The sequence below is a fragment of the Mesoplodon bidens genome (genome assembly GCF_964165515.1).
Source record: "Mesoplodon bidens genome assembly, contig: HAP1_SCAFFOLD_415, whole genome shotgun sequence".
Lineage (NCBI taxonomy): Eukaryota > Metazoa > Chordata > Mammalia > Artiodactyla > Ziphiidae > Mesoplodon > Mesoplodon bidens.
Window position 1 is genome coordinate 332,759 of NW_027672684.1, and position 72,089 is coordinate 404,847.

Below are 72,089 nucleotides of genomic sequence, written 5' to 3' on the forward strand. Positions count from 1 at the left end.
ATTGTGTCCTTTTTTTCCTTGCCTTCTATTCTGACTTAGCGAGGTCCATTTTCAACAATGTGATTCCCTGCGCGTTGTGGATTAGCTGACGTGGGCAGCCTTATCCTGCCAGCCGGCCCTCCCCAGGTGCGCCTGTTTGAGGTCAATATAAACAGCGCTCCCGGCAGCAATAGCCCCTGAAGCTGTGCCTGACTCCATATTCTCTGCCCCGTCAGCAGTCTCGGGGCTGTGCTGGTGGGAGGGAGTGAGGGGCCACAGCTTTGTTGGTGGCCCGGTGTGAGTGGGGTTCTGCTGGCCTTTCTGCAGGAGTTGCCATGCTGCCTCCTGTAAAGAAGAGGATGTGTCACCCATACCTACCGCTGGAATTTCTTTCTGGACAGAGGTGAGGAAGGAAAAATCAGTGGGGGCCGGGACAGGTGGGGTATCTAAGGCAGGACAATGGAAAGCTTCCGGAAGAGCGCCCGGGGCCAGGACCACCCTGGCTGGCCTGCAGGCACCAAGTTGGCCTGCGTGCTGTCGCTGGTGTGGCTCCACGGCCCTTCCTCTAGTCTTTCAAGCCCTTGTACATATTCAGGTGTTTTACCTGGGAAGGGTGGGAACAGTTCAGCAGCAGCTGGCCTGGGGCTCAGCTCACCTTTATTCAGAGATGCCTCGGCACGGTCCCCCAGCTTTGCAATGAGGACGCTCCTTGTGTGGGCGCTGTGTTGCCTGCTGTATGGGAGATGAGTCCCCACCTCTGACCAATTTCAGAATTGTTTACCGCTGGAGCAAGTGCCCTGATAACGTTTTCCTCTGTATAACTGGTGGGTTCAGGTTTTTCTTCTTTTATGTTCCAAGTTAGCTTTTATTCCTCTTTTATGTATTTATAGATATAAGCATGGAAATAATTCATTCCTCTAAATACATCTGTGTGAAGGGAAGAACGTTTTTCTGTTTTATTTTTAAATTTTATTTTTTATAATTTTGAAAATTAATTTTATTTACTTTTTTATACAGCAGGTTATTATTAGTTATGTATTTTATGCATATACATGTATACAGGTCAATCTCAATCTCCCTACTCATCCCACCACCACCACCCCATGGCTTCCCACACTTGGTGTCCATACGTTTGTTCTCTACCTGTGTGTCTCTATTTCTTCCCTGCAAACCAGTTCATCTGTACCATATTTTAGGTTCCACATATATGCATTAATATACAATATTTGTTTTCCTCTTTCTGACTTACTTCATTCTGTATGACAGTCTCTAGATCCATCGATGTCTCTACAAATGACCCTGTGTCATTCCATTTTATGGCCGAGTAATATTCCTTTTGATATGTGTACCCCAATTTTATCCATTCATCTGTCTGTGGGCATTTAGGTTGCTTCCATTACCTGGCTATTGTAAATAGTGCTGCAATGAACATTGTGGTGAATGTGCCTTTTTGATTTATGGTTTTCTCTGGGTATATGCCCAGAAGTGGGATTGCTGGATCAGATGATAATTCTATTTCTAGTTTTTTTAAGGAAACTCCATAGTGTTCTCCATACTGACTGTATCAATTTACATTCCCACCAATAGTGGAAGAGGGCTCCTTTTGTCCACACCCTCCCCAGAATTTGTTGTTTCTAGATTTTCTGAGGATGCCGATTCTAACAGGTGTGAGGTGATACCTCATTTTAGTTTTGATTTGCATTTCTCTAATAATTAGTGCTGTTGAGCAGCTTTTCATGTGCGTCTTGGCCATCTCTGTGTCTTCTTTAAAGAAACGACTCTTTAGATCATCTGCCCATGTTTGTATTGGGTTGTTTGTTTTTTAATATTAAGCTGCATGAGCTGTTTATATATATATTGGAGATTAAACCTTTGTCCATTGATTCGTTTGCAACGATTTTCGCCCCTTCTGAGGGATGCCTTTTTCCATTCCCGTTTTTTTAAGAAAAAAGGAAAGAAACAAAAATAAGCAGAACACTAATGTGCGTAAAATATGGCTTTTAAAACTGTCGTTTTGAAATACGGGCGTCCTTTGAATTTTTTGGTCGATATGTGAGCCCAGGATTTGTTTTCAGGGCAGGTGTCATTTACCGGCCTGCAATGATTTTGAATATCAACTGACCATTAGCGCTGGGATTAAAGCTGCTGTTGTGTGAAACGGCCACAAGGTGGCAGCAGTTCTCCCTTACCAATTCTGGTTACTAGGGCAACAGAGCCTCAATGGAAGTCATGTTCTAGATTGGAATTTAGAATGGAATGTGCCAGGTGAAAGCCCCTCAAGTTTGTCTCCCTACTTCTTGTTCGTGTTTTTAATTTAATTTTTATTTTTTATTACAGCAAGTTTGATTACAATGTTTGGCTTGTTGGAGGTGTGGAAGATCTGGTTCTTTTACACATATACAGATTTCTGTTTTTCCTGGGATCCTTTTCCCATGTACGTTATGACAGAATGTTGAGTAGTCCTCTCTTTGTATTCCGTAGGTCTTTGGTGATTATATATGTCACCTGTGTTTGTATAAGTCTGTTAACCCCGATATCGTAATGAAACCAATCCTCACACCTTTCCATTGGTGAACCATAAGTTTGTTTAATGAATCTGTGATTGCCCTTCTCCGTGGAAATATCTGCCCTGGTATCCATTTTTAGGTAACACCTATAATTGATATGATATGATATGTGTCTTTCACTTTCTGACTTACTACATGTCACGTGATTACCTCTAGACTCATCTACGGTGCTGCAAATGGCATTGTGTCCTTTTTTTCCTTGCCTTCTATTCTGACTTAGCGAGGTCCATTTTCAACAATGTGATTCCCTGCGGGTTGTGGATTAGCTGACGTGGGCAGCCTTATCCTGCCAGCCGGCCCTCCCCAGGTGCGCCTGTTTGAGGTCAATATAAACAGCGCTCCCGGCAGCAATAGCCCCTGAAGCTGTGCCTGACTCCATATTCTCTGCCCCGTCAGCAGTCTCGGGGCTGTGCTGGTGGGAGGGAGTGAGGGGCCACAGCTTTGTTGGTGGCCCGGTGTGAGTGGGGTTCTGCTGGCCTTTCTGCAGGAGTTGCCATGCTGCCTCCTTAAAGAAGAGGATGTGTCACCCATACCTACCACTGGAATTTCTCTCTGGACAGAGGTGAGGAAGGAAAAATCAGTGGGGGCCGGGACAGGTGGGGTATCTCAGGCAGGACAATGGAAAGATTCCGGAAGAGCGCCCGTGGCCAGGACCACCCTGGCTGGCCTGCAGGCACCAAGTTGGCCTGCGTGCTCTCGCTGGTGTGGCTCCACGGGCCTTCCTCCAGTCTTTCAAGCCCTTGTACATATTCAGGTGTTTTACCTGGGAAGGGTGGGAACAGTTCAGCAGCAGCTGGCCTAGGGCTCTGCACACCTTTATTCAGAGATGCCTCGGCACGGTCCCCCAGCTTTGCAATGAGGACGCTCCTTGTGTGGGGGTGGGTTGCTGGCTGTATGGGAGATGATTCCCCACCTCTGACCAATTTCAGAATTGTTTACCGCTGGAGCAAGTGCCCTGATAGGGATTTCCTCTGTATAACTAGTGGGTTCAGGTTTTTCTTCTTTTATGGTTCAAGTTAGCTTTTGTTCCTCTTTTATGTATTTATAGATATAAGCATGGAAATAATTCATTCCTATAAATACATCTGTGTGAAGGGAAGAACGTTTTTCTGTTTTATTTTTAAATTTTATTTTTTATAATTTTGAAATTTAATTTTATTTACTTTTTTATACAGCAGGTTATTATTAGTTATGTATTTTATGCATATACATGTATACAGGTCAATCTCAATCTCCCAACTCATCCCACCACCACCACCCCATGGCTTCCCACACTTGGTGTCCATACGTTTGTTCTCTACCTGTGTGTCTCTATTTATTCCCTGCAAACCAGTTCATCTGTACCATTTTTTAGGTTCCACATATATGCATTAATATACAATATTTGTTTTCCTCTTTCTGACTTACTTCATTCTGTATGACAGTCTCTAGATCCATCGATGTCTCTACAAATGACCCAGTTTCATTCCTTTTTATGGCCGAGTAATATTCCATTTGATATATGTACCCCATCTTTATCCATTCATCTGTCTGTGGGCATTTAGGTTGCTGCCATTACCTGGCTATTGTAAATAGTGCTGCAATGAACATTGTGTTGAATGTGCCTTTTTGATTTATGGTTTTCTCTGGGTATATGCCCAGAAGTGGGATTGCTGGATCAGATGGTAATTCTATTTCTAGTTTTTTTAAGGAAACTCCATAGTGTTCTCCATAGTAACTGTATCAATTTACATTCCCACCAATAGTGGAAGAGGGCTCCTTTTGTCCACACCCTCCCCAGAATTTGTTGTTTGAAGATTTTCTGATGATGCCGATTCTAACAGGTGTGAGGTGATACGTCATTGTAGTTTTGATTTGCATTTCTCTAATAATTAGTGCTGTTGAGCAGCTTTTCATGTGCACCTTGGCCATCTCTGTGTCTTCTTTGAAGAAACGTCTCTTTAGATATTCTGCCCATGTTTGTATTGGGTTGTTTGTTTTTTAATATTAAGCTGCATGAGCTGTTTATATATATATTGGAGATTAAACCTTTGTCCATTGATTCGTTTGCAACGATTTTCGCCCCTTCTGAGGGATGCCTTTTTCCATTCCCGTTTTTTTAACAAAAAAGGAAAGAAACAAAAATAAGCAGAACACTAATGTGCGTAAAATATGGCTTTTAAAACTGTCGTTTTGAAATACGGGCGTCCTTTGAATTTTTTGGTCGATATGTGAGCCCAGGATTTGTTTTCAGGGCAGGTGTCATTTACTGGCCTGCAATGATTTTGAATATCAACTGACCATTAGCGCTGGGATTAAAGCTGCTGTTGTGTGAAACGGCCACAAGGTGGCAGCAGTTCTCCCTTACCAATTCTGGTTAGTAGGGCAACAGATCCTCAATGGAAACATGTTCTAGATTGGAATTTAGAATGGAATGTGCCAGGTGAAAGCCCCTCAAGTTTGTCTCCCTACTTCTTGTTCGTGTTTTTAATTTAATTTTTATTTTTTATTACAGCAAGTTTGATTACAATGTTTGGCATGTTGGAGGTGTGGAAGATCTGGTTCTTTTACACATATACACATTTCTGTTTTTCCTGGGATCCTTTTCCCATGTACGTTATGACAGAATGTTGAGTAGTCCTCTCTTTGTATTCCGTAGGTCTTTGGTGATTATATATGTCACCTGTGTTTGTATAAGTCTGTTAACCCCGATATCGTAATGAAACCAATCCTCACACCTTTCCATTGGTGAACCATAAGTTTGTTTAATGAATCTGTGATTGCCCTTCTCCGTGGAAATATCTGCCCTGGTATCCATTTTTAGGTAACACCTATAAGTGATATGATATGATATGTGTCTTTCACTTTCTGACTTACTACATGTCACGTGATTACCTCTAGACTCATCTACGGTGCTGCAAATGGCATTGTGTCCTTTTTTTCCTTGCCTTCTATTCTGACTTAGCGAGGTCCATTTTCAACAATGTGATTCCCTGCGGGTTGTGGATTAGCTGACGTGGGCAGCCTTATCCTTCCAGCCGGCCCTCCCCAGGTGCGCCTGTTTGAGGTCAATATAAACAGCGCTCCCGGCAGCAATAGCCCCTGAAGCTGTGCCTGACTCCATATTCTCTGCCCCGTCAGCAGTCTCGGGGCTGTGCTGGAGGGAGGGAGTGAGGGGCCACGGCTTTGTTGGTGGCCCGGTGTGAGTGGGGTTCTGCTGGCCTTTCTGCAGGAGTTGCCATGCTGCCTCCTGTAAAGAAGAGGATGTGTCACCCATACCTACCGCTGGAATTTCTCTCTGGACAGAGGTGAGGAAGGAAAAATCAGTGGGGGCCGGGACAGGTGGGGTATCTCAGGCAGGACAATGGAAAGATTCCGGAAGAGCGCCCGTGGCCAGGACCACCTTGGCTGGCCTGCAGGCCCCAAGTTGGCCTGCGTGCTCTCGCTGGTGTGGCTCCACGGGCCTTCCTCCAGTCTTTCAAGCCCTTATACATATTCAGGTGTTTTACCTGGGAAGGGTGGGAACAGTTCAGCAGCAGCTGGCCTAGGGCTCTGCACACCTTTATTCAGAGATGCCTCGGCACGGTCCCCCAGCTTTGCAATGAGGACGCTCCTTGTGTGGGGGTGGGTTGCTGGCTGTATGGGAGATGATTCCCCACCTCTGACCAATTTCAGAATTGTTTACCACTGGAGCAAGTGCCCTGATAGGGATTTCCTCTGTATAACTGGTGGGTTCAGGTTTTTCTTCTTTTATGGTTCAAGTTAGCTTTTGTTCCTCTTTTATGTATTTATAGATATAAGCATGGAAATAATTCATTCCTATAAATACATCTGTGTGAAGGGAAGAACGTTTTTCTGTTTTATTTTTAAATTTTATTTTTTATAATTTTGAAATTTAATTTTATTTACTTTTTTATACAGCAGGTTATTATTAGTTATGTATTTTATGCATATACATGTATACAGGTCAATCTCAATCTCCCAACTCATCCCACCACCACCACCCCATGGCTTCCCACACTTGGTGTCCATACGTTTGTTCTCTACCTGTGTGTCTCTATTTCTTCCCTGCAAACCAGTTCATCTGTACCATTTTTTAGGTTCCACATATATGCATTAATATACAATATTTGTTTTACTCTTTCTGACTTACTTCATTCTGTATGACAGTCTCTAGATCCATCGATGTCTCTACAAATGACCGAGTTTCATTCCTTTTTATGGCCGAGTAATATTCCATTTGATATATGTACCCCATCTTTATCCATTCATCTGTCTGTGGGCATTTAGGTTGCTGCCATTACCTGGCTATTGTAAATAGTGCTGCAATGAACATTGTGTTGAATGTGCCTTTTTGATTTATGGTTTTCTCTGGGTATATGCCCAGAAGTGGGATTGCTGGATCAGATGGTAATTCTATTTCTAGTTTTTTTAAGGAAACTCCATAGTGTTCTCCATAGTAACTGTATCAATTTACATTCCCACCAATAGTGGAAGAGGGCTCCTTTTGTCCACACCCTCCCCAGAATTTGTTGTTTGAAGATTTTCTGATGATGCCGATTCTAACAGGTGTGAGGTGATACGTCATTGTAGTTTTGATTTGCATTTCTCTAATAATTAGTGCTGTTGAGCAGCTTTTCATGTGTGTCTTGGCCATCTCTGTGTCTTCTTTGAAGAAACGTCTCTTTAGATATTCTGCCCATGTTTGTATTGGGTTGTTTGTTTTTTAATATTAAGCTGCATGAGCTGTTTATATATATATTGGAGATTAAACCTTTGTCCATTGATTCGTTTGCAACGATTTTCGCCCCTTCTGAGGGATGCCTTTTTCCATTCCCGTTTTTTTAACAAAAAAGGAAAGAAACAAAAATAAGCAGAACACTAATGTGCGTAAAATATGGCTTTTAAAACTGTCGTTTTGAAATACGGGCGTCCTTTGAATTTTTTGGTCGATATGTGAGCCCAGGATTTGTTTTCAGGGCAGGTGTCATTTACCGGCCTGCAATGATTTTGAATATCAACTGACCATTAGCGCTGGGATTAAAGCTGCTGTTGTGTGAAACGGCCACAAGGTGGCAGCAGTTCTCCCTTACCAATTCTGGTTAGAAGGGCAACAGAGCCTCAATGGAAGTCATGTTCTAGATTGGAATTTAGAATGGAATGTGCCAGGTGAAAGCCCCTCAAGTTTGTCTCCCTACTTCTTGTTCGTGTTTTTAATTTAATTTTTATTTTTTATTACAGCAAGTTTGATTACAATGTTTGGCTTGTTGGAGGTGTGGAAGATCTGGTTCTTTTACACATATACAGATTTCTGTTTTTCCTGGGATCCTTTTCCCATGTACGTTATGACAGAATGTTGAGTAGTCCTCTCTTTGTATTCCCTAGGTCTTTGGTGATTATATATGTCACCTGTGTTTGTATAAGTCTGTTAACCCCGATATCGTAATGAAACCAATCCTCACACCTTTCCATTGGTGAACCATAAGTATGTTTAATGAATCTGTGATTGCCCTTCTCCGTGGAAATATCTGCCCTGGTATCCATTTTTAGGTAACACCTATAAGTGATATGATATGATATGTGTCTTTCACTTTCTGACTTACTACATGTCACGTGATTACCTCTAGACTCATCTACGGTGCTGCAAATGGCATTGTGTCCTTTTTTTCCTTGCCTTCTATTCTGACTTAGCGAGGTCCATTTTCAACAATGTGATTCCCTGCGCGTTGTGGATTAGCTGACGTGGGCAGCCTTATCCTGCCAGCCGGCCCTCCCCAGGTGCGCCTGTTTGAGGTCAATATAAACAGCGCTCCCGGCAGCAATAGCCCCTGAAGCTGTGCCTGACTCCATATTCTCTGCCCCGTCAGCAGTCTCGGGGCTGTGCTGGTGGGAGGGAGGGAGGGGCCACAGCTTTGTTGGTGGCCCGGTGTGAGTGGGGTTCTGCTGGCCTTTCTGCAGGAGTTGCCATGCTGCCTCCTGTAAAGAAGAGGATGTGTCACCCATACCTACCGCTGGAATTTCTCTCTGGACAGAGGTGAGGAAGGAAAAATCAGTGGGGGCCGGGACAGGTGGGGTATCTCAGGCAGGACAATGGAAAGATTCCGGAAGAGCGCCCGTGGCCAGGACCACCCTGGCTGGCCTGCAGGCACCAAGTTGGCCTGCGTGCTCTCGCTGGTGTGGCTCCACGGGCCTTCCTCCAGTCTTTCAAGCCCTTGTACATATTCAGGTGTTTTACCTGGGAAGGGTGGGAACAGTTCAGCAGCAGCTGGCCTAGGGCTCTGCACACCTTTATTCAGAGATGCCTCGGCACGGTCCCCCAGCTTTGCAATGAGGACGCTCCTTGTGTGGGGGTGGGTTGCTGGCTGTATGGGAGATGATTCCCCACCTCTGACCAATTTCAGAATTGTTTACCGCTGGAGCAAGTGCCCTGATAGGGATTTCCTCTGTATAACTGGTGGGTTCAGGTTTTTCTTCTTTTATGGTTCAAGTTAGCTTTTGTTCCTCTTTTATGTATTTATAGATATAAGCATGGAAATAATTCATTCCTATAAATACATCTGTGTGAAGGGAAGAACGTTTTTCTGTTTTATTTTTAAATTTTATTTTTTATAATTTTGAAATTTAATTTTATTTACGTTTTTATACAGCAGGTTATTATTAGTTATGTATTTTATGCATATACATGTATACAGGTCAATCTCAATCTCCCAACTCATCCCACCACCACCACCCCATGGCTTCCCACACTTGGTGTCCATACGTTTGTTCTCTACCTGTGTGTCTCTATTTCTTCCCTGCAAACCAGTTCATCTGTACCATTTTTTAGGTTCCACATATATGCATTAATATACAATAATTGTTTTACTCTTTCTGACTTACTTCATTCTGTATGACAGTCTCTAGATCCATCGATGTCTCTACAAATGACCCAGTTTCATTCCTTTTTATGGCCGAGTAATATTCCATTTTATATATGTACCCCATCTTTATCCATTCATCTGTCTGTGGGCATTTAGGTTGCTGCCATTGCCTGGCTATTGTAAATCGTGCTGCAATGAACATTGTGTTGAATGTGCCTTTTTGATTTATGGTTTTCTCTGGGTATATGCCCAGAAGTGGGATTGCTGGATCAGATGGTAATTCTATTTCTAGTTTTTTTAAGGAAACTCCATAGTGTTCTCCATAGTAACTGTATCAATTTACATTCCCACCAATAGTGGAAGAGGGCTCCTTTTGTCCACACCCTCCCCAGAATTTGTTGTTTGAAGATTTTCTGATGATGCCGATTCTAACAGGTGTGAGGTGATACGTCATTGTAGTTTTGATTTGCATTTCTCTAATAATTAGTGCTGTTGAGCAGCTTTTCATGTGCGTCTTGGCCATCTCTGTGTCTTCTTTGAAGAAACGTCTCTTTAGATATTCTGCCCATGTTTGTATTGGGTTGTTTGTTTTTTAATATTAAGCTGCATGAGCTGTTTATATATATATTGGAGATTAAACCTTTGTCCATTGATTCGTTTGCAACGATTTTCGCCCCTTCTGAGGGATGCCTTTTTCCATTCCCGTTTTTTTAACAAAAAAGGAAAGAAACAAAAATAAGCAGAACACTAATGTGCGTAAAATATGGCTTTTAAAACTGTCGTTTTGAAATACGGGCGTCCTTTGAATTTTTTGGTCGATATGTGAGCCCAGGATTTGTTTTCAGGGCAGGTGTCATTTACCGGCCTGCAATGATTTTGAATATCAACTGACCATTAGCGCTGGGATTAAAGCTGCTGTTGTGTGAAACGGCCACAAGGTGGCAGCAGTTCTCCCTTACCAATTCTGGTTAGTAGGGCAACAGAGCCTCAATGGAAGTCATGTTCTAGATTGGAATTTAGAATGGAATGTGCCAGGTGAAAGCCCCTCAAGTTTGTCTCCCTACTTCTTGTTCGTGTTTTTAATTTAATTTTTATTTTTTATTACAGCAAGTTTGATTACAATGTTTGGCGTGTTGTAGGTGTGGAAGATGTGGTTCTTTTACACATACACAGATTTCTGTTTTTCCTGGGATCCTTTTCCCATGTACGTTATGACAGAATGTTGAGTAGTCCTCTCTTTGTATTCCGTAGGTCTTTGGTGATTATATATGTCACCTGTGTTTGTATAAGTCTGTTAACCCCGATATCGTAATGAAACCAATCCTCACACCTTTCCATTGGTAAACCATAAGTTTGTTTAATGAATCTGTGATTGCCCTTCTCCGTGGAAATATCTGCCCTGGTATCCATTTTTAGGTAACACCTATAAGTGATATGATATGATATGTGTCTTTCACTTTCTGACTTACTACATGTCACGTGATTACCTCTAGACTCATCTACGGTGCTGCAAATGGCATTGTGTCCTTTTTTTCCTTGCCTTCTATTCTGACTTAGCGAGGTCCATTTTCAACAATGTGATTCCCTGCGCGTTGTGGATTAGCTGACGTGGGCAGCCTTATCCTGCCAGCCGGCCCTCCCCAGGTGCGCCTGTTTGAGGTCAATATAAACAGCGCTCCCGGCAGCAATAGCCCCTGAAGCTGTGCCTGACTCCATATTCTCTGCCCCGTCAGCAGTCTCGGGGCTGTGCTGGTGGGAGGGAGTGAGGGGCCACAGCTTTGTTGGTGGCCCGGTGTGAGTGGGGTTCTGCTGGCCTTTCTGCAGGAGTTGCCATGCTGCCTCCTGTAAAGAAGAGGATGTGTCACCCATACCTACCGCTGGAATTTCTCTCTGGACAGAGGTGAGGAAGGAAAAATCAGTGGGGGCCGGGACAGGTGGGGTATCTCAGGCAGGACAATGGAAAGATTCCGGAAGAGCGCCCGTGGCCAGGACCACCCTGGCTGGCCTGCAGGCACCAAGTTGGCCTGCGTGCTCTCGCTGGTGTGGCTCCACGGGCCTTCCTCCAGTCTTTCAAGCCCTTGTACATATTCAGGTGTTTTACCTGGGAAGGGTGGGAACAGTTCAGCAGCAGCTGGCCTAGGGCTCTGCACACCTTTATTCAGAGATGCCTCGGCACGGTCCCCCAGCTTTGCAATGAGGACGCTCCTTGTGTGGGGGTGGGTTGCTGGCTGTATGGGAGATGATTCCCCACCTCTGACCAATTTCAGAATTGTTTACCGCTGGAGCAAGTGCCCTGATAGGGATTTCCTCTGTATAACTGGTGGGTTCAGGTTTTTCTTCTTTTATGGTTCAAGTTAGCTTTTGTTCCTCTTTTATGTATTTATAGATATAAGCATGGAAATAATTCATTCCTATAAATACATCTGTGTGAAGGGAAGAACGTTTTTCTGTTTTATTTTTAAATTTTATTTTTTATAATTTTGAAATTTAATTTTATTTACTTTTTTATACAGCAGGTTATTATTAGTTATGTATTTTATGCATATACATGTATACAGGTCAATCTCAATCTCCCAACTCATCCCACCACCACCACCCCATGGCTTCCCACACTTGGTGTCCATACGTTTGTTCTCTACCTGTGTGTCTCTATTTCTTCCCTGCAAACCAGTTCATCTGTACCATTTTTTAGGTTCCACATATATGCATTAATATACAATATTTGTTTTACTCTTTCTGACTTACTTCATTCTGTATGACAGTCTCTAGATCCATCGATGTCTCTACAAATGACCCAGTTTCATTCCTTTTTATGGCCGAGTAATATTCCATTTGATATATGTACCCCATCTTTATCCATTCATCTGTCTGTGGGCATTTAGGTTGCTGCCATTGCCTGGCTATTGTAAATAGTGCTGCAATGAACATTGTGTTGAATGTGCCTTTTTGATTTATGGTTTTCTCTGGGTATATGCCCAGAAGTGGGATTGCTGGATCAGATGGTAATTCTATTTCTAGTTTTTTTAAGGAAACTCCATAGTGTTCTCCATAGTAACTGTATCAATTTACATTCCCACCAATAGTGGAAGAGGGCTCCTTTTGTCCACACCCTCCCCAGAATTTGTTGTTTGAAGATTTTCTGATGATGCCGATTCTAACAGGTGTGAGGTGATACGTCATTGTAGTTTTGATTTGCATTTCTCTAATAATTAGTGCTGTTGAGCAGCTTTTCATGTGCGTCTTGGCCATCTCTGTGTCTTCTTTGAAGAAACGTCTCTTTAGATATTCTGCCCATGTTTGTATTGGGTTGTTTGTTTTTTAATATTAAGCTGCATGAGCTGTTTATATATATATTGGAGATTAAACCTTTGTCCATTGATTCGTTTGCAACGATTTTCGCCCCTTCTGAGGGATGCCTTTTTCCATTCCCGTTTTTTTAACAAAAAAGGAAAGAAACAAAAATAAGCAGAACACTAATGTGCGTAAAATATGGCTTTTAAAACTGTCGTTTTGAAATACGGGCGTCCTTTGAATTTTTTGGTCGATATGTGAGCCCAGGATTTGTTTTCAGGGCAGGTGTCATTTACCGGCCTGCAATGATTTTGAATATCAACTGACCATTAGCGCTGGGATTAAAGCTGCTGTTGTGTGAAACGGCCACAAGGTGGCAGCAGTTCTCCCTTACCAATTCTGGTTAGTAGGGCAACAGAGCCTCAATGGAAGTCATGTTCTAGATTGGAATTTAGAATGGAATGTGCCAGGTGAAAGCCCCTCAAGTTTGTCTCCCTACTTCTTGTTCGTGTTTTTAATTTAATTTTTATTTTTTATTACAGCAAGTTTGATTACAATGTTTGGCTTGTTGGAGGTGTGGAAGATGTGGTTCTTTTACACATATACAGATTTCTGTTTTTCCTGGGATCCTTTTCCCATGTACGTTATGACAGAATGTTGAGTAGTCCTCTCTTTGTATTCCGTAGGTCTTTGGTGATTATATATGTCACCTGTGTTTGTATAAGTCTGTTAACCCCGATATCGTAATGAAACCAATCCTCACACCTTTCCATTGGTGAACCATAAGTATGTTTAATGAATCTGTGATTGCCCTTCTCCGTGGAAATATCTGCCCTGGTATCCATTTTTAGGTAACACCTATAAGTGATATGATATGATATGTGTCTTTCACTTTCTGACTTACTACATGTCACGTGATTACCTCTAGACTCATCTACGGTGCTGCAAATGGCATTGTGTCCTTTTTTTCCTTGCCTTCTATTCTGACTTAGCGAGGTCCATTTTCAACAATGTGATTCCCTGCGCGTTGTGGATTAGCTGACGTGGGCAGCCTTATCCTGCCAGCCGGCCCTCCCCAGGTGCGCCTGTTTGAGGTCAATATAAACAGCGCTCCCGGCAGCAATAGCCCCTGAAGCTGTGCCTGACTCCATATTCTCTGCCCCGTCAGCAGTCTCGGGGCTGTGCTGGTGGGAGGGAGTGAGGGGCCACAGCTTTGTTGGTGGCCCGGTGTGAGTGGGGTTCTGCTGGCCTTTCTGCAGGAGTTGCCATGCTGCCTCCTGTAAAGAAGAGGATGTGTCACCCATACCTACCGCTGGAATTTCTCTCTGGACAGAGGTGAGGAAGGAAAAATCAGTGGGGGCCGGGACAGGTGGGGTATCTCAGGCAGGACAATGGAAAGCTTCCGGAAGAGCGCCCGTGGCCAGGACCACCCTGGCTGGCCTGCAGGCACCAAGTTGGCCTGCGTGCTCTCGCTGGTGTGGCTCCACGGGCCTTCCTCCAGTCTTTCAAGCCCTTGTACATATTCAGGTGTTTTACCTGGGAAGGGTGGGAACAGTTCAGCAGCAGCTGGCCTAGGGCTCTGCACACCTTTATTCAGAGATGCCTCGGCACGGTCCCCCAGCTTTGCAATGAGGACGCTCCTTGTGTGGGGGTGGGTTGCTGGCTGTATGGGAGATGATTCCCCACCTCTGACCAATTTCAGAATTGTTTACCGCTGGAGCAAGTGCCCTAATAGGGATTTCCTCTGTATAACTGGTGGGTTCAGGTTTTTCTTCTTTTATGGTTCAAGTTAGCTTTTGTTCCTCTTTTATGTATTTATAGATATAAGCATGGAAATAATTCATTCCTATAAATACATCTGTGTGAAGGGAAGAACGTTTTTCTGTTTTATTTTTAAATTTTATTTTTTATAATTTTGAAATTTAATTTTATTTACGTTTTTATACAGCAGGTTATTATTAGTTATGTATTTTATGCATATACATGTATACAGGTCAATCTCAATCTCCCAACTCATCCCACCACCACCACCCCATGGCTTCCCACACTTGGTGTCCATACGTTTGTTCTCTACCTGTGTGTCTCTATTTCTTCCCTGCAAACCAGTTCATCTGTACCATTTTTTAGGTTCCACATATATGCATTAATATACAATATTTGTTTTACTCTTTCTGACTTACTTCATTCTGTATGACAGTCTCTAGATCCATCGATGTCTCTACAAATGACCCAGTTTCATTCCTTTTTATGGCCGAGTAATATTCCATTTGATATATGTACCCCATCTTTATCCATTCATCTGTCTGTGGGCATTTAGGTTGCTGCCATTGCCTGGCTATTGTAAATAGTGCTGCAATGAACATTGTGTTGAATGTGCCTTTTTGATTTATGGTTTTCTCTGGGTATATGCCCAGAAGTGGGATTGCTGGATCAGATGGTAATTCTATTTCTAGTTTTTTTAAGGAAACTCCATAGTGTTCTCCATAGTAACTGTATCAATTTACATTCCCACCAATAGTGGAAGAGGGCTCCTTTTGTCCACACCCTCCCCAGAATTTGTTGTTTGAAGATTTTCTGATGATGCCGATTCTAACAGGTGTGAGGTGATACGTCATTGTAGTTTTGATTTGCATTTCTCTAATAATTAGTGCTGTTGAGCAGCTTTTCATGTGCGTCTTGGCCATCTCTGTGTCTTCTTTGAAGAAACGTCTCTTTAGATATTCTGCCCATGTTTGTATTGGGTTGTTTGTTTTTTAATATTAAGCTGCATGAGCTGTTTATATATATATTGGAGATTAAACCTTTGTCCATTGATTCGTTTGCAACGATTTTCGCCCCTTCTGAGGGATGCCTTTTTCCATTCCCGTTTTTTTAACAAAAAAGGAAAGAAACAAAAATAAGCAGAACACTAATGTGCGTAAAATATGGCTTTTAAAACTGTCGTTTTGAAATACGGGCGTCCTTTGAATTTTTTGGTCGATATGTGAGCCCAGGATTTGTTTTCAGGGCAGGTGTCATTTACCGGCCTGCAATGATTTTGAATATCAACTGACCATTAGCGCTGGGATTAAAGCTGCTGTTGTGTGAAACGGCCACAAGGTGGCAGCAGTTCTCCCTTACCAATTCTGGTTAGTAGGGCAACAGAGCCTCAATGGAAGTCATGTTCTAGATTGGAATTTAGAATGGAATGTGCCAGGTGAAAGCCCCTCAAGTTTGTCTCCCTACTTCTTGTTCGTGTTTTTAATTTAATTTTTATTTTTTATTACAGCAAGTTTGATTACAATGTTTGGCTTGTTGGAGGTGTGGAAGATGTGGTTCTTTTACACATATACAGATTTCTGTTTTTCCTGGGATCCTTTTCCCATGTACGTTATGACAGAATGTTGAGTAGTCCTCTCTTTGTATTCCGTAGGTCTTTGGTGATTATATATGTCACCTGTGTTTGTATAAGTCTGTTAACCCCGATATCGTAATGAAACCAATCCTCACACCTTTCCATTGGTGAACCATAAGTATGTTTAATGAATCTGTGATTGCCCTTCTCCGTGGAAATATCTGCCCTGGTATCCATTTTTAGGTAACACCTATAAGTGATATGATATGATATGTGTCTTTCACTTTCTGACTTACTACATGTCACGTGATTACCTCTAGACTCATCTACGGTGCTGCAAATGGCATTGTGTCCTTTTTTTCCTTGCCTTCTATTCTGACTTAGCGAGGTCCATTTTCAACAATGTGATTCCCTGCGCGTTGTGGATTAGCTGACGTGGGCAGCCTTATCCTGCCAGCCGGCCCTCCCCAGGTGCGCCTGTTTGAGGTCAATATAAACAGCGCTCCCGGCAGCAATAGCCCCTGAAGCTGTGCCTGACTCCATATTCTCTGCCCCGTCAGCAGTCTCGGGGCTGTGCTGGTGGGAGGGAGTGAGGGGCCACAGCTTTGTTGGTGGCCCGGTGTGAGTGGGGTTCTGCTGGCCTTTCTGCAGGAGTTGCCATGCTGCCTCCTGTAAAGAAGAGGATGTGTCACCCATACCTACCGCTGGAATTTCTCTCTGGACAGAGGTGAGGAAGGAAAAATCAGTGGGGGCCGGGACAGGTGGGGTATCTCAGGCAGGACAATGGAAAGATTCCGGAAGAGCGCCCGTGGCCAGGACCACCCTGGCTGGCCTGCAGGCACCAAGTTGGCCTGCGTGCTCTCGCTGGTGTGGCTCCACGGGCCTTCCTCCAGTCTTTCAAGCCCTTGTACATATTCAGGTGTTTTACCTGGGAAGGGTGGGAACAGTTCAGCAGCAGCTGGCCTAGGGCTCTGCACACCTTTATTCAGAGATGCCTCGGCACGGTCCCCCAGCTTTGCAATGAGGACGCTCCTTGTGTGGGGGTGGGTTGCTGGCTGTATGGGAGATGATTCCCCACCTCTGACCAATTTCAGAATTGTTTACCGCTGGAGCAAGTGCCCTGATAGGGATTTCCTCTGTATAACTGGTGGGTTCAGGTTTTTCTTCTTTTATGGTTCAAGTTAGCTTTTGTTCCTCTTTTATGTATTTATAGATATAAGCATGGAAATAATTCATTCCTATAAATACATCTGTGTGAAGGGAAGAACGTTTTTCTGTTTTATTTTTAAATTTTATTTTTTATAATTTTGAAATTTAATTTTATTTACGTTTTTATACAGCAGGTTATTATTAGTTATGTATTTTATGCATATACATGTATACAGGTCAATCTCAATCTCCCAACTCATCCCACCACCACCACCCCATGGCTTCCCACACTTGGTGTCCATACGTTTGTTCTCTACCTGTGTGTCTCTATTTCTTCCCTGCAAACCAGTTCATCTGTACCATTTTTTAGGTTCCACATATATGCATTAATATACAATATTTGTTTTACTCTTTCTGACTTACTTCATTCTGTATGACAGTCTCTAGATCCATCGATGTCTCTACAAATGACCCAGTTTCATTCCTTTTTATGGCCGAGTAATATTCCATTTGATATATGTACCCCATCTTTATCCATTCATCTGTCTGTGGGCATTTAGGTTGCTGCCATTACCTGGCTATTGTAAATAGTGCTGCAATGAACATTGTGTTGAATGTGCCTTTTTGATTTATGGTTTTCTCTGGGTATATGCCCAGAAGTGGGATTGCTGGATCAGATGGTAATTCTATTTCTAGTTTTTTTAAGGAAACTCCATAGTGTTCTCCATAGTAACTGTATCAATTTACATTCCCACCAATAGTGGAAGAGGGCTCCTTTTGTCCACACCCTCCCCAGAATTTGTTGTTTGAAGATTTTCTGATGATGCCGATTCTAACAGGTGTGAGGTGATACGTCATTGTAGTTTTGATTTGCATTTCTCTAATAATTAGTGCTGTTGAGCAGCTTTTCATGTGCGTCTTGGCCATCTCTGTGTCTTCTTTGAAGAAACGTCTCTTTAGATATTCTGCCCATGTTTGTATTGGGTTGTTTGTTTTTTAATATCAAGCTGCATGAGCTGTTTATATATATATTGGAGATTAAACCTTTGTCCATTGATTCGTTTGCAACGATTTTCGCCCCTTCTGAGGGATGCCTTTTTCCATTCCCGTTTTTTTAACAAAAAAGGAAAGAAACAAAAATAAGCAGAACACTAATGTGCGTAAAATATGGCTTTTAAAACTGTCGTTTTGAAATACAGGCGTCCTTTGAATTTTTTGGTCGATATGTGAGCCCAGGATTTGTTTTCAGGGCAGGTGTCATTTACCGGCCTGCAATGATTTTGAATATCAACTGACCATTAGCGCTGGGATTAAAGCTGCTGTTGTGTGAAACGGCCACAAGGTGGCAGCAGTTCTCCCTTACCAATTCTGGTTAGTAGGGCAACAGAGCCTCAATGGAAGTCATGTTCTAGATTGGAATTTAGAATGGAATGTGCCAGGTGAAAGCCCCTCAAGTTTGTCTCCCTACTTCTTGTTCGTGTTTTTAATTTAATTTTTATTTTTTATTACAGCAAGTTTGATTACAATGTTTGGCTTGTTGGAGGTGTGGAAGATGTGGTTCTTTTACACATATACAGATTTCTGTTTTTCCTGGGATCCTTTTCCCATGTACGTTATGACAGAATGTTGAGTAGTCCTCTCTTTGTATTCCGTAGGTCTTTGGTGATTATATATGTCACCTGTGTTTGTATAAGTCTGTTAACCCCGATATCGTAATGAAACCAATCCTCACACCTTTCCATTGGTGAACCATAAGTTTGTTTAATGAATCTGTGATTGCCCTTCTCCGTGGAAATATCTGCCCTGGTATCCATTTTTAGGTAACACCTATAAGTGATATGATATGATATGTGTCTTTCACTTTCTGACTTACTACATGTCACGTGATTACCTCTAGACTCATCTACGGTGCTGCAAATGGCATTGTGTCCTTTTTTTCCTTGCCTTCTATTCTGACTTAGCGAGGTCCATTTTCAACAATGTGATTCCCTGCGCGTTGTGGATTAGCTGACGTGGGCAGCCTTATCCTGCCAGCCGGCCCTCCCCAGGTGCGCCTGTTTCAGGTCAATATAAACAGCGCTCCCGGCAGCAATAGCCCCTGAAGCTGTGCCTGACTCCATATTCTCTGCCCCGTCAGCAGTCTCGGGGCTCTGCTGGTGGGAGGGAGTGAGGGGCCACAGCTTTGTTGGTGGCCCGGTGTGAGTGGGGTTCTGCTGGCCTTTCTGCAGGAGTTGCCATGCTGCCTCCTGTAAAGAAGAGGATGTGTCACCCATACCTACCGCTGGAATTTCTCTCTGGACAGAGGTGAGGAAGGAAAAATCAGTGGGGGCCGGGACAGGTGGGGTATCTAAGGCAGGACAATGGAAAGCTTCCGGAAGAGCGCCCGGGGCCAGGACCACCCTGGCTGGCCTGCAGGCACGAAGTTGGCCTGCGTGCTGTCGCTGGTGTGGCTCCACGGCCCTTCCTCTAGTCTTTCAAGCCCTTGTACATATTCAGGTGTTTTACCTGGGAAGGGTGGGAACAGTTCAGCAGCAGCTGGCCTGGGGCTCAGCTCACCTTTATTCAGAGATGCCTCGGCACGGTCCCCCAGCTTTGCAATGAGGACGCTCCTTGTGTGGGCGCTGTGTTGCCTGCTGTATGGGAGATGAGTCCCCACCTCTGACCAATTTCAGAATTGTTTACCGCTGGAGCAAGTGCCCTGATAACGTTTTCCTCTGTATAACTGGTGGGTTCAGGTTTTTCTTCTTTTATGTTCCAAGTTAGCTTTTATTCCTCTTTTATGTATTTATAGATATAAGCATGGAAATAATTCATTCCTCTAAATACATCTGTGTGAAGGGAAGAACGTTTTTCTGTTTTATTTTTAAATTTTATTTTTTATAATTTTGAAATTTAATTTTATTTACTTTTTTATACAGCAGGTTATTATTAGTTATGTATTTTATGCATATACATGTATACAGGTCAATCTCAATCTCCCTACTCATCCCACCACCACCACCCCATGGCTTCCCACACTTGGTGTCCATACGTTTGTTCTCTACCTGTGTGTCTCTATTTCTTCCCTGCAAACCAGTTCATCTGTACCATATTTTAGGTTCCACATATATGCATTAATATACAATATTTGTTTTCCTCTTTCTGACTTACTTCATTCTGTATGACAGTCTCTAGATCCATCGATGTCTCTACAAATGACCCTGTGTCATTCCATTTTATGGCCGAGTAATATTCCTTTTGATATGTGTACCCCAATTTTATCCATTCATCTGTCTGTGGGCATTTAGGTTGCTTCCATTACCTGGCTATTGTAAATAGTGCTGCAATGAACATTGTGGTGAATGTGCCTTTTTGATTTATGGTTTTCTCTGGGTATATGCCCAGAAGTGGGATTGCTGGATCAGATGATAATTCTATTTCTAGTTTTTTTAAGGAAACTCCATAGTGTTCTCCATACTGACTGTATCAATTTACATTCCCACCAATAGTGGAAGAGGGCTCCTTTTGTCCACACCCTCCCCAGAATTTGTTGTTTCTAGATTTTCTGAGGATGCCGATTCTAACAGGTGTGAGGTGATACCTCATTTTAGTTTTGATTTGCATTTCTCTAATAATTAGTGCTGTTGAGCAGCTTTTCATGTGCGTCTTGGCCATCTCTGTGTCTTCTTTAAAGAAACGACTCTTTAGATCTTCTGCCCATGTTTGTATTGGGTTGTTTGTTTTTTAATATTAAGCTGCATGAGCTGTTTATATATATATTGGAGATTAAACCTTTGTCCATTGATTCGTTTGCAACGATTTTCGCCCCTTCTGAGGGATGCCTTTTTCCATTCCCGTTTTTTTAACAAAAAAGGAAAGAAACAAAAATAAGCAGAACACTAATGTGCGTAAAATATGGCTTTTAAAACTGTCGTTTTGAAATACGGGCGTCCTTTGAATTTTTTGGTCGATATGTGAGCCCAGGATTTGTTTTCAGGGCAGGTGTCATTTACCGGCCTGCAATGATTTTGAATATCAACTGACCATTAGCGCTGGGATTAAAGCTGCTGTTGTGTGAAACGGCCACAAGGTGGCAGCAGTTCTCCCTTACCAATTCTGGTTACCAGGGCAACAGAGCCTCAATGGAAGTCGTGTTCTAGATTGGAATTTAGAATGGAATGTGCCAGGAGAAAGCCCCTCAAGTTTGTCTCCCTACTTCTTGTTTGTGTTTTTAATTTAATTTTTATTTTTTATGACAGCAAGTTTGATTACAATGTTTGGCTTGTTGGAGGTGTGGAAGATGTGGTTCTTTTACACATATACAGATGTCTGTTTTTCCTGGGATCCTTTTCCCATGTACGTTATGACAGAATGTTGAGTAGTCTTTTGGTATTCCGTAGGTGTTTGGTGATTATATATGTCACCTGTGTTTGTATAAGTCTGTTAACCCCGATATCGTAATGAAACCAATCCTCACACCTTTCCATTGGTGAACCATAAGTTTGTTTAATGAATCTGTGATTGCCCTTCTCCGTGAAAATATCTGCCCTGGTATCCATTTTTAGGTAACACCTATAAGTGATATGATATGATATGTGTCTTTCACTTTCTGACTTACTACATGTCACGTGATTACCTCTAGACTCATCTACGGTGCTGCAAATGGCATTGTGTCCTTTTTTTTCCTTGCCTTCTATTCTGACTTAGCGAGGTCCATTTTCAACAATGTGATTCCCTGCGGGTTATGGATTAGCTGACGTGGGCAGCCTTATCCTGCCGGCCGGCCCTCCCCAGGTGTGCCTGGTTGAGGTCAATATAAACAGCGCTCCAGGCAGCAATAGCCCCTGAACCTGTGCCTGACTCCATATTCTCTGCCCCGTCAACAGCCTCGGGGCTGTGCTGGTGGGTGGGAGTGAGGGGCCACAGCTTTGTTGGTGGCCCGGTGTGAGTGGGGTTCTGCTGACCTTTCTGCAGGAGTTGCCAGGCTGCCTCCTGTAAAGAAGAGGATGTGTCACCCATACCTTCCGCTGGAATTTCTCTCCGGACAGAGGTGAGGAAGGAAAAAAGCAGTGGGGGCCGGGACAGGTGGGGTATCTCAGGCAGGACAATGGAAAGCTTCCGGAAGAGGGCCCGGGGCCAGGACCACCCTGGCTGGCCTGCAGGCACCAAGTTGGCCTGCGTGCTGTCGCTGGTGTGGCTCCACGGCCCTTCCTCTAGTCTTTCAAGCCCTTGTACATATTCAGGTGTTTTACCTGGGAAGGGTGGGAACAGTTCAGCAGCAGCTGGCCTGTGGCTCAGCTCACCTTTATTCAGAGATGCCTCGGCACGGTCCCCCAGCTTTGCAATGAGGACGCTCCTTGTGTGTGGGGTGGGTTGATGGCTGTATGGGAGATGATTCCCCACCTCTGACCAATTTCAGAATTGTTTACCGCTGGAGCAAGTGCCCTGATAGCGTTTTCCTCTGTATAACTAGTGGGTTCAGGTTTTTCTTCTTTTATGGTTCAAGTTAGCTTTTATTCCTCTTTTATGTATTTATAGATATAAGCATGGAAATAATTCATTCCTATAAATACATCTGTGTGAAGGGAAGAACTTTTTTCTCTTTTATTTTTAAATTTTATTTTTTATAATTTTGAAATTTAATTTTATTTACTTTTTTATACAGCAGGTTATTATTAGTTATGTATTTTATGCCTATACATGTATACAGGTCAATCTCAATCTCCCAACTCATCCCACCACCACCACCCCATGGCTTCCCACACTTGGTGTCCATACGTTTTTTCTCTACCTGTGTGTCTCTATTTCTTCCCTGCAAACCAGTTCATCTGTACCATCTTTTAGGTTCCACATATATGCATTAATATACAATATTTGTTTTCCTCTTTCTGACTTACTTCATTCTGTATGACAGTCTCTAGATCCATCGATGTCTCTACAAATGAACCAGTTTCATTCCTTTTTATGGCCGAGTAATATTCCATTTTATATATGTACCCCAATTTTATCCATTCATCTGTCTGTGGGCATTTAGGTTGCTTCCATTACCTGGCTATTGTAAATAGTGCTGCCATGAACATTGTGGTGAATGTGCCTTTTTGATTTATGGTTTTCTCTGGGTATATGCCCAGAAGTGGGATTGCCGGATCAGATGGTAATTCTATTTCTAGTTTTTTTAAGGAAACTCCATAGTGTTCTCCATAGTGACTGTATAAATTTACATTCCCCCCAATAGTGGAAGAGGGCTCCTTTTGTCCACACCCTCCCCAGAATTTGTTGTTTGTAGATTTTCTGACGATGCCGATTCTAACAGGTGTGAGGTGATACCACATTGTAGTTTTGATTTGCATTTCTCTAATAATTAGTGCTGTTGAGCAGCTTTTCATGTGCGTCTTGGCCATCTCTGTGTCTTCTTTAAAGAAACGTCTCTTTAGATCTTCTGCCCATTTTTGTATTGGGTTGTTTTTTTTATTAATATTAAGCTGCATGTGCTGATTATATATATTGGCGATTAAACCTTTGTCCATTGATTCGTTTGCAACGATTTTCGCCCCTTCTGAGGGATGCCTTTTTCCATTCCCGTTTTTTTAACCAAAAAAGAAAGAAAGAAAAAGAAGCAGAAAACTAATGTGCATAAAATATGCCTTTTGAAGCGGTCGTTTTGAAATATGGACGTCCTTTGAATTTTTTGGTCGATATGTGACCCCAGGATTTGTTTTCAGGGCAGGTGTCATTTACAGGTCTGCAATGATTTTGAATATCAACTGACCATTAGCGCTGGGATTAAAGCTGCTGTTGTGTGAAACGGCCACAAGGTGGCAGCAGTTCTCCCTTACCAATTCTGGTTACTAGGGCAACAGAGCCTCAATGGAAGTCGTGTTCTAGATTGGAATTTAGAATGGAATGTGCCAGGAGAAAGCCCCTCAAGTTTGTCTCCCTACTTCTTGTTTGTGTTTTTAATTTAATTTTTATTTTTTATGACAGCAAGTTTGATTACAATGTTTGGCTTGTTGGAGGTGTGGAAGATGTGGTTCTTTTACACATATACAGATGTCTGTTTTTCCTGGGATCCTTTTCCCATGTACGTTATGACAGAATGTTGAGTAGTCTTTTGGTATTCCGTAGGTGTTTGGTGATTATATATGTCACCTGTGTTTGTATAAGTCTGTTAACCCCGATATCGTAATGAAACCGATCCTCACACCTTTCCATTGGTGAACCATAAGTTTGTTTAATGAATCTGTGATTGCCCTTCTCCGTGGAAATATCTGCCCTGGTATCCATTTTTAGGTAACACCTATAAGAGATATGATATGATATGTGTCTTTCACTTTCTGACTTACTACATGTCACGTGATTAACTCTAGACTCATCTACGGTGCTGCAAATGGCATTGTGTCCTTTTTTTTCCTTGCCTTCTATTCTGACTTAGCGAGGTCCATTTTCAACAATGTGATTCCCTGCGGGTTGTGGATTAGCTGACGTGGGCAGCCTTATCCTGCCGGCCGGCCCTCCCCAGGTGTGCCTGGTTGAGGTCAATATAAAGAGCGCTCCAGGCAGCAATGGCCCCTGAACCTGTGCCTGACTCCATATTCTCTGCCCCGTCAGCAGTCTCGGGACTGTGCTGGTGGGAGGGAGAGAGGGGCCACAGCTTTGTTGGTGGCCCGGTGTGAGTGGGGTTCTGCTGACCTTTCTGCAGGAGTTGCCAGGCTGCCTCCTGTAAAGAAGAGGATGTGTCACCCATACCTTCCGCTGGAATTTCTCTCCGGACAGAGGTGAGAAAGGAAAAAAGCAGTGGGGGCCGGGACAGGTGGGGTATCTCAGGCAGGACAATGGAAAGCTTCTGGAAGAGCGCCCGGGGCCAGGACCACCCTGGCTGGCCTGCAGGCACCAAGTTGGCCTGCGTGCTGCCGCTGGTGTGGCTCCACGGCCCTTCCTCTAGTCTTTCAAGCCCTTGTACATATTCAGGTGTTTTACCTGGGAAGGGTGGGAACAGTTCAGCAGCAGCTGGCCTGGGGCTCAGCTCACCTTTATTCAGAGATGCCTCGGCACGGTCCCCCAGCTTTGCAATGAGGACGCTCCTTGTGTGGGGGGTGGGTTGCTGGCGGTATGGGTGATGATTCCCCACCTCTGACCAATTTCAGAATTGTTTACCACTGGAGCAAGTGCCCTGATAGCGTTTTCCTCTGTATAACTGGTGGGTTCAGGTTTTTCTTCTTTTATGGTTCAAGTTAGCTTTTATTCCTCTTTTATGTATTTATAGATATAAGCATGGAAATAATTCATTCCTATAAATACATCTGTGTGAAGGGAAGAACTTTTTTCTCTTTTATTTTTAAATTTTATTTTTTATAATTTTAAAATTTAATTTTATTTACTTTTTTATACAGCAGGTTATTATTAGTTATGTATTTTATGCATATACATGTATACAGGTCAATCTCAATCTCCCAACTCATCCCACCACCACCACCCCATGGCTTCCCACACTTGGTGTCCATACGTTTGTTCTCTACCTGTGTGTCTCTATTTCTTCCCTGCAAACCAGTTCATCTGTACCATTTTTTAGGTTCCACATATATGCATTAATATACAATATTTGTTTTCCTCTTTCTGACTTACTTCATTCTGTATGACAGTCTCTAGATCCATCGATGTCTCTACAAATGACCCAGTTTCATTCCTTTTTATGGCCGAGTAATATTCCATTTTATATATGTACCCCAATTTTATCCATTCATCTGTCTGTGGGCATTTAGGTTGCTTCCATTACCTGGCTATTGTAAATAGTGCTGCAATGAACATTGTGGTGAATGTGCCTTTTTGATTTATGGTTTTCTCTGGGTATATGCCCAGAAGTGGGATTGCTGGATCAGATGGTAATTCTATTTCTAGTTTTTTTAAGGAAACTCCATAGTGTTCTCCATAGTGACTATATCAATTTACATTCCCAACAATAGTGGAAGAGGGCTCCTTTTGTCCACACCCTCCCCAGAATTTGTTGTTTGTAGACTTTCTGATGATGCCGATTCTAACAGGTGTGAGGTGACACCTCATTGTAGTTTTGATTTGCATTTCTCTAATAATTAGTGCTGTTGAGCAGCTTTTCATGTGCGTCTTGGCCATCTCTGTGTCTTCTTTAAAGAAACGTCTCTTTAGATCTTCTGCCCATTTTTGTATTGGGTTGTTTTTTTATTAATATTAAGCTGCATGTGCTGATTATATATATTGGCGATTAAACCTTTGTCCATTGATTCGTTTGCAACGATTTTCGCCCCTTCTGAGGGATGCCTTTTTCCATTCCCGTTTTTTTAACCAAAAAAGAAAGAAAGAAAAAGAAGCAGAAAACTAATGTGCATAAAATATGCCTTTTGAAGCGGTCGTTTTGAAATATGGACGTCCTTTGAATTTTTTGGTCGATATGTGACCCCAGGATTTGTTTTCAGGGCAGGTGTCATTTACAGGTCTGCAATGATTTTGAATATCAACTGACCATTAGCGCTGGGATTAAAGCTGCTGTTGTGTGAAACGGCCACAAGGTGGCAGCAGTTCTCCCTTACCAATTCTGGTTACCAGGGCAACAGAGCCTCAATGGAAGTCGTGTTCTAGATTGGAATTTAGAATGGAATGTGCCAGGAGAAAGCCCCTCAAGTTTGTCTCCCAACTTCTTGTTTGTGTTTTTAATTTAATTTTTATTTTTTATGACAGCAAGTTTGATTACAATGTTTGGCTTGTTGGAGGTGTGGAAGATGTGGTTCTTTTACACATATACAGATGTCTGTTTTTCCTGGGATCCTTTTCCCATGTACGTTATGACAGAATGTTGAGTAGTCTTTTGGTATTCCGTAGGTGTTTGGTGATTATATATGTCACCTGTGTTTGTATAAGTCTGTTAACCCCGATATCGTAATGAAACCGATCCTCACACCTTTCCATTGGTGAACCATAAGTATGTTTAATGAATCTGTGATTGCCCTTCTCCGTGGAAATATCTGCCCTGGTATCCATTTTTAGGTAACACCTATAAGAGATATGATATGATATGTGTCTTTCACTTTCTGACTTACTACATGTCACGTGATTAACTCTAGACTCATCTACGGTGCTGCAAATGGCATTGTGTCCTTTTTTTTCCTTGCCTTCTATTCTGACTTAGCGAGGTCCATTTTCAACAATGTGATTCCCTGCGGGTTGTGGATTAGCTGACGTGGGCAGCCTTATCCTGCCGGCCGGCCCTCCCCAGGTGTGCCTGGTTGAGGTCAATATAAAGAGCGCTCCAGGCAGCAATGGCCCCTGAACCTGTGCCTGACTCCATATTCTCTGCCCCGTCAGCAGTCTCGGGACTGTGCTGGTGGGAGGGAGAGAGGGGCCACAGCTTTGTTGGTGGCCCGGTGTGAGTGGGGTTCTGCTGACCTTTCTGCAGGAGTTGCCAGGCTGCCTCCTGTAAAGAAGAGGATGTGTCACCCATACCTTCCGCTGGAATTTCTCTCCGGACAGAGGTGAGAAAGGAAAAAAGCAGTGGGGGCCGGGACAGGTGGGGTATCTCAGGCAGGACAATGGAAAGCTTCTGGAAGAGCGCCCGGGGCCAGGACCACCCTGGCTGGCCTGCAGGCACCAAGTTGGCCTGCGTGCTGCCGCTGGTGTGGCTCCACGGCCCTTCCTCTAGTCTTTCAAGCCCTTGTACATATTCAGGTGTTTTACCTGGGAAGGGTGGGAACAGTTCAGCAGCAGCTGGCCTGGGGCTCAGCTCACCTTTATTCAGAGATGCCTTGGCACGGTCCCCCAGCTTTGCAATGAGGACGCTCCTTGTGTGGGGGGTGGGTTGCTGGCGGTATGGGTGATGATTCCCCACCTCTGACCAATTTCAGAATTGTTTACCACTGGAGCAAGTGCCCTGATAGCGTTTTCCTCTGTATAACTGGTGGGTTCAGGTTTTTCTTCTTTTATGGTTCAAGTTAGCTTTTATTCCTCTTTTATGTATTTATAGATATAAGCATGGAAATAATTCATTCCTATAAATACATCTGTGTGAAGGGAAGAACTTTTTTCTCTTTTATTTTTAAATTTTATTTTTTATAATTTTAAAATTTAATTTTATTTACTTTTTTATACAGCAGGTTATTATTAGTTATGTATTTTATGCATATACATGTATACAGGTCAATCTCAATCTCCCAACTCATCCCACCACCACCACCCCATGGCTTCCCACACTTGGTGTCCATACGTTTGTTCTCTACCTGTGTGTCTCTATTTCTTCCCTGCAAACCAGTTCATCTGTACCATTTTTTAGGTTCCACATATATGCATTAATATACAATATTTGTTTTCCTCTTTCTGACTTACTTCATTCTGTATGACAGTCTCTAGATCCATCGATGTCTCTACAAATGACCCAGTTTCATTCCTTTTTATGGCCGAGTAATATTCCATTTTATATATGTACCCCAATTTTATCCATTCATCTGTCTGTGGGCATTTAGGTTGCTTCCATTACCTGGCTATTGTAAATAGTGCTGCAATGAACATTGTGGTGAATGTGCCTTTTTGATTTATGGTTTTCTCTGGGTATATGCCCAGAAGTGGGATTGCTGGATCAGATGGTAATTCTATTTCTAGTTTTTTTAAGGAAACTCCATAGTGTTCTCCATAGTGACTATATCAATTTACATTCCCAACAATAGTGGAAGAGGGCTCCTTTTGTCCACACCCTCCCCAGAATTTGTTGTTTGTAGACTTTCTGATGATGCCGATTCTAACAGGTGTGAGGTGACACCTCATTGTAGTTTTGATTTGCATTTCTCTAATAATTAGTGCTGTTGAGCAGCTTTTCATGTGCATCTTGGCCATCTCTGTGTCTTCTTTAAAGAAACGTCTCTTTAGATCTTCTGCCCATTTTTGTATTGGGTTGTTTTTTTTATTAATATTAAGCTGCATGTGCTGATTATATATATTGGCGATTAAACCTTTGTCCATTGATTCGTTTGCAACGATTTTCGCCCCTTCTGAGGGATGCCTTTTTCCATTCCCGTTTTTTTAACCAAAAAAGAAAGAAAGAAAAAGAAGCAGAAAACTAATGTGCATAAAATATGCCTTTTGAAGCGGTCGTTTTGAAATATGGACGTCCTTTGAATTTTTTGGTCGATATGTGACCCCAGGATTTGTTTTCAGGGCAGGTGTCATTTACAGGTCTGCAATGATTTTGAATATCAACTGACCATTAGCGCTGGGATTAAAGCTGCTGTTGTGTGAAACGGCCACAAGGTGGCAGCAGTTCTCCCTTACCAATTCTGGTTACTAGGGCAACAGAGCCTCAATGGAAGTCGTGTTCTAGATTGGAATTTAGAATGGAATGTGCCAGGAGAAAGCCCCTCAAGTTTGTCTCCCAACTTCTTGTTTGTGTTTTTAATTTAATTTTTATTTTTTATGACAGCAAGTTTGATTACAATGTTTGGCTTGTTGGAGGTGTGGAAGATGTGGTTCTTTTACACATATACAGATGTCTGTTTTTCCTGGGATCCTTTTCCCATGTACGTTATGACAGAATGTTGAGTAGTCTTTTGGTATTCCGTAGGTGTTTGGTGATTATATATGTCACCTGTGTTTGTATAAGTCTGTTAACCCCGATATCGTAATGAAACCGATCCTCACACCTTTCCATTGGTGAACCATAAGTTTGTTTAATGAATCTGTGATTGCCCTTCTCCGTGGAAATATCTGCCCTGGTATCCATTTTTAGGTAACACCTATAAGAGATATGATATGATATGTGTCTTTCACTTTCTGACTTACTACATGTCACGTGATTAACTCTAGACTCATCTACGGTGCTGCAAATGGCATTGTGTCCTTTTTTTTCCTTGCCTTCTATTCTGACTTAGCGAGGTCCATTTTCAACAATGTGATTCCCTGCGGGTTGTGGATTAGCTGACGTGGGCAGCCTTATCCTGCCGGCCGGCCCTCCCCAGGTGTGCCTGGTTGAGGTCAATATAAAGAGCGCTCCAGGCAGCAATGGCCCCTGAACCTGTGCCTGACTCCATATTCTCTGCCCCGTCAGCAGTCTCGGGACTGTGCTGGTGGGAGGGAGAGAGGGGCCACAGCTTTGTTGGTGGCCCGGTGTGAGTGGGGTTCTGCTGACCTTTCTGCAGGAGTTGCCAGGCTGCCTCCTGTAAAGAAGAGGATGTGTCACCCATACCTTCCGCTGGAATTTCTCTCCGGACAGAGGTGAGAAAGGAAAAAAGCAGTGGGGGCCGGGACAGGTGGGGTATCTCAGGCAGGACAATGGAAAGCTTCTGGAAGAGCGCCCGGGGCCAGGACCACCCTGGCTGGCCTGCAGGCACCAAGTTGGCCTGCGTGCTGCCGCTGGTGTGGCTCCACGGCCCTTCCTCTAGTCTTTCAAGCCCTTGTACATATTCAGGTGTTTTACCTGGGAAGGGTGGGAACAGTTCAGCAGCAGCTGGCCTGGGGCTCAGCTCACCTTTATTCAGAGATGCCTTGGCACGGTCCCCCAGCTTTGCAATGAGGACGCTCCTTGTGTGGGGGGTGGGTTGCTGGCGGTATGGGTGATGATTCCCCACCTCTGACCAATTTCAGAATTGTTTACCACTGGAGCAAGTGCCCTGATAGCGTTTTCCTCTGTATAACTGGTGGGTTCAGGTTTTTCTTCTTTTATGGTTCAAGTTAGCTTTTATTCCTCTTTTATGTATTTATAGATATAAGCATGGAAATAATTCATTCCTATAAATACATCTGTGTGAAGGGAAGAACTTTTTTCTCTTTTATTTTTAAATTTTATTTTTTATAATTTTAAAATTTAATTTTATTTACTTTTTTATACAGCAGGTTATTATTAGTTATGTATTTTATGCATATACATGTATACAGGTCAATCTCAATCTCCCAACTCATCCCACCACCACCACCCCATGGCTTCCCACACTTGGTGTCCATACGTTTGTTCTCTACCTGTGTGTCTCTATTTCTTCCCTGCAAACCAGTTCATCTGTACCATTTTTTAGGTTCCACATATATGCATTAATATACAATATTTGTTTTCCTCTTTCTGACTTACTTCATTCTGTATGACAGTCTCTAGATCCATCGATGTCTCTACAAATGAACCAGTTTCATTCCTTTTTATGGCCGAGTAATATTCCATTTTATATATGTACCCCAATTTTATCCATTCATCTGTCTGTGGGCATTTAGGTTGCTTCCATTACCTGGCTATTGTAAATAGTGCTGCAATGAACATTGTGGTGAATGTGCCTTTTTGATTTATGGTTTTCTCTGGGTATATGCCCAGAAGTGGGATTGCTGGATCAGATGGTAATTCTATTTCTAGTTTTTTTAAGGAAACTCCATAGTGTTCTCCATAGTGACTATATCAATTTACATTCCCACCAATAGTGGAAGAGGGCTCCTTTTGTCCACACCCTCCCCAGAATTTGTTGTTTGTAGATTTTCTGATGATGCCGATTCTAAAAGGTGTGAGGTGACACCTCATTGTAGTTTTGATTTGCATTTCTCTAATAATTAGTGCTGTTGAGCAGCTTTTCATGTGCGTCTTGGCCATCTCTGTGTCTTCTTTAAAGAAACGTCTCTTTAGATCTTCTGCCCATTTTTGTATTGGGTTGTTTGTTTTTTTAATATTAAGCTGCATGAGCTGTTTATATATATTGGAGATTAAACCTCTGTCCATTGATTCGTTTGCAACGATTTTCGCCCCTTCTGAGGGATGCCTTTTTCCATTCCCGTTTTTTTAACCAAAAAAGAAAGAAAGAAAAAGAAGCAGAAAACTAATGTGCATAAAATATGCCTTTTGAAGCGGTCGTTTTGAAATATGGACGTCCTTTGAATTTTTTGGTCGATATGTGACCCCAGGATTTGTTTTCAGGGCAGGTGTCATTTACAGGTCTGCAATGATTATTTTATTTATTTATTTTTTTTGCAGTACGTGGGCCTCTCACTGCTGTGGCCTCTCCCGTTGTGGAGCACAGGGTGCGGACGCGCAGGCTCAGCGGCCATGGCTCACGGGCCCAGCCGCTCACGCGGCATGTGGGATCTTCCCAGACCGGGGCACGAACCCACGTCCCCTGCATCAGCAGGCGGACTCTCAACCACTGCGCCACCAGGGAAGCCCTGCAATGATTTTGAATATCAACTGACCATTAGCGCTGGGATTAAAGCTGCTGTTGTGTGAAACGGCCACAAGGTGGCAGCAGTTCTCCCTTACCAATTCTGGTTACTAGGTCAACAGAGCCTCAATGGAAGTCGTGTTCTAGATTGGAATTTAGAATGGAATGTGCCAGGAGAAAGCCCCTCAAGTTTGTCTCCCTACTTCTTGTTCGTGATTTTAATTTAATTTTTATTTTTTATGACAGCAAGTTTGATTACAATGTTTGGCTTGTTGGAGGTGTGGAAGATGTCGTTCTTTTACACATATACAAATGTCTGTTTTTCCTGGGATCCTTTTCCCATGTACGTTATGACAGAATGTTGAGTAGTCTTTTGGTATTCCGTAGGTGTTTGGTGATTATATATGTCACCTGTGTTTGTATAAGTCTGTTAACCCCGATATCGTAATGAAACCAATCCTCACACCTTTCCATTGGTGAACCATAAGTTTGTTTAATGAATCTGTAATTGCCCTTCTCCGTGGAAATATCTGCCCTGGTATCCATTTTTAGGTAACACCTATAAGTGATATGATATGATATGTGTCTTTCACTTTCTGACTTACTACATGTCACGTGATTACCTCTAGACTCATCTACGGTGCTGCAAATGGCATTGTCCTTTTTTTCCTTGCCTTCTATTCTGACTTAGCGAGGTCCATTTTCAACAATGTGATTCCCTGCGGGTTGTGGATTAGCTGACGTGGGCATCCTTATCCTGCCGGCCGGCCCTCCCCAGGTGTGCCTGGTTGAGGTCAATATAAACAGCGCTCCAGGCAGCAATAGCCCCTGAACCTGTGCCTGACTCCATATTCTCTTCCCCGTCAGCAGTCTCGGGGCTGTGCTGGTGGGTGGGAGTGAGGGTCTACAGCTTTGTTGGTGGTCCGGTGTGAGTGGGGTTCTGCTGACCTTTTTGCAGGAGTTGCCAAGCTGCCTCCTGTAAAGAAGAGGATGTGTCACCCATACCTTCCGCTGGAATTTCTCTCCGGACAGAGGTGAGGAAGGAAAAAAGCAGTGGGGGCCGGGACAGGTGGGGTATCTCAGGCAGGACAATGGAAAGCTTCCGGAAGAGGGCCCGGGGCCAGGACCACCCTGGCTGGCCTGCAGGCACCAAGTTGGCCTGCGTGCTGTCGCTGGTGTGGCTCCACGGCCCTTCCTCTAGTCTTTCAAACCCTTGTACATATTCAGGTGTTTTACCTGGGAAGGGTGGGAACAGTTCATCAGCAGCTGGCCTGGGGCTCAGCTCACCTTTATTCAGAGATGCCTCGGCACGGTCCCCCAGCTTTGCAATGAGGACGCTCCATGTGTGAGGGTTGGGTTGCTGGCTGTATGGGAGATGATTCCCCACCTCTGACCAATTTCAGTATTGTTTACCGCTGGAGCAAGTGCCCTGATAGCGTTTTCCTCTGTATAACAGGTGGGTTCAGGTTTTTCTTCTTTTATGGTTCAAGTTAGCTTTTATTCCTCTTTTATGTATTTATAGATATAAGCATGGAAATAATTCATTCCTATAAATACATCTGTGTGAAGGGAAGAACTTTTTTCTCTTTTATTTTTAAATTTTATTTTTTATAATTTTGAAATTTAATTTTATTTACTTTTTTATACAGCAGGTTATTATTAGTTATGTATTTTATGCATATACATGTATACAGGTCAATCTCAATCTCCCAACTCATCCCACCACCACCACCCCATGGCTTCCCACACTTGGTGTCCATACGTTTGTTCTCTACCTGTGTGTCTCTATTTCTTCCCTGCAAACCAGTTCATCTGTACCATCTTTTAGGTTCCACATATATGCATTAATATACAATATTTGTTTTCCTCTTTCTGACTTACTTCATTCTGTATGACAGTCTCTAGATCCATCGATGTCTCTTCAAATGACCCAGTTTCATTCCTTTTTATGGCCGAGTAATATTCCATTTTATATATATACCCCAATTTTATCCATTCATCTGTCTGTGGGCATTTAGGTTGCTTCCATTACCTGGCTATTGTAAATAGTGTTGCAATGAACATTGTGGTGAATGAGCCTTTCTGATTTATGGTTTTCCCCGGGTATATGCCCAGAAGTGGGATTGCTGGATCAGATGGTAATTCTATATCTAGGTTTTTTAAGGAAACTCCATAGTGTTCTCCATAGTGACTGTATCAATTTACATTCCCACCAATAGTGGAAGAGGGCTCCTTTTGTCCACACCCTCCCCAGAATTTGTTGTTTGTAGATTTTCTGATGATGCCGATCCTAACAGGTGTGAGGTGATACCTCATTGTAGTTTTGATTTGCATTTCTCTAATAATTAGTGCTGTTGAGCAGCTTTTCATGTGCGTCTTGGCCATCTCTGTGTCTTCTTTAAAGAAACGTCTCTTTAGATCTTCTGCCCATTTTTGTATTGGGCTGTTTGTTTTTTTAATATTAAGCTGCATGAGCTGTTTATATATATTGGAGATTAAACCTTTGTCCATTGATTCGTTTGCAACTATTTTCCCCCCCTCTGAGGGATGCCTTTTTCCATTTCCGTTTTTTAACCAAAAAAGAAAGAAAGAAAAAGAAGCAGCACACAAATGTACATAAAATATGCCTTTTGAAATGGTCGTTTTGAAGTATGGACGTCCTTTGAATTTTTTGTTCGATATGTGAACCCAGGATTTGCTTCCAGGGCAGGTGTCATTTACAGGCCTGCAATGATTTTGAATATCAACTGACCATTGGCGCTGGGATTAAAGCTGCTGTTGTGTGAAACGGCCACAAGGTGGCAGCAGTTCTCCCTTACCAATTCTGGTTACTAGGGCAACAGAGCCTCAATGGAAGTCATGTTCTAGATTGGAATTTAGAATGGAATGTGCCAGGAGAAAGCCCCTCAAGTTTGTCTCCCTACTTCTTGTTTGTGTTTTTAATTTAATTTTTATTTTTTATGACAGCAAGTTTGATTACAATGTTTGGCTTGTTGGAGGTGTGGAAGATGTGGTTCTTTTACACATATACAGATGTCTGTTTTTCCTGGGATCCTTTTCCTATGTACGTTATGACAGAATGTTGAGTAGTCTTTTGGTATTCCGTAGGTCTTTGGTGATTATATATGTCACCTGTGTTTGTGTAAGTCTGTTAACCCCGATATCGTAATGAAACCAATCCTCACACCTTTCCATTGGTGAACCATAAGTTTGTTTAATGAATCTGGGATTGCCCTTCTCCGTGGAAATATCTGCCCTGGTATCCATTTTTAGGTAACACCTATAAGTGATATGATATGATATGTGTCTTTCACTTTCTGACTTACTACATGTCACGTGATTACCTCTAGACTCATCTACGGTGCTGCAAATGGCATTGTGTCCTTATTTTCCTTGGCTTCTATTCTGCTTAGCGAGGTCCATTTTCAACAATGTGATTCCCTGAGTGTTGTGGATTAGCTGACGTGGGCAGCCTTATCCTGCCGGCCGGCCCTCCCCAGGTGTGCCTGGTTGAGGTCAATATAAACAGCGCTCCAGGCAGCAATAGCCCCTGAACCTGTGCCTGACTCCATATTCTCTGCCCCGTCAGCAGCCTCGGGGCTGTGCTGGTGGGTGGGTGTGAGGGGCCACGGCTTTGTTGGTGGCCCGGTGTGAGTGGGGTTCTGCTGGCCTTTCTGCAGGAGTTGCCATGCTGCCTCCTGTAAAGAAGAGGATGTGTCACCCATACCTTCCGCTGGAATTTCTCTCCGGACACAGCTGAGGAAGGAAAAAAGCAGTGGGGGCCAAGACAGGTGGGGTATCTCAGGCAGGACAATGGAAAGCTTCCGGAAGAGGGCCCGGGGCCAGGACCACCCTGGCTTGCCTGCAGGCACCAAGTTGGCCTCCGTGCTGTCGCTGGTGTGGCTCCACGGCCCTTCCTCTAGTCTTTCAAGCCCTTGTACATATTCAGGTGTTTTACCTGCGAAGGGTGGGAACAGTTCAGCAGCAGCTGGCCTGGGGCTCAGCTCACCTTTATTCAGAGATGCCTCGGCACGGTCTCCCAGCTTTGCAATGAGGACGCTCCTTGCGTGGGGGGTGGGTGCTAGCTGGATGGGAGATGATTCCCCACCTCTGACCAATTTCAGAATTGTTTACCGCTGGAGCAAGTGCCCTGATAGGGATTTCCTCTGTATAACTGGTGGGTTCAGGGTTTTTTTCGTTTATGGTTGAAGTTAGATTTTATTCCTCTTTTATGTATTTGTAGATATAAGCATGGAAATAATTCATTCCTATAAATACATGTGTGTGAAGGGAAGAACTTTTTTCTGTTTTATTTTTAAATTTTATTTTTTAAAATTTTGAAATTTAATTTTATTTACTTTTTTATACAGCAGGTTATTATCAGTTATGTATTTTATGCATATACATGTATACAGGTCAATCCCAATCTCCCAACTCATCCCACCACCACCACCCTATGCCTTCCCACACTTGGTGTCCATACGTTTGTTCTCTACCTCTGTGTCTTTATTTCTTCCCTGCAAACCAGTTCATCTGTACCATCTTTTAGGTTCCACATATATGCATTAATATACAATATTTGTTTTCCTCTTTCTGACTTACTTCATTCTATATGACAGTCTCTAGATCCATCGATGTCTCTACAAATGACCCAGTTTCATTCCTTTTTATGGCCGAGTAATATTCCATTTTATATATGTACCCCATCTGTATCCATTCATCTGTCTGTGGGCATTTAGGTTGCTTCCATTACCTGGCTATTGTAAATAGTGCTGCAATGAACATTGTGGTGAATGTGCCTTTTTGATTTATGGTTTTCTCTGGGTATATGCCCAGAAGTGGGATTGCTGGATCACATGGTAATTCTATTTCTAGTTTTTTAAAGAAAACTCCATACTGTTCTCCATAGTGACGGTATCATTTTACATTCCCACCAATAGTGGAAGAGGGCTCCTTTTGTCCACACCCTCCCCAGAATTTGTTGTTTGTAGATTTTCTGATGATGCCGATCCTAACAGGTGTGAGGTGATACCTCATTGTAGTTTTGATTTGCATTTCTCTAATAATTAGTGCTCTTGAGCAGCTTTTCATGTGCGTCTTGGCCATCTCTCTGTCTTCTTTGAAGAAACGTCTCTTTAGAACTTCTGCCCATTTTTGTATTGGGTTGTTTGTTTTTTTAATATTAAGCTGCATGAACTGTTTATATATATTGGAGATTAAACCTTTGTCCATTGATTCGTTTGCAACGATTTTTGCCCAGTCTGAGGGATGCCTTTTTCCATTCCCGTCTTTTTAACCAAAAAAGAAAGAAAGACAAAGAAGCAGAACACTAATGTGCATAAAATATGCCTTTTGAAACGGTCGTTTTGAAATATGGACGTCCTTTGAATTTTTTGGTCGATATGTGACCCCAGGATTTGCTTCCAGGGCAGGTGTCATTTACAGGCCTGCAATGATTTTGAACATCGACTGACCCTTAGAGCTGGGATTAAAGCTGCTGTTGTGTGAAACGGCCACAAGGCGGCAGCAGTTCTCCCTTACCAAATCTGGTTACTAGGGCAGCAGAGCCTCAATGGAAGTCCTGTTCTAGATTGGAATTTAGAATGGAATGTGCCAGGAGAAAGCCCGTCAAGTTTGTCTCCCTACTTCTTGTTCGTATTTTTAATTTAAATTTTTATTTTTTATTACAGCAAGTTTGATTACAATGTTTGGCTTATTGTAGGTGTCGAAGATGTGGTTCTTTTACACATATACAGATGTCTCTTTTTCCTGGGATCCTTTTCCCAGGTACGTTATGACAGAATGTTGAGTAGTCCTCTCTTTGTATTCCGTAGGTCTTTGGTGATTATATATGTCACCTGTGTTTGTATAAGTCTGTTAACCCCGATATCGTAATGAAACCAATCCTCACACCTTTCCTTTGGTGAACCATAAGTTTGTTTAATGAATCTGTGATTGCCCTTCTCCGTGGAAATATCTGCCCTGGTATCCATTTTTAGGTAACACCTATAAGTGATATGATATGATATGTGCCTTTCAATTTCTGACTTACTACAAGTCACATGATTACCTCTAGACTCATCTACGGTGCTGCAAATGGCATTCTGTCCTTATTTTCCTTGGCTTCTATTCTGCCTTAGCGAGGTCCATTTTCAACAATGTGATTCCCTGAGGGTTGTGGATTAGCTGACCTGGGCAGCCTTACCCTGCCGGCCGGCCCTCCCCAGGTGTGCCTGGTTGAGGTCAATATAAACAGCGCTCCAGGCAGCAATAGCCCCTGAAGCTGTGCCTGACTCCATACTCTCTGCCCCGTCAGCAGTCTCGGGGCTGAGCTGGTTGGAGGGAATGAGGGGCCACAGCTTTATTGGCGGCCCGGTGTGAGTGGGGCACTGCTGGCCTTTCTGCAGGAGTTGCCAGGCTGCCACCTGTAAAGAAGAGGATGTGTCACCCATACCTTCCGCTGGAATTTCTCTCCGGACAGAGGTGAGGAAGGAAAAAAGCAGTGGGGGCCGGGACAGGAGGGGTATCACAGGCAGGACAATGGAAAGCTTCCGAAAGAGTACCCGGGTCCAGGACCACCCTGGCTGGCCTGCAGGCACCAAGTTGGCCTGCGTGCTGTCGCTAGTGTGGCTCCACGGCCCTTCCTCTAGGCTTTCAAGCCCTTGTACATATTCAGGTGTTTTACCTGCGAAGGGTGGGAACAGTTCAGCAGCAGCTGGCCTGGGGCTCAGCTCACCTTTATTCAGAGATGCCTCGGCACAGTCTCCCAGCTTTGCAATGAGGACGCTCCTTGCGTGGGGGGTGGGTGCTAGCTGGATGGGAGATGATTCCCCACCTCTGACCAATTTCAGAATTGTTTACCGCTGGAGCAAGTGCCCTGATAGGGTTTTCCTCTGTATAAGTGGTGGGTTCAGGTTTTTTTTCGTTTATGGTTCAAGTTAGATTTTATTCCTCTTTTATGTATTTATAGATATAAGCATGGAAATAATTCATTCCTATAAATACATGTGTGTGAAGGGAAGAACTTTTTTCTGTTTTATTTTTAAATTTTATTTTTTAAAATTTTGAAATATAATTTTATTTACTTTTTTATACAGCAGGTTATTATCAGTTATGTATTTTATGCATATACATGTATACAGGTCAATCCCAATCTCCCAACTCATCCCACCACCACCACCCTATGCCTTCCCACACTTGGTGTCCATACGTTTGTTCTCTACCTCTGTGTCTCTATTTCTTCCCTGCAAACCAGTTCATCTGTACCACCTTTTAGGTTCCACATATATGCATTAATATTCAATATTTGTTTTCCTCTTTCTGACTTACTTCATTCTATATGACAGTCTCTAGATCCATCAATGTCTCTACAAATGACCCAGTTTCATTTCTTTTTATGGCCGAGTAATATTCCATTTTATATATGTACCCCATCTTTATCCATTCATCTGTCTGTGGGCATTTAGGTTGCTTCCATTACCTGGCTATTGTAAATAGTGCTGCAATGAACATTGTGGTGAATGTGCCTTTTTGATTTATGGTTTTCTCTGGGTATATGCCCAGAAGTGGGATTGCTGGATTAGATGGTAATTCTATTTCTAGTTTTTTAAAGGAAACTCCATACTGTTCTCCATAGTGACGGTATCAATTTACATTCCCACCAATAGTGGAAGAGGGCTCCTTTTGTCCACACCCTCCCCAGAATTTGTTGTTTGTAGATTTTCTGATGATGCCGATCCTAACAGGTGTGAGGTGATACCTCATTGTAGTTTTGATTTGCATTTCTCTAATAATTAGTGCCCTTGAGCAGCTTTTCATGTGCGTCTTGGCCATCTCTGTGTCTTCTTTGAAGAAACGTCTCTTTAGAACTTCTGCCCATTTTTGTATTGGGTTGTTTGTTTTTTTAATATTAAGCTGCATGAGCTGTTTATATATATTGGAGATTAAACCTTTGTCCATTGATTCTTTTGCAACGATTTTCGCCCAGTCTGAGGGATGCCTTTTTCCATTCCCGTATTTTTAACCAAAAAAGAAAGAAAGACAAAGAAGCAGAACACTAATGTGCATAAAATATGCCTTTTGAAACGGTCGTTTTGAAATATGGACGTCCTTTGAATTTTTTGGTCGATATGTGACCCCAGGATTTGCTTCCAGGGCAGGTGTCATTTACAGGCCTGCAATGATTTTGAATATCCACTGACCATTAGCGCTGGGATTAAAGCTGCTGTTGTGTGAAACGGCCACAAGGTGGCAGCAGTTCTCCCTTACCAAATCTGGTTACTAGGGCAGCAGAGCCTCAATGGAAGTCGTGTTCTAGATTGGAATTTAGAATGGAATGTGCCAGGAGAAAGCCCCTCAAGTTTGTCTCCCTACTTCTTGTTCGTATTTTTAATTTAAATTTTTATTTTTTATTACAGCAAGTTTGATTACAATGTTTGGCTTATTGTAGGTGTCGAAGATGTGGTTCTTTTACACATATACAGATGTCTCTTCTTCCTGGGATCCTTTTCCCAGGTACGTTATGACAGAATGTTGAGTAGTCTTCTCTTGGTATTCCGTAGGTCTTTGGTGATTATATATGTCACCTGTGTTTGTATATGTCTGTTAAGCCCGATATCGTAATGAAACCAATCCTAACACCTTTCTATTGGTGAACCATAAGTTTGTTTAATGAATCTGTGATTGCCCTTCTCCGTGGAAATATCTGCCCTGGTATCCATTTTTAGGTAACACCTATAAGTGATATGATATGATATGTGTCTTTCACTTTCTGACTTACTACAAGTCACATGATTACCTCTAGACTCATCTACGGTGCTGCAAATGGCATTGTGTCCTTATTTTCCTTGGCTTCTATTCTGCCTTAGCGAGGTCCATTTTCAACAATGTGATTCCCTGAGGGTTGTGGATGAGCTGACATGGGCAGCCTTACCCTGCCGGCCGGCCCTCCCCAGGTGTGCCTGGTTGAGGTCAATATAAACAGCGCTCCAGGCAGCAATAGCCCCTGAAGCTGTGCCTGACTCCATACTCTCTGCCCCGTCAGCAGTCTCGGGGCTGAGCTGGTTGGAGGGAATGAGGGGCCACAGCTTTATTGGCGGCCCGGTGTGAGTGGGGCACTGCTGGCCTTTCTGCAGGAGTTGCCAGGCTGCCACCTGTAAAGAAGAGGATGTGTCACCCATACCTTCCGCTGGAATTTCTCTCCGGATAGAGGTGAGGAAGGAAAAAAGCAGTGGGGGCCGGGACAGGTGTTGTACCACAGGCAGGACAATGGAAAGCTTCCGGAAGAGTACCCGGGGCCAGGACCACCCTGGCTGGCCTGCAGGCACCAAGTTGGCCTGCGTGCTGTCGCTAGTGTGGCTCCACGGCCCTTCCTCTAGGCTTTCAAGCCCTTGTACATATTCAGGTGTTTTACCTGGGAAGGGTGGGAACAGTTCAGCAGCAGCTGGCCTGGGGCTCAGCTCACCTTTATTCAGAGATGCCTCGGCTCGGTCCCCCAGCTTTGCAATGAGGACGTTCCTTGCGTGGGTTGTGTGTTGCTGGTTGTATGGGATATGATTCCCCACCTCTGACCAATTTCAGAATTGTTTACCACTGGAGCAAGAGCCCTGATATGGTTTTCCTCTGTATAACTGTTGGGTTCGGTTTTTTTTTTCTTTTATGGTTCAAGTTAGATTTTATTCCTCTTTTATGTATTTATAGACATAAGCATGGAAATAATTCATTCCTATAAATACATCTGTGTGAAGGGAAGTACTTTTTTCTGTATTATTTTTAATTTTATTTTTTAAAATTTTGAAATTTAATTTTATTATTTTTTTTATACAGCAGGTTATTATTAGTTATGTATTTTATGCATATACATGTATGCAGGTCAATCCCTATCTCCCAACTCATCCCACCACCACCACCCCATGGCTTCCCACACTTGGTTTCCATACGTTTGTTCTCTACCTGTGTGTCTCTATTTCTTCCCTGCAAACCAGTTCATCTGTACCATTTTTTAGGTTCCACATATATGCATTAATATACAATATTTGTTTTCCTCTTTCTGACTTACTTCATTCTGTATGACAGTCTCTAGATCCATCGATGTCTCTACAAATGACCCAGTTTCATTCCTTTTTATGGCCGAGTAATATTCCATTTTATATATGTACTCAATTTTATCCATTCATCTGTCTGTGGGCATTTAGGGTGCTTCCATTACCTGGCTATTGTAAATAGTGCTGCAATGAACATTGTGGTGAATGTGCCTTTTTGATTTCTGGTTTTCTCTGGGTATATGCCCAGAAGTGGGATTGCTGGATCAGATGGTAATTCTATTTCTAGTTTTTTTAAGGAAACTCCATAGTGTTCTCCATAGTGACTGTATCAATTTACATTCCCACCAATAGTGGAAGAGGGCTCCTTTTGTCCACACCCTCCCCAGAATTTGTTGTTTGTAGATTTTCTGATGATGCCGATTCTAACAGGTGTGAGGTGATACGTCATTGTAGTTTTGATTTGCATTTCTCTAATAATTAGTGCTGTTGAGCAGCTTTTCATGTGCGTCTTGGCCATCTCTGTGTCTTCTTTAAAGAAACGTCTCTTTAGATCTTGTGCCCATTTTTGTATTGGGTTGTTTGTTTTTTTAATATTAAGCTGCATGAGCTGTTTATATATATTGGAGATTAAACCTTTGTCCATTGATTCGTTTGCAACGATTTTCGCCCCTTCTGAGGGATGCCTTTTTCCATTCCCGTTTTTTTAACCAAAAAAGAAAGAAAGAAAAAGAAGCAGAAAACTAATGTGCATAAAATATGCCTTTTGAAGCGGTCGTTTTGAAATATGGACGTCCTTTGAATTTTTTGGTTGATATGTGACCCCAGGATTTGTTTTCAGGGCAGGTGTCATTTACAGGTCTGCAATGATTTTGAATATCAACTGACCATTAGCGCTGGGATTAAAGCTGCTGTTGTGTGAAACGGCCACAAGGTGGCAGCAGTTCTCCCTTACCAATTCTGGTTACTAGGGCAACAGAGCCTCAATGGAAGTCGTGTTCTAGATTGGAATTTAGAATGGAATGTGCCAGGTGAAAGCCCCTCAAGTTTGTCTCCCTACTTCTTGTTTGTGTTTTTAATTTAATTTTTATTTTTTATGACAGCAAGTTTGATTACAATGTTTGGCTTGTTGGAGGTGTGGAAGATGTGGTTCTTTTACACATATACAGATGTCGGTTTTTCCTGGGATCCTTTTCCCATGTACGTTATGACAGAATGTTGAGTAGTCTTTTGGTATTCCGTAGGTGTTTGGTGATTATATATGTCACCTGTGTTTGTATAAGTCTGTTAACCCCGATATCGTAATGAAACCGATCCTCACACCTTTCCAGTGGTGAACCATAAGTTTGTTTAATGAATCTGTGATTGCCCTTCTCCGTGGAAATATCTGCCCTGGTATCCATTTTTAGGTAACACCTATAAGTGATATGATATAATATGTGTCTTTCACTTTCTGACTTACTACATGTCACGTGATTACCTCTAGACTCATCTACGGTGCTGCAAATGGCATTGTGTCCTTTTTTTCCTTGCCTTCTATTCTGACTTAGCGAGGTCCATTTTCAACAATGTGATTCCCTGAGGGTTGTGGATTAGCTGACGTGGGCAGCCTTAACCTGCCGGCCGGCCCTCCCCAGGTGTGCCTGGTTGAGGTCAATATAAACAGCGCTCCAGGCAGCAATAGCCCCTGAACCTGTGCCTGACTCCATATTCTCTGCCCCGTCAGCAGTCTCGGGGCTGTGCTGGTGGGTGGGAGTGAGGGGCCACAACTTTGTTGGTGGCCCGGTGTGAGTGGGGTTCTGCTGACCTTTTTGCAGGAGTTGCCAGGCTGCCACCTGTAAAGAAGAGGATGTGTCACCCATACCTTCCGCTGGAATTTCTCTCCGGACAGAGGTGAGGAAGGAAAAAAGCAGTGGGGGCCGGGACAGGTGGGGTATCTCAGGCAGGACAATGGAAAGCTTCCGGAAGAGGGCCCGGGGCCAGGACCACCCTGGCTGGCCTGCAGGCACCAAGTTGGCCTGCGTGCTGTCGCTGGTGTGGCTCCACGGCCCTTCCTCTAGTCTTTCAAGCCCTTGTACATATTCAGGTGTTTTACCTGGGAAGGGTGGGAACAGTTCAGCAGCAGCTGGCCTGGGGCTCAGCTCACCTTTATTCAGAGATGCCTCGGCACGGACCCCCAGCTTTGCAATGAGGACGCTCCTTGTGTGGGGGGTGGGTTGCTGGCTGTATGGGAGATGATTCCCCCCCTCTGACCAATTTCAGAATTGTTTACCGCTGGAGCAAGTGCCCTGATAGCGTTTTCCTCTGTATAACTGCTGGGTTCAGGTTTTTCTTCTTTTATGGTTCAAGTTAGCTTTTATTCCTCTTTTATATATTTATAGATATAAGCATGGAAAAAATTCATTCCTATAAATACATCTGTGTGAAGGGAAGAACTTTTTTCTCTTTTATTTTTAAATTTTATTTTTTTATAATTTTGAAATTTAATTTTATTTACTTTTTTATACAGCAGGTTATTATTAGTTATGTATTTTATGCATATACATGTATACAGGTCAATCTCAATCTCCCAACTCATCCCACCACCACCACCCCATGGCTTCCCACACTTGGTGTCCATACGTTTGTTCTCTACCTGTGTGTCTCTATTTCTTCCCTGCAAACCAGTTCATCTGTACCATTTTTTAGGTTCCACATATATGCATTAATATACAATATTTGTTTTCCTCTTTCTGACTTACTTCATTCTGTATGACAGTCTCTAGGTCCATCGATGTCTCTACAAATGACCCAGTTTCATTCCTTTTTATGGCCGAGTAATATTCCATTTTATATATGTACCCCAATTTTATCCATTCATCTGTCTGTGGGCATTTAGGTTGCTTCCATTACCTGGCTATTGTAAATAGTGCTGCAATGAACATTGTGGTGAATGTGCCTTTTTGATTTATGGTTTTCTCTGGGTATATGCCCAGAAGTGGGATTGCTGGATCAGATGGTAATTCTATTTCTAGTTTTTTTAAGGAAACTCCATAGTGTTCTCCATAGTGACTGTATCAATTTACATTCCCACCAATAGTGGAAGAGGGCTCCTTTTGTCCACACCCTCCCCAGAATTTGTTGTTTGTAGATTTTCTGATGATGCCGATTCTAACAGGTGTGAGGTGATACGTCATTGTAGTTTTGATTTGCATTTCTCTAATAATTAGTGCTGTTGAGCAGCTTTTCATGTGCGTCTTGGCCATCTCTGTGTCTTCTTTAAAGAAACGTCTCTTTAGATCTTCTGCCCATTTTTGTATTGGGTTGTTTGTTTTTTTAATATTAAGCTGCATGAGCTGTTTATATATATTGGAGATTAAACCTCTGTCCATTGATTCGTTTGCAACGATTTTCGCCCCATCTGAGGGATGCCTTTTTCCATTCCCGTTTTTTTAACCAAAAAAGAAAGAAAGAAAAAGAAGCAGAAAACTAATGTGCATAAAATATGCCTTTTGAAGCGGTCGCTTTGAAATATGGACGTCCTTTGAATTTTTTGGTTGATATGTGACCCCAGGATTTGTTTTCAGGGCAGGTGTCATTTACAGGTCTGCAATGATTTTGAATATCAACTGACCATTAGCGCTGGGATTAAAGCTGCTGTTGTGTGAAACGGCCACAAGGTGGCAGCAGTTCTCCCTTACCAATTCTGGTTACTAGGGCAACAGAGCCTCAATGGAAGTCCTGTTCTAGATTGGAATTTAGAATGGAATGTGCCAGGAGAAAGCCCCTCAAGTTTGTCTCCCTACTTCTTGTTTGTGTTTTTAATTTAATTTTTATTTTTTATGACAGCAAGTTTGATTACAATGTTTGGCTTGTTGGAGGTGTGGAAGATGTGGTTCTTTTACACATATACAGATGTCGGTTTTTCCTGGGATCCTTTTCCCATGTACGTTATGACAGAATGTTGAGTAGTCTTTTGGTATTCCGTAGGTGTTTGGTGATTATATATGTCACCTGTGTTTGTATAAGTCTGTTAACCCCGATATCGTAATGAAACCGATCCTCACACCTTTCCATTGGTGAACCATAAGTTTGTTTAATGAATCTGTGATTGCCCTTCTCCGTGGAAATATCTGCCCTGGTATCCATTTTTAGGTAACACCTATAAGTGATATGATATGATATGTGTCTTTCACTTTCTGACTTACTACATGTCACGTGATTACCTCTAGACTCATCTACGGTGCTGCAAATGGCATTGTGTCCTTTTTTTCCTTGCCTTCTATTCTGACTTAGCGAGGTCCATTTTCAACAATGTGATTCCCTGAGGGTTGTGGATTAGCTGACGTGGGCAGCCTTAACCTGCCGGCCGGCCCTCCCCAGGTGTGCCTGGTTGAGGTCAATATAAACAGCGCTCCAGGCAGCAATAGCCCCTGAACCTGTGCCTGACTCCATATTCTCTGCCCCGTCAGCAGTCTCGGGGCTGTGCTGGTGGGTGGGAGTGAGGGGCCACAGCTTTGTTGGTGGCCCGGTGTGAGTGGGGTTCTGCTGACCTTTTTGCAGGAGTTGCCAGGCTGCCTCCTGTAAAGAAGAGGATGTGTCACCCATACCTTCCGCTGGAATTTCTCTCCGGACAGAGGTGAGGAAGGAAAAAAGCAGTGGGGGCCGGGACAGGTGGGGTATCTCAGGCAGGACAATGGAAAGCTTCCGGAAGAGGGCCCGGGGCCAGGACCACCCTGGCTGGCCTGCAGGCACCAAGTTGGCCTGCGTGCTGTCGCTGGTGTGGCTCCACGGCCCTTCCTCTAGTCTTTCAAGCCCTTGTACATATTCAGGTGTTTTACCTGGGAAGGGTGGGAACAGTTCAGCAGCAGCTGGCCTGGGGCTCAGCTCACCATTAATCAGAGATGCCTCGGCACGGTCCCCCAGCTTTGCAATGAGGACGCTCCTTGTGTGGGGGGTGGGTTGCTGGCTGTATGGGAGATGATTCCCCACCTCTGACCAATTTCAGAATTGTTTACCGCTGGAGCAAGTGCCCTGATAGCGTTTTCCTCTGTATAACTGGTGGGTTCAGGTTTTTCTTCTTTTATGGTTCAAGTTAGCTTTTATTCCTCTTTTATGTATTTATAGATATAAGCATGGAAATAATTCATTCCTATAAATACATCTGTGTGAAGGGACGAACTTTTTTCTCTTTTATTTATAAATTTTATTTTTTATAATTTTGAAATTTAATTTTATTTACTTTTTTATACAGCAGGTTATTATTAGTTATGTATTTTATGCATATACATGTATACAGGTCAATCTCAATCTCCCAACTCATCCCACCACCACCACCCCATGGCTTCCCACACTTGGTGTCCATACGTTTGTTCTCTACCTGTGTGTCTCTATTTCTTCCCTGCAAACCAGTTCATCTGTACCATTTTTTAGGTTCCACATATATGCATTAATATACAATATTTGTTTTCCTCTTTCTGACTTACTTCATTCTGTATGACAGTCTCTAGATCCATCGATGTCTCTACAAATGACCCAGTTTCATTCCATTTTATGGCCGAGTAATATTCCATTTTATATATGTACCCCAATTTTATCCATTCATCTGTCTGTGGGCATTTAGGTTGCTTCCATTACCTGGCTATTGTAAATAGTGCTGCAATGAACATTGTGGTGAATGTGCCTTTTTGATTTATGGTTTTCTCTGGGTATATGCCCAGAAGTGGGATTGCTGGATCAGATGGTAATTCTATTTCTAGTTTTTTTAAGGAAACTCCATAGTGTTCTCCATAGTGACTGTATCAATTTACATTCCCACCAATAGTGGAAGAGGGCTCCTTTTGTCCACACCCTCCCCAGAATTTGTTGTTTGTAGATTTTCTGATGATGCCGATTCTAACAGGTGTGAGGTGATACCTCATTGTAGTTTTGATTTGCATTTCTCTAATAATTAGTGCCCTTGAGCAGCTTTTCATGTGCGTCTTGGCCATCTCTGTGTCTTCTTTGAAGAAACGTCTCTTCAGAACTTCTGCCCATTTTTGTATTGGGTTGTTTGTTTTTTTAATATTAAGCTGCATGAGATGTTTATATATATTGGAGATTAAACCTCTGTCCATTGATTCGTTTGCAACGATTTTCGCCCAGTCTGTGGGATGCCTTTTTCCATTCCCGTCTTTTTAACCAAAAAAGAAAGACAAAGAAGCAGAACACTAATGTTCATAAAATATGCCTTTTGAAACGGTCGTTTTGAAATATGGACGTCCTTTGAATTTTTTGGTCGATATGTGACCCCAGGATTTGCTTCCAGGGCAGGTGTCATTTACAGGCCTGCAATGATTTTGAATATCAAGTGACCATTAGCGCTGGGATTAAAGCTGCTGTTGTGTGAAACGGCCACAAGGTGGCAGCAGTTCTCCCTTACCAAATCTGGTTACTAGGGCAGCAGAGCCTCAATGGAAGTCGTGTTCTAGATTGGAATTTAGAATGGAATGTGCCAGGAGAAAGCCCCTCAACTTTGTCTCCCTACTTCTTGTTCGTATTTTTAATTTAAATTTTTATTTTTTATTACAGCAAGTTTGATTACAATGTTTGGCTTATTGTAGGTGTCAAAGATGTGGTTCTTTTACACATATTCAGATGTCTCTTCTTCCTGGTATCCTTTTCCCAGGTACGTTATGACAGAATGTTGAGTAGTCTTCTCTTGGTATTCCGTAGGTCTTTGGTGATTATATATGTCACCTGTGTTTGTATATGTCTATTAACCCCTATATCATAATGAAACCAATCCTCACACCTTTCCATTGGTGAACCATAAGTTTGTTTAATGAATCTGTGATTGCCCTTCTCCGTGGAAATATCTGCCCTGGTATCCATTTTTAGGTAACACCTATAAGTGATATGATATGATATGTGTCTTTCACTTTCTGACTTACTACAAGTCACGTGATTACCTCTAGACTCATCTACGGTGCTGCAAATGGCATTGTGTCCTTATTTTCCTTGGCTTCTATTCTGCCTTAGCGAGGTCCATTTTCAACAATGTGATTCCCTGAGGGTTGTGGATTAGCTGACCTGGGCAGCCTTACCCTGCCGGCCGGCCCTCCCCAGGTGTGCCTGGTTGAGGTCAATATAAACAGCGCTCCAGGCAGCAATAGCCCCTGAAGCTGTGCCTGACTCCATATTCTCTGCCCCGTCAGCAGTCTCGGGGCTGAGCTGGTGGGAGGGAATGAGGGGCCACAGCTTTGTTGGCGGCCCAGTGTGAGTGGGGCACTGCTGGCCTTTTTGCAGGAGTTGCCAAGCTGCCTCCTATAAAGAAGAGGATGTGTCACCCATACCTTCCGCTGGAATTTCTCTCCGGACAGAGGTGAGGAAGGAAAAAAGCAGTGGGGGCCGGGACAGGTGGGGTATCTCAGGCAGGACAATGGAAAGCTTCCGGAAGAGGGCCCGGGGCCAGGACCACCCTGGCTGGCCTGCAGGCACCAATTTGGCCTGCGTGCTGTCGCTGGTGTGGCTCCACGGCCCTTCCTCTAGGCTTTCAAGCCCTTGTACATATTCAGGTGTTTTACCTGCGAAGGGTGGGAACAGTTCAGCAGCAGCTGGCCTGGGGCTCAGCTCACCTTTATTCAGAGATGCCTCGGCATGGTCCCCCAGCTTTGCAATGAGGAAGCTGCTTGCGGGGGTGCTGCTGGCTTCATGGTAGATGATTCCCCACCTCTGACCATCTTCAGAATTGTTTACCCCTGGAGCAAGTGCCTGATAGGGCTTTCCTCTGTATATTTCTTTTTTTTGGTTGAAGGTAGATTTTATTCCTCTTTTATGTATTTATAGATATTAGCATGGAAATAATTCATTCATATAAATACATCTGGTGAAGGGAAGCACTTTTTTCTGTTTTATTTTGAAATTTTATTTATTTTAAAAAAACGTTGTAATTTAATTTATTTTTTTTTTACTTATACGGCAGGATATTATTAGTTATCTATTTTAGACATATACACATATACAAGTCAATCCTTATCCCACAACTCATCCCAGCAGCACCACCCCATGGCTTCGCCCCTTTGGTGTCCATACGTGTGTTCTCTACCTCTGTGTCTCTATTTCTGCCCTGCAAACCGGTTCATCTGTACCATTTTTCTCGGTTCCACATGTATGCATTATATATACAATATTTGTTTTTCTCTTTCCGAATTACTTCACTCTGTATGACAGTCTCTAGATCCATCGACATCTCTACAAATGACCCAGTTTCATTCGTTTGCATGGCTGAGTAATATTCCATTTTATATATGCACGACATCTTTATCCATTCGTCTGGCTCTGGGCATTTAGGTTGCTTCCATTACCTGGCTATGGTAAAGAGTTCTGCAATGAACATTGTGGTGAATGGGTCTTTTTGATTTATGGTTTTCTCTGGGTATATGCCCAGAAGTGGGATTGCTGGATCATATGGTAATTCTATATTTAGTTTTTAAAGGAACGTCCATACTGTTCTCCATAGTGACTGTATCGCTTTACATTCCCACCGAGAGTGGAAGAGGGTTCCTTTCCTCCACACCCTCCCCAGCATTTGTTGTCTGTAGATTTTCTGATGATGCCCATTCTAACAGGTGTGAGGTGATACCTCACTGTAGGTTTGATTTGCATTTCTCTAATAATGAGAGATGTTGAGCAGCATTTCATGTGCGTCTTGGCCATCTCTGTGTCTTCTTTGAAGAAGTGTCTATTTAGATCTTCTAGCCATTTTTGTTTTGGGTTGTTTGTTTTTTTAAGATTAAGCTGCATGAGCTGTTTATATGCATTGGAGATTAAACCTTTGTCCATTGATTCGTTTGCAAATATTTGCTCCCATTCTGAGGGTGGCCTTTTTCCTTTCCCGTTTTGTAACAAAAAAAAGAAAGAAAGAAAAAGAAGCAGAACACAAATGTGTGTAAGATAGGCCTCTTGAAACTGTCGTTTTGAAATATGAACGTCTTTTGTATTTTGGGGTCGATATACGACCCCAGGATTTGTTTTCAGGGCAGGTGTCATTCACAGGCCTGCCATTCTTTTGAATATCAAGTGACCATTAGCGCTGGGATTAAAGCTGCTGTTGTGAGAAACGGCCACAAGGTGGCAGCAGTTCTCCTTTACCAAATCTGGTTACTAGGACAACAGAGCCTCAATGCAAGTCTCGTTCCAGCTTGTCATTTAGAATGGAATGTGCCAGGTAAAAGCCCCTTACGTTTGTCTCACTACTTCTAGTTCATAGTTTAATTTAATTTTTATGTTTTATCACAGCAAGTTTGATTACAATGTTTGGCTTGTTGTAGGTGTGCAAGATGTTGTTCTTTTACACATATACATATGTCTGTTCTTCCTGGGATCCTTTTCCCATGTACGTTATGACAGAATGTTGAGTAGCCTTCTCTTGGTATTCCGTAGGTGTTTGGTGATTATATATTTCACCTGCGTTTGTATATGTCCGTGAAGCGCAATATCCTAATGTATGCAATCCTCACACCTTTCCATTGGTGAACCATCAGTTTGTTTAATGAATCTGTGATTGCCCTTCTCTGTGGAAATGTCTTCACTGGTGTCAATTTTTCAGTAACACCTATAAGTGATATCACACGACATGTGTCTTTCTGTTTCTGACTTACTACAAGTCACGTGATTACCTCTAGACTCATCTACGGTGCTGCAAATGGCACCGTGTCCTTTTTTTCCATGGCTAATATTCTTTCTGTATATGGACAGTTCTTCTTTGTCCACTCATCTGTTGATGGACTTTTTGGTTGCTTCCATGTCATGGCTATTGTAAGGCTGCGGCAATGCACATTTGCCTGCCTGTGTCTTTCCAATTCTGTCTTCTTAGGTTATAGGCCCAGGAGTGGGCCTGCTGGATCCTATGGTAGCAAAACGTTTACCTTGTAGAGGCACCTCCATTCTGTTCTCATTAGTGGCTCTTACCAGGTTATGTCCCACCTAAGGTTGAGGTTATGCTCTTCTTCACAACACCTTCAGCGATTATTGTTTGTAGTATTTTTGCTGAGGTATATTCTGACTCGTGTGAGCTGATACCACTTTGTGGTTGGATTTGCATGTGTCTCATAACCCCTTGAAATTGATTGTCTGGCATGTCCTTCTTTTCTTCAAACTGTGAGTACAGCTTACCTCTTCAAATGGTTTTTGTGAAGTATGTGGGACACTTAGAAATAGTTTGGCCATTACCTCCCTCAAGACATTTTGAGGGCAGGTTTCATTTACAGCCCTCCAGTGCTGGTGCCTATGAAGTGAACCTTAACACAGGTTTTAAAGCTGCTGTTGCAGGTAACGGCCAGAGGGCGGCAGCATTTCTGCTTTTCCCAATCTGGTAACTAGGGAAACGGACCATCTTGACAGTGGTGTTCCTCGGTTATATATTAGAGTGGAATGTGCCCCCCAAAGCTGATGTCTCCTTGCTTATGTTTGTTTTATAAATTGAATTTATATATTTGTTATTGGAGTCATATTCCATTGTGTACATGGACCACTTCTTTGTGCATTCCTCTATTGATGGACATTTTCGTAGCTTCCAAGTTTTGGCTATGGTAAATATTGCTGGAGTGCAGGATTGCCAGCCTGTGTCGTTTTGTTTTGTTTTGTTTTGTTTTGTTTTGTTTTGTTGGCAGTACGTGGGCCTCTTGCTTCCGTGCACCCTCCCATTGCGGAGCACAGGCTCTGGATGTGCAGGCCCAGCAGCCATAGCTCACGGGACCAGGCGCTCCGCCGCATGTGTGATCTTCCCTAACCGGGCATGATCCCATGTCCCCTGCATTGGCTGGCAGACTCTCATCCACTACGAGACCAGTGAAACACAGCCTGTGTCTTTTTGATTCTCATCCCCTCAGGCGATAGGCCCAGCAGTGGGTATGCTTGATTGAATGGTAGCTCAGTATTTACCTTTACAAAGCACCACATTTTTGTTTTCATTACTGGCTCTTACCATGTCCCACGTTGAAAAAAGTGTAGGCATTTCTCCAAAACCCCTTCAGCATTTATTGTTTGCAGAACTTTTGCTGATGGCCATTCTGACTGGTGTGAGCTGATAAGTTTTTGTAATTTGGATTTGCATCTCTTTAATTCTTCCTAATGTTCAGCACTTTTCCATGCCTTTTTAAATTTCATTTACAGAAAAACTGAAAAACACGGAGAGTACAATTAACCTCTTGCAATTGTCTTCTTGGATGGTTGCCCTCTTTTGAATTTTTTGGTCAATTTTCGACCCCAGGATTGTTTTTGAGGGCAGGTGTCATTCACAGGCCTGCAATGATTGTGAATATTTAGTGACCATTAGCACTGGGTTTAAAGCTGCTGTTGTGGGAAATGGTCACAAGGCGGCAGCATTTCTCCATTCCCAAATCTGGTTACTAGGGCAGCAGAGCCTTTCTGGGACCAATGGAATACAGAAGAAGGCATCATTGAAGTCTAATACAGAATAGCATGTCCTGGTGGATGGTAGAATGACCAGCAGGGTGTAGGAATTAGGAACTACTGGATGTATATCCTTGGTGGCTTCACTGAGTGTCCTTACATACTTTACCAGGTCCCCAGCTGCCCACGAGGCTCTCGTGGTCAGGGCAATTGCAGTTTATGGAGCCCACCTGCGCAACTACCCAACAGCCCATGGGGCTCTCGTGGTCAGGCCCTTCCCAGGATATGTGGCTCACCTGGGCAGGTCCCAGCAGCCCACGGAGCTCTTTTGGTCAGGCCAGTGCCAGGATATGGAGCTCACCTGTGCAACTACCCAGCAGACCATGGGGCTCTCGTGGTCAGGCCCCTCCCAGGATACGGAGCTCCCCTGGACAGGTACGCCAGCCGGGCTAGGCACACAGGAACCGTGCACATAGCCCGCATTGGAGAGCACCTCAGATCGCCTGTCACTCAGAGCTGACCCAGAGCACCTTAGAGCAGGACTTGAACTAACAAACAGCAGCTCCGACTGGTCTGTGACTCTGGGCATCACTCTGTGCGGTCTCCCTCTGCCTGGCCTTCCAGAGACTTCCACTGCAGCCTGGGCACCGGGCCTCTGTCTCCACCCATCAGCCGTCCTCTCCCTGACTCCTGGATTCCTCTCATTAGGAGAGGGTTTTCTTGAAGTTGTCTCCCACTCATGGGCCAGAGAAAATGATTAGAAAACAAGCCGGAGCTGCAGCCCCTTGTCTATCCTGACTCTCAGGAGCCCACACGTGTTCCTTGGACCTGGCCGGTCCAAAATGTTCTGCAATGTGAGCCCCTGAGGGGTGAGGATTAGCTGAACTGGGCAGCCTGACACTGTGACCCAGCCCTCCCCAGGTGTGCCTGGGTTGAGGTCAATAGAAATACCACTCCAGAGAGCAAGAGCCCCTGCAGCTGTGCCTGATGCCATATTCTCTGCCCCATCAGCAGTCTCGGGGCTGTGCTGGTGGGAGGGAGTGAGGGGCCACGGCTTTGTGGGGGGCCCGGTGTGAGTGGGTCTCTGCTGGACTTTCTGCAGGAGTTGCCAGGCTGCCACCTGCTAAAGAAGAGGATGTGTCACCATACCTTCTGCTGGAATTTCTCCACTGGCAGAGGTGAGGAAGGAAAAAATCTGTTGGGTCTGGGACAGGAGGGGTATCTCAGCCAGGGAAATGGAAAATTTCCAGAAGAGCGCCCGGGGCCAGGACCATCCTGGGTGTCCTGCAGGCACCAAGTCGGTCTGCATGCTGTCACTGGTGTGGCTCCACGGCCCTTCCTCTAGGCTTTCAAGTCCTTGTACATATTCAGGTGTTTTACTCGGGAAGGGTGGGAACAGTTCAGCAGCAGCTGGCCTGGGGCTCAGCTCACGTTTACTCACAGACGCCTCGGCATGGTCCCCCAGCTTTGCAGTGAGGAAGCTCCTTGCGTGGGGGAGGGGGGCTGCTGGCTGCATGGTAGATGATTCCGCACCTCTCACCATCTTCAGAATTGTTTACCTCTGGAGCAAGTGCCCTGATAGGGTTTTCCTCTGTGTAACTGTTGTTTTGATTTTTTTTTCTTTTTTGGTTCAAGGTAGATTTTATTCCTCTTTTATGTATTTATAGATATAAGCATGGAAATAATTCATTCATATAAATACATCTGGTGAAGGGAAGCACTTTTTTCTGTTTTATTTTTAAATTTTATTTATTTAAGAACGTTTGTTATTTAATTTAATTTATTAATTTATGCAGCAGGTTATTATTAGTTATCTATTTTATACATATACATGTATACAAGTCAATCCCAATCTCACAACTCATCCCAGCAGCACCACGCCATGGCTTCCACACCTTGTTGTCCATACGTTTGTTCTATACCTCTGTGTCTCTATTTCTGCCCTACAAACCGGTTCATCTGTACCATTTTTCTAGGTTCCACATGTATGCATTATATATACAATATTTGTTTTTCTCTGTGGAGACCATCATAAATACATATATATATATATAGCATGTTAGTTACTGGAAGGACCATGAAGGAGCAGCGTAATGATGCAAGGTTTAGGGAAAGTATATAGAGTGGTCAGGGAACATTTGAGCCGAGATTTGAAAGAAGTATGGGAGCAAACCATATGAATACACTGAAAGAGAGGCTTGGTGTATGCAGGTGGGTGGGCTTATACTTTATGTGTTCCAAAGACTAGGAGGTTAGTTGGTTTGTAGTGAAATGATCAAAGGGGAAATTGTTAGAAGATAAGGTTAGAAAGCTAGGTTAGCGAAAAATCACTTAGGGTCTTTTAGGTGATGGTCAAGAGAGAACTTTAGAGGATTAAGAATTTTGTTTTAGACATACTAAATTTGTGATGGCATGTGTGGACATGTCAAGTAGACAACTGGATATACTAGTCTGAATTTCAGCAGCAAGAGATTATCATGGCTGTCGATGAAAATCGGTAAATCATCATGGTATTTAAAGTCTCTAGATTTAAAGATGAAATCACTTTGTAAGTAGGTGTAGGCAGAGAATACATGATGTTGAAGGACTGAGCCAGGAGACACTCCATCAGCTAGAGGATTCGGCAAAAGATATAAGAAGTGAGCAGGGAGATAAGACGAATTGTCTCATGAGCGAAGTGGTAGGTGTTAGAAGGAAGAGGGAGTTATTATTAATCCTACTGGTAGATTAAGATGAGAACTGATCATTTAATATAGGACTTGGCAACATATAATAGATATCACTAATAACCTTAAGAAGAATAGTTTCTGTGTAGTGGAGAGGACAAAAATAGGTAAGTGGGAGATAAGGAAACGAAACATTAAGTAGAGCTATATTGTTTGAGTCGTTTTGCTCTAAAGAGGAGCACAGCAATGGGGCCATGATTCCAAGTGGATGTGGGAAGAGAAAACGAATTTTCCCCTTTAAGATGAGCGGGATTAGATCTCTGCATGCTAGTGAAAGCATCTGGTAGAGAGCAAACAATGGAAGACACAGGGAAGAGGAGACATAGTGGAAGAGAAATCCCTGATTCGGCCAGAAGGGAGGTATCCAGTGCAGAGTAGAGGGTTCGGCCTTAGAACAGAGGACAAACATTTCTTCTGCTAAAGGACGAAGGAAGGCAGAACACGTGGTTTCAGAGAGATCCCGGCAGGATGGTAGACTTGGTGTTTGGAGTCTATGGATATTTGATTTTGATCCCTCCTGTATTCTCAGTGAATTAGGAAGCAGCTGAGAATTTAGAGGAAGACATGTTTTGACGTAAAGAAAGAGGAGTTATGAAATTGTTCTCTAGGACAGAAGAAAAGAGAATTGATTAAGCAATCAGTTTTCCAGTAAGTACTAAGAGTTCACATGGGGTAAAATGATTATGATTTTAACTGAGGCAAATTACAAATGTTGCTCGTTTTTTTCTCCAGCCACGTTTAGCTGCTTGGCTCAGATGCTGAATTGGCATAAGTTCTATTTCACTAGGGCTGGCATTTTGCACTGCCAATATGACTGAGAGTGAGGGCCAAGGGACTTCACAGTGTCTCTGCAAAAGAGTGATTCTAATGACAGACCATGGGCTCTAATCAGGGTAAGCAGAGAACTGAGGAATTACGCCTTGAGCGGTACACTTGATTTTAACTGCAGGTTGGAACACAAAACTGAAAATCTTGACTGATAATGGTATGGTAAGGGCAAACACAGCTAGAACCTCCACATTTCACTCTGTTACACAGGAATTCTCCATGTTTCTTTCAGCTGAATTCCTGTCTCTAATTTCTTGATCCTTAATTCAGTGACATTATCTGAGGTGAGGTATGCATTTTTGATAAAGTCTTTCAGAAATGCATTTTACAAGACTACTTTTAATGTTAAAGTTGTTAGACTAGAAATAAGTTTAACAGAGCTTGCAATGTTTTCAAGTGCTTTTCTTTTCTCTAAAGAGACATTTGTTTGACTATTACACCGAGCACCATCCTTCAGGTGTTCTTCCTCTGGCATTGAAAATAGGAGTAAAATGTAAAAATTAAACAAACATATTATCTTCAAACAGATATGGATCACTGTTTTCTTTCTAATATGGGCCAAATCTTGCTATTGACACCATGTCCATTTTTTTCCCAGTGTAACTAGTTTATTACTAGTTTTCCCTTCATTGTGTGTATGAGACATGTTTGCCCCCTCATGGATGAATCTGGAACTGTCACCATGAACTTTTTCTTGTTTTTATAGGGAAAAATAGACTGGAAGTATAGATATTGTGGTCAATGGGAATTACTTTTGAAGGAAATGTTGAGGCTGACCAAAAGAGGTTGAAATCACTAGATGTTTAACCTTCAATTAGTTTCAGAACTTGGGATTATGTTAAGAACCACACTTTAAGTGTATCTGGAAGAAGATGATAGACAAAAAAGTTTAAATTTTGACATCCTTTTAAACTATTAGAGCACAGAATTGTGAAGAAAGCTAGTCTCACTCTTATTTAAATATTAAAATGCTTAATGTTTGTAACTTAACTCAGAAGGATGAGATGGCTTTTCTTAAATTAGTTTAAGATTATATAAATATAAATGAAGGAAAACCTGCCATTGATTAATCTTCACTTGCTACATATAGAATTATACAAGTTATGAGAACGTCCATTCTTAGGACTGTGTGAACAACAATGAATCTGACTTTCCCTTAAGTGTTTTCCCTAACATTCTAGAAAAAATAACTTCAATGTGCTGATTTAGACATTTATGACTTATTTGCTTGTCACTGTTTTCGTTTCTAGGAATAAGACCCAGTTTCTTTCCTCAAAAGAGTTGCAAGTTGATATAGAGCCAAAAATTGCAATAAAGTGTAATCAATTCCACTGCAGAAGTTTGTACTGGATATAAATTAATATGAGTGCAAGCAATGTATTTTAAGTTCATTCTAGAGGAGTCGTTCAGAATAGCCTCATAGAGGAGAAGACCTGAGCTATCTTGGGAGATGTTTAAACAGATGAGGAGTGGAGCCGGAGTTGGGAAGGCAAAGGCAGTGTAGCCTTAGAATGCAAATGTTCACAGACATGATCTTGTGGCTTATTCACCATTCTTACCGACCTAATAAGGACACCTGCTGGTAGCTTCATCATCATCATCATCACCATCATGTTAATAAAGAATGGATATTTTTGTCAGGTAGTCAAACAAGCTCTTTACATGTAGCACCTAGATGTTTTCTACGATCCACCTTATGAGTTCAATCATTGTAATTATTCTCATTTTTCACATACAGAAATGAAGACTTAGAGAGATTAAGTAATTTGTTCAAATTTTGGTGTGTGCCCTTTCAACTCCATGCTCTGTACCTCTGTGCTTAACAGGCTAGGATGATTTGACCATATTAAGGGCTCAGATATTGGTTGATAAGTATAATAATCTCATAAAAGGTAAAGTTAAGTAATCTGCTGTGATGTTTATGATGCAGTTTGGTGAATGCACTTAAGTGCCAATAGATGAATAATAAAAGTTAGAAACACACAAAACAGAGAATAAATATTCATATATGTATGTCTGTTGGGAACAAAAAATCCTCTTGAATGTCTAACTTCTTAGTAAATATCAGGATATCACATACACATCATTAGGCAGCATCAATGGAGTATCCTCTGTACCCTGCAAGAGGGCACTGTTACAGATGCACAGAAAGAAAATTCATATTTCCTGCACATTATAAATAAGGACATACTATGATCACTCTTTAAGAATGAAGTAATTTGAATTTTTAACTTTTCCTTATCAATTGGTGTATATGAATCATGTTAGGTGAAGAATTATTGGTTGATTGGACATTTTATGTTTTAATTCTTTTCAGAAAACAGTAAATAAATCCCTTTAGGATCAAAATATCCCATTCAGCAAATGAGTTATTATACTGAAGAAAGTGATGAATTCAGTAAAGTGTCTGGAATCTAAACTATTGTTATATAAGAAGTAATTGAAGGAACTGGGAATAGATGACATGAAGCAAGACCAGGAGAGAAGTAGGTGGTCGCTCTAAACTATTTGAGGAGTTGTCCTATGAAAAAGGGTTTAGACTGTCCCACACTGAAGATTTTAGGCCAAGTAGACAGGTTTAGGTTGATAAAAGGATGAATATTTTGACAAGTAGAACCTTTCAACTATAAAATGGACCGACTGCATTTTAAACTCAAGAACTCCCTGTTACTGAAGTGCTTTAACAGAGGTTGAAGTTAAGCAGTTGGAAAAGTAAGAGCCTTTACAGTGAGAAAATTCTATGATTCTATGGTTTTCAACTCATAAATTTGTGTAGTTCATCCATTTTATTCATTGTATACACTTAAGTATATTGTTCCTTGAAATGGCCATTCAAAGTTGTTTCCTGTGCCACACACTATGAATGCTAGGGTTGGTCCTGTGTAAATCTTACCCCCATTGAATTAGTATTAACCCTAAACAAGCAGCTTTCTTCCATAAGGAAACAAGAAAAGAGGTTCAGAAATGTCCAAACTAAGTTTTTATAAAACGGTGTTATCGAATCTTATTTATCAAAAAACTTCAAACAGGGGCTTCCCTGGTGGCGCAGTGGTTGAAAGTCCACCTGCCGATGCAGGGGACACGGGTTCGTGCCCTGGTCCAGGAAGATCCCACATGCCGCGTAGCAGCTAGGCCCGTGAGCCATGGCCGCTGAGCCTGCAAGTCCGGTGATTGTGCTCCACAACGGAAGAGGCCACAACAGTGAGAGGCCTGCGTACCGAAAAAAAAAAAAAAAAAAAAAAAAAAAAAAGGAAAGATGCAGACCTGTATGCTTCAGGAATTTCTCACCAAAACCCCACACAATTTCTTTACTATTCCAGCCAAGTATGGCCTAGCCCTACCCTCATCCCTGTTTCTCTTGGTTTAGTAATAAAGAAAGAGATGGAAATAAAGAAGAGATATTAGGTAGAAAGATATAAAATAGTGGGGAAAATAATATAAGTGAAGTCATGTACCACCACCATTTACTAGAAGTGAACTTTCAGCACCAACATTAATATTTTTTCCTGTTATATCTGTAAATGATAATGACTAATAGGTGCATAACAAGTTTCAATTTAATCAAATCTCATTTTTATAACTAACTACTTCGCAACAAGTAACATGCTAAGGCAACATCAATAGATGAAAAAAGGTAGTCCCTGGCCCCAAGGAATGTTGCCCAGGAGAACACCGATATATGTAAAAAATACAATCACAATACAGTGTAGCGAGTGCAACAACCAGGAATGCAGAAGTGCAAGGGTAGCAAAAAGGAACATGTGATCACAACACTAAAAAGAAGACTGCACAAAAGACATAATGTGTAAACTGAGGTTTGAAAAATGAAGTGCGTTGCCTAGGTACCCCATAGGGAGAAAGGAAATCTTGGAGGACGGAAAAGCATAAATGAAGACAGTGAATTGTTCATATAATCCAGAAGTGAAGTAGGCAATGGCAGGAGAAATGATTGGACACAGGCGTCATGAATACTTGCAGGTCTGCATTTTAGCAAGTCCATTCTAAAGGAAACTTTGAGGATCAACTCGGGGGTGGGGGGCCGCGGTGGGGACAGAACTAGTCATTCCTGCAAGAAACACTGGAACCAGTTTCTACCAACCCACCAAAATAACGACTTCAAAGGCAACATGGTATCACAGAAAGGGCTTGGTTTTTTGTTTGTTTGTTTGTTTTTAGTTCATTAGGCCTCACTTAAAATTCTGATTCCACAATGCACTTGCTTGGGGACCTTGAACAATGCTCATAACCTCTGCAAGTCTCAGTGTAGTAAGTTTATGTGATTACCTTCATCTGTAATATCTCTGCGATGCAATTTTAATGGAAACTCAAGTTCAGGTCAAAGACAGGTTTCTCTGTAACTTCTCCTCCGAATTGATTCAAAAGCCGTCTCTCCCGTCCTCATTTGGCTTCTCTTATGGGATCTCATAAAAACTTCTATGACCTCTTTCGGGTTTTTTTTTTGTTGTTGTTTGTTTGTTTTTTAATTTAAGTATAGTTGATTTACAATGTTGTGTTACTTTCAGGTGTACAGCACAGTGATTCCTTTTTCACATTCTTTTCCCTTATAAGTTATTACAAAATATTGAGTAGAGTTCCCTGTGCCATAGAGGAGATCCTTGTTCTATCTATTCTATGCCTTATTTGAATGACCACAGCACTTTTTGTCTGCATCAGTTTTATGTCTCTGGTTGCTTTGTGACTGAAAATGAAAAATTTCTATTTGTTCATGTCCTGGCCCTTCCTTAAAAATGTGTTCATTTATGTATTTCATATTTATTGACTACATCTTAGACACCGTGTTAACTGCTGGTTCTAGATGTTAGTAAAATATAGACCTTCCTGCTCAAAAGGTCACAGTATTTGTGGGAAAATGAAAAAATGAACAACCTATGTCTCAAAGAGCTTTGTACTTCCCAAAGAGAACACACCTAGTAGGTACAATAAATTCATGTATCATACATACATGTATAAATAGTTAATGGGATTAAAATCTAGAGATAACTGCTTTTCGATTCTGAGGAAATGATGATTATATTTCACCAGGAGCTCAACACCACTCTGAGAATGAAGGCTTAACCCCCGTCCTGACTCACTGCATCGCTTTTCTGTATAAAAACACACAAGTCTGTACATACGCTCTAGAAAAAGGCTTATCTGGCATGAAATTCAGATAGCAAGAAGAAAACTTCAAGGGGTTCAGTGAAGCATCCGGAAGCTCACATGATTATCTGGCACTAATACAACTTGCTTGACAGGAAAATAGAGCTGTAAATCTCACAAAATTAGATGATCTTTGAAGAATTTCAAAACCTCCTGCTATTAATTGGAAATCCTAGAAGAACTGCTTCTTTTAAAGCATACTGATAATATGCTTTACAGCTTAATATTCAGAAGCCTATGTTTTGGCTAAGTGAGCTTCAGGAAAGAAGGAAACTTGAGGTTCAGTTCCATTTACTCTGGAACCTCTGGTCAAGACATCTACTTCTGTGCTCAGCCATCTTATCATCTGTAAAATGGAGGCAACTCTAAGAAAACATAGTTACAGAGATGTTGCACAGTTTCATGTGTCATTGTCTTCATTTGTTTCAGAAAACCAATAACATCTAAGCTACTACTGCAAAGAGTGCAATGTTACTTGGGGTCATCTAGTGCAGCTCTGTCAAAGGAAAGAAAAGGAAAGGGGCCTAGAATAACTATAATTTTCCCAAGAGGACACTATTATTTTATGGTAAATCTGAGTCAAGAACCCTGATCTCTTTGATGCCATTCCATTGTTCTTTCATTGGGTTGTGAACAACCCAGAGAAAGAAAGAGAAATAAAACTCCTATGTGCTGTGTCACTGGTACAGGACGTGACAAGATTGGAATTGGAGAACTATATATTAACAGGTATTTGGGAAATTTTTCAAACTAATTAAGATATATACCAGGTCCATAAAAAACAGTATGTTTTCTCAAGATGATTCTGTAGAATGAACAGAACTGGTAACTGAAGGTGTCTGTGTGCTGCAGTTCCAAACAGGATGGGTGAATGCTTGTTTTCTGGCACCTTGAAGACTCCACCCCAACATACACATTAAAATAAAATTAACATTTCAACTGGGTCATATTTAATTCTGCATGTTCTTGTAAGTCAGCAAAATATTTCATATATCATTTAAGTTGTCACTCAGTTTTTTTTTTGTTGTTGTTGTTGTTTTGTGGTACGCGGGCCTCTCAGTGTTGTGGCCTCTCCCGCTGCGGAGCACAGGCTCCGGACACGCAGGCTTAGCGGCCATGGCTCACTGGCCTAGCCGCTCCGTGGCTTGTGGGATCTTCCCAGGCCGGGGCACAAACCCGTGTCCCCTGCATCGGCAGGCAGACTCTCAACCACTGTGCCACCAGGGAAGCCCCATATCTGATTTTTGTATTAGGACTCGTCTAGTTTTTTATATACATTGGAAAATAACTCATGTCTTTCTATGGTGTATATCTTTGATTATAGTTTCTATTTTCATAAAGCTTCTTGTATTCTCTACTCAAAACAGCTATAAATAATGGCTGCATATAACTAATCAATAATCAGCCATTTTGTCCAGATTTTCAAATGTGTTGGTATAAAGCTACCATAGTATTCTTTTATAATTAAAAAAAATCTCTGTTTTATAGCTAGTCCCATCTCTATCATATTTGCCAAATATTGCTTATTTTATTGATCTTTGTAAAGAACAAGCTTTTGGGTTTATTTGTCAAGTTTACTGCTTTTCTTCTCTATTTTTGACTTTCCTCTTGATTAATTTTGTCCTTCCACTCTTTGGGATTTACCTTGTTCTTTTTCTATGTCTACTGTCCATTTCCTGTAGCTTCAAGAGCCATTTTCAACAACTCAACGAGCTCTGCCGGCTGTGTCATGGCCACTTCATCATACGCCATTAAAACTTAATCTCATACACTGGGTGAAGACTCAGCAGTCTTATTTTGCTTTCAAAATTGTTCTATGGCCTTGGATCCTTCTTCTTCTCCTAAATTAGCACTATCATCAGGGAAAATTCTAGTGGGCCTAGAATTCTAGGCTTGCCTTTCCTGCAGTTTCATAATCAAAGAAAAAACATTTCCACCCTTTTTTAGATGTTGATCGAAAATTTAGCAACACTTCTTTGCACTGTATTCAAATCCCAAAATATAAGCAAGCCTTCATGCACACAGGCTCACCGAAATGTCATAATTTTAAACTAGGTAAGACCTTGAAAAATGACCTTTCCAGATACTCCACACTCTTCCTAGGTGTTCAGACTTTTTCATTCCTACAACATCTTTTACACATGGTCGATTTGTGTCATAAGTTCCTCCTCACTCCCACTTCTGAGTATATATCCAAAGGAAACATCATCATGATTTGAAGAGATATCTGTACTCCCATGTTCATTGTAGCATTATGCACAAGAGCCAAGGTATGGAAACAACCTAAGTGTCCATAGTAGATTAATGGATAAAGGAAATATGGCATATATATATAATAGAATATTATTCAACCTTAAAAAAGAAGAAAGTCCTATCATTGAAGTCAAAATGGATAAAACTGGAGGACACTATGTTAAGTGAAATAAGACAAAGACAAATAGTGCATGATGTCACTTATATGTGGACTCTAAAATAATAATGAAATAAATCAACTCTTCCTTCCCTGGACATTTTTCCTCAGCAGAATCTAGCAGCCTCTACTATGAGTCTTATCTTTTTTTTTTATTGTTTGTACCAGATCACAACCCCAGGGAACCTATGTATTTACCGATGTGTATCTACATTATAGTTTACCATTGTTCTTTTTCTTTGTAATTCATTCCTTCCACTTCTGGCATCAGAACCTCATTTTTACTTTGGAGAAGTCCTCGTGATTCAGGTAGGCTGTGTGTCTCCTCCCTAGGCTGTGTGACTTGCGGCTGGCTAGACACAGTTTTTCGCATATACTCTATATGTCTTAAGTACTTACTTCTCTGTTTTCCATCATTTTCCCTCCAAATTTTTGTGTAGTTATTTTTTAATTGACATTTGTATTCCTTTCTTTTGTTTGACTAAGGTACTCTTCAACCAATCTTCTGAGTGCTTAATTTCAACTTTTTTAATTCTAGAAGTTTCTTTTGGTTGCATTTCAGATAAGTTTTGCTTAAATTGTACATGTTGTCCTTTTTTAATACATTAATCATAATTTTAAATAATAGTTTCATTGAGATATAATTTACTTTCCATATTATTTAAAGTGTACAATTTAATGTGTTATGCATCTACCACCACAATCAATTTTAGAACTTTCATCCACCCCCAAAAAGAAAAAGAATCTATTATAGGTCACTCACTCCCCCATTTCTCCAAACCCTAGGCAGCCACTAATATACTTTGTCTCTACAGATTTGTCTAGACTGGACATTGCATACAAATGGAATCATACAATTACTTAGCATGTTTTCAAGGTTCATCCATGTTGTAGCATGCATCAGTACTTGATTTCTTTTTGTGGCTGAATAATATTCCATGGTGTGGATATTACTATGTTTCATTTATCCATTCATAGTAAATGGCCATTTGGTTTTTTCCACTTCGGGGCTCTTATGAATAATAATGCTGCTGTGGTTGGATTTATGTGCAAGTTTTGTATGCAGGTCTAGATTTGTTTTTTAAATTAACAGACTATTTAGGAGAAGTTTCTGGTTTACAGAAAAATTAAGCAGCAAGGACAGAGTTCTCATACCTCCTTACCTCTCTAGCCAGTTTCCCCTATTATTAACATCTTACATTAGCGTAAGACATTTGTTATAGTTAATGAACCAATATTGATACATTATTACTAACTAATGTCCATGGTTTACTTTAGACTTCACTCTTTGTTTTGTACATTATATGATTTTTGACAAATGTGCAATAACCTGTATCCACCATTACAAAACCATACACAGGGATTTCTTTGCCTTTAAGATTCCACGCTTCACCCATCCTTTTCTCCCTCCCCACAACCTCTGGCAACCACTGATCTTTTGACTGTCTCCACACTTTTGCCTTTTCCTAAATTTCATATAGCTGCAATCATGTAATATGCATATAGCCTTTGCAGATTGGCTTTTTTTCACTTAGCAATATGCATTTAAGCTTCTTCCATGTCTTTTCATGGCTTCAGAGCCTTTTCTCTTTATTGCTCAATGCTATTCCTTTGTACCGATATACCATAGTTTGTTTATCCATTCACCTATTGAAAAACATCTTGGTTGATTTCAAGTTTTGGCAATTATGAAAGAAACTGTTATAAACATCCATGTGCAGGCTTTTATGCAGACATAACTTTTCAGTTCCTATGGGTAAATACCAAAGAGCATGATGACTAGATCACTGTATGGTAAAAGTATGTTTCGTTTTGTAAGAAACTGCCAAGTATCCTGCTAGCAACAAATGAGAATTTCAGTTGTTCTGCATAGTCAACCACTTTGGTATTTCATTATTTGAATTTTAGCCATTTGAATAGGTGTGTAGTGGTATCTCGTTATTGTTCTAATTTAAAATTCCCTGATGACATGGAATGTGTAGCATCTTTTCATATGCTTATTTGCCCTGTGTCTGTTTTGTTTTGTTTTTTAACCAACGCCTACTAACTCTTGTCCTCCTGTGTCTATTTATATTGTCTTTTTTCTTTCTTTCTTTCTTTTTTTTGAGCTTTTGATCATTTAGTCTTTTTCCTGGTATGTCCAATTATTTTTATATTAAAATTGGGCTTAACTTATTTTAGGAAACTGTAAAGATACCTCCATATTCTGGATGTTGTTATCGTTCTCTTGAAAAGATTTCCTTTTGCCCATGGCAGACAGTTACCATAGGGACTGGAAACCTTAGTCCATTCTCAGTTTGAGCTCATTCAAAGCTGTTTTTCCGTCTGTGTGAAGGGTGTTCTATTTCTGTCTTGTCCTTCCTCTACGGGTGTTGCCCTTTGGGATTACCATGTGAAAGTCTGGATTCTCCCTATTCCCAACTACCCTTGTATTTGTTAGGCTTTAAATGTAATGGTTCCCCCAGCCCTCTGAGACTAAGGATACGTGTAGCTTGTCATTCCATTCGTTGTTGCTTTTAGCTTGAGCTCTTGCCGTTTGGCTTCTGTGGTTACAGTCTTTTGAACGCCTTGGCTTTTCAGCTCCTAGGCTGTATGAGTTGAATCAGCAAATGCCCCAAGGAGAAAAGCTGCACCAAATGTCAAGCTTGCGTCTGTGTTTCCCTTCTCTCCAGAACTTGGCCCACATGTCTTGGTGTCTCTCTAACATTCAGATGCTGGCGAACAGATGTTTTCTTACTGTATCCAGGTTTTCTAAAATTTCTTTAGACTTCACCTGATCTTATGTTATTATTGAAGTATCATCTCAATTATCCCTAGGAAGAAAATGTACAATTTTATGTTTTTTAAATTTTCTATATTACCTCAGTTTCTGTAGAGACCTTTTACCTGATTGTCCAGTCTAGTTCCTGTGTTACCAGTGAGATGGAGATAGGTGGAGTCTAAGAATATTGGGGGGAAAATCACTGATGAATGATATGGCTCGTTCTTTTTGTTTATCCTCTCCTTATTTACCCTGGCAGCCTACATTTGCCCTTCTTGATTTGACCCAGTTGCCCAAATAAGCAAAGACCTGACTTTACTCTCATAAATGTCTGCATGTTAGGATAAGTTAGATGATGAACACCATGCCAAAGTTCTTTCTGTGACCAGTCAGAATGGCCATCATCAAAAATTCTACAAACAATAAATGCTGGAGAGGGTGTGGAGAAAAGGGAACCCTCTTGCACTGTTGGTGGGAATGTACATTGATACAGCCACTATTGAGTACAGTATGGAGGTTCCCTAAAAAACTAAAAATAGAACTACCATATGACCCAGCAATCCCACTACTGGGCATATACCCTAATAAAACCATAATTCAAAAAGAGACATGTACCACTATGTTCATTGTGGCAGTATTTACAATCGCCAGGACATGGAAACAACCTAAGTGTCCATCGACAGATGAATGATAAAGAAGATGTGGCACATATATACAGTAGAATATTACTCAGCCATAAAAAGAAATGCAATTGCGTTATTTGCAGTGAGGTGGATGGACCTGGAGACTGTCATACAGAGTGAAGTAAGTCAGAAAGAGAAAGACAAATACCGTATGCTAACACAGATATATGGAATCTGAAAAAAAAAATTCTTCTGAAGAACCTAGGGGCAGGACAGGAATAAAGATGCAGACGTAGAGAATGGACTTGAGGACACGGGGAAGGGTAAGCTGGGATGAACTGACAGAGTGGCCTGGACATATACACACATATATCCACTCCCAAGTGTAAAATACAAACTAGTGGGAAGCAGCCGCATAGCACAGGGAGATCAGCTCGGTGCTTTGTGGCCACCTAGAGGGGTGGGGTAGGGAGTGTGGGAGGGAGACGCAAGAGGGAGGAGATATGGGGATATATGTATATGTATAGGTGATTCACTTTGTTATAAAGCAGACACTAACACAGCATTGTAAAGCAATTATAGTCCAATAAAGATGTTAAAAAACCAAAAAGTTAGAGAGTAAAAAAATTCAAAAGAATTAGCCACACTCCTCCAACAGATTCTCTAACATTTAGCAAAACAGAATTCACACTGAATCTGGTTTATGAGGAAAAGACAAGTCAACTTGAAAGTGGATCAGAGATGACAACATTTCTTTTCCACGTGCCTGCTTTGGAGCCATATTTCTGCGGACCACTCAAAACCTTCCTCCTGAGTATTCTGTGATATATTAGAACCAGGAATAAGGGGTGTTAGTGCTGGAAGGGTCAGCCAGTGGTCTGCGATTTAACTCACATAGCCTTTCTGCACCAGACTCTTTAAGATCATTGAGCTAGCCTAAGAATTTTGAAGCTGTAGAATTCAAGACAGTACATTACAATAGGCCAACATTACTATTCTCCTGCTCTGACATTCTCCACTGATGGACAGATGAAGGAGAAGGAAGGGCAGTCACCAGTAAGTGAGAGTAAATGAAACTGGAATATTATAATTCAGTATCATTTGAGTGACTGAATTGGCTGGCAGAGTGTTCTCCAGTTAAGGGTGAGGGAAGATTAATTCTGCACATGACACCACCACTGTATTTATACAAGTCTACTGGGACAGTTGTTTGCCTTGAATTGTTTTCTTCATTCATTTCAGTCAGAGTTGTGTTGACTGATTTTCCTTTTTGATGTATGAAATACCTGTTTGACTGAATTTACCATTTAATTTACACTAATGCACTGTAAAAATGATACATTAGTCAAATTGGATTGGCAGGTATGAAAATGTTGACCCCAGAACTAGACAGAAATATAATATTGCCTTCTACAGAAATTAAGTCATATGCCCTGGATTTTGGGGAAATGTTCCAATTTTAACTATTTTGCCACGTTTCAAAAATGTAGGGCCACTGATCCCATAGTAAAAATAAGAAGATCTGTGAAGTCCAGAAAAACATAGTTTTGTGTGACTCTGACAATCACATAACACAAGAGAAAAAACTATTATGATAAATTTTACTGAGTTTCATACTTATCCAGAGGTGTTTCTAGGTTAAACTTTTGAGTCTTACTCTAAAAGTTCTTTAGGAACAAACACTACAAATATATTCATAGAAAACCCTCTTTATTTATAATTCCATTCTTCCAATATTTATAGTTACTATGACAGACCATTTCTCCACGACCCATCCCATAATTCTCTGCTCCTATCAAACATTTGGAAATTGAGGGCATGAACAGGAAAGTGAAGCAGTTTTTGAGATTATTGAATAATGCTGATTTTATAAAGACTGTTTTCTTCCATAGTTGACAAACTTATGATGGTACCGACTGTTGGATACTACTCTTAGAGATGAAAAAGGTCTTAAGGAATCTTCCATATTCCATTCACCAGTCTGTGTTCTTGTTGAAAGCAAAGTTAATTCCTTTCAAAATTAAATATTAGCTTAATAATAATTTTTAATCTTAAAATAATCTATCTGTGAGAATGGGAAGTTTAGGTAGGAAAAAGTGACAGAAGATGGGACAAAAAGAATTCATAGAAAGACAAAACAGAATTGTTAAAATGGTGGGTATGAACTTCTGTTTCCAACTATATCAGTTTACCTTAGGCCAGATAAATCATAAGCAACATTGGACTGTGAGCATTAGAAAGCTACTGAGGTAGCCATTACCTAGAAAAGTAAAATAGAGAAGGAAACTCACTGAAGTGAGAACAATATTCTGCACATGCTTTTCTAGCCCAGTCATTTAGAAACTACTGATGAAGAGCAAAAGTCTGAGAAACCAAATGTGGCTCCTAAGAGATAGAAAAGCCAGTAGATCTTAAGACAATGTCATAGGACTAAGGAAACCAGAGTTGGAATTGAGAAATAACAAGGCAGCTAGAATTTTTTTTTTTTTTTTTTTTTTTGCGGTATGCGGACCTCTCACTGCTGTGGCCTCTCCCGTTGCGGAGCACAGGCTCCAGACACGCCAGCTCAGCAGCCGTGGATTATGGGCTCAGCTACTCCGCAGCATGTGGGATCTTCCTGGAGCGGGGAATGACCCGTGTCCCCTGCATCAGCAGGCGGACTCCCAACCACTGCGCCACCAGGGAATCCCTGTGCCACATCTTTATCCATTCGTCTGTCGATCCTGCCAACACTTTTACTTTACTCAATTGAGACCAATGTCAGACTTGTAAGGTAATAAATTTACCTTGTTTGGAGTCACTAAATTTTTGATAATTTGTATGAAAGCAATAAAAAACAAATACAGAAGTTCTACAAGAGCCAGGCTATATATTTATACTTAAGTATTTCTGAAATGAATTTAACATTGTGATTGACAGCAACAGCAGCAGCTTCCATGGGATCCCATCACACACCTGAGGAAAAGCAGCCTAATACAAAGCAGTGACGGCAGCAGGTCACTGCCCCACACTTGGAGTAGAGGGGGACTTGACCTACTGTAGCAGCAGCATAGCCTGAATGGGAACCCATCCTCCTGTGGCACTAGTCCCATCAACATTAGTCTAGTCTGCTAGCATCTGCTGAGACAACAGGCCCCACATATACAAACCCTCCAACTCAGCAGCATTAAGTGAGCCAGGCTCAGGGTTTCCTGAAACTCATATCCAATGGCACTGAAAAGCCCAGATATCACCTACAGTTATGAAAACATAAAAAAACAAACAGAACACTGGGAACTTCAGAAAGAAAAGGGGAACAATGGAATGGGTGAAAACAAATGGGGTAAATAGAAGAGACTATCATTAGTCTCATGAGTTTCTTAAATACTATATGATGGTCAAAGCAAAAATTATGACACCATCTGATGTGGTTCTCAATGTAGAGAAAGGAAATACTACAGAAAATCATACTTTAAAACTGGGGAATATTAAGAGACCTAAATGGAAGTAAAATTTTGAAACTTCACTTGAAGTAATAAAACACTGATTCCAGTAGACTATGATAAGTTACATATGTATACTGTAATGCCAAAAGGAACCACTAGGAAAACTATGCACACAGTATACACAAATGATTATAAATAAATAAATTAAAATGGGCTTATTAAAAAATGTTTAAGTAACACACAAGAAGGCAAAATAAGAGAAACACAAGATTGAGAAACTAAGGTAAAAGACAAAACAAAAAATAAAATGGTAGACCTAATCTTTAACATAGCAATAATTACATTAACTGTAAATGATGTGAGTAACCAAGTCAAAGACAGAGATTAGAAGAGTAGATTAAAAAATCACAAGCATGATCCAAGTATATACTGTCTATAAGAAGCTTACTTTAAACATCATGATATAGG